This window comes from Hibiscus syriacus, unplaced genomic scaffold, assembly GCF_006381635.1.
Source record: "Hibiscus syriacus cultivar Baekdansim isolate YM2019G1 unplaced genomic scaffold, ASM638163v2 tig00111582_pilon, whole genome shotgun sequence".
Lineage (NCBI taxonomy): Eukaryota > Viridiplantae > Streptophyta > Magnoliopsida > Malvales > Malvaceae > Hibiscus > Hibiscus syriacus.
The window spans coordinates 10,375,422-10,431,884 of NW_024063126.1; the positions used below are offsets into that span (position 1 = coordinate 10,375,422).

General features: G+C 34.6%; 1 protein-coding gene and 2 pseudogenes across 1 annotated transcript; all 3 read left to right on the top strand.

The window, feature by feature from the left end:
* The first annotated feature begins 19,893 nt into the window (after nucleotides 1–19,893).
* Nucleotides 19,894–26,164, top strand: LOC120165508 (methylcrotonoyl-CoA carboxylase subunit alpha, mitochondrial-like). Its single transcript, XM_039175009.1, has 16 exons — nucleotides 19,894–20,311; nucleotides 20,447–20,568; nucleotides 20,646–20,793; nucleotides 20,995–21,132; nucleotides 21,361–21,456; nucleotides 21,539–21,598; nucleotides 21,851–21,943; nucleotides 22,027–22,138; nucleotides 22,925–23,029; nucleotides 23,405–23,541; nucleotides 24,009–24,243; nucleotides 24,330–24,496; nucleotides 24,685–24,801; nucleotides 25,336–25,578; nucleotides 25,655–25,750; nucleotides 25,857–26,164. Exons 1-16 carry the CDS (start codon nucleotides 19,976–19,978, stop codon nucleotides 25,866–25,868), a joined length of 2,217 nt encoding a protein of 738 aa, XP_039030940.1. The 5' UTR covers nucleotides 19,894–19,975; the 3' UTR covers nucleotides 25,869–26,164.
* Nucleotides 26,165–32,401: 6,237 nt separating this feature from the next.
* Nucleotides 32,402–35,809, top strand: LOC120165430 (annotated as a pseudogene).
* A 14,054-nt stretch (nucleotides 35,810–49,863) lies between these two features.
* LOC120165347 lies at nucleotides 49,864–53,611 on the top strand (annotated as a pseudogene).
* Nucleotides 53,612–56,463: the final 2,852 nt, after the last annotated feature.

A 56,463-nucleotide genomic window follows, 5' to 3' on the forward strand; every position in this document is an offset into this window, starting at 1 on the left:
TATATATATATATTAAAGGATAAATGAAACAATGCCGTTCATCATCTCATACACAGAAACCTTTGTAAAAAGAGGTATCCACAGGGGGATGAATATTCAAGATTAACTTTATTTACATGAAAAAATGTAATTAATGCATGATATATTTATTTCAATCAATCACTTTCCCCTTCTTCTTTGAGTATGCCCTAATCACTCGAAATTATCATCAATGAGTTGGTCCATGATGCCTCATCTCGTCTCTTCTTGCAGTAAAATTCACGAATATTTGAAAGTTTGGTTCTTTTGAGATCTTTTGGTTTATGATGATTTTGTATTTGGAAGGACAAATGTGTGACTTATAAAGTCATGTATATGGTGGAAGGTAGTATCATCAATCAATCGACTCTACCCGAGAAGGTAAACATCTAGAGTTTGTGTCTCAAAAATAGGTAGAGACATTTCTTCAGAGTCTCAGATAAATGTAGTGTCAGGATTTGGTTTTGGTAAAGGTCGAGTAATTGGCATTGGATGGGATATTGAAGATATAATTTTACCACTTGCCAATAGATCTATAACTCTTGAAAAATTAAAAGAATATTTAATCTACTTGATATTCAATAATCTCAAGATTAAAATTTGATTCCTTGCTCATAACCATAAAAGCAACACAAATTTATTTATTATACAAAAGGCGGAGAAAGGAACAAAAAACAAGTTCAAACAAGATGCTGAAAGTAGAAAGGTACTACAGTGGTAGATAACACTTCCACTTATTTAGTTTGCCATGCCTCATTATTCCTCTAATGTTGGGTATGTAATAGGATCAGGATTCTCATCCTTATTTGCCCCCCATTTCTTGATTATTTCTTATGTCAAAACCCCTTTGTCAACAAGCATCTCAATTTTTTTTAACAGTGGCCTACAATTGCCTGTAGAATGCCCGGATACCCCCAAGTGAAAATTACAAACTCTATCTTGATCATAGCTATGAGCAGAAGGATTTGATGTCACTTTAGTTGGTCTTAGTGTGATGTACTGACCCTTAACCAAATGAGGGTATAAGTCTGAAATAGAAGTTTGGAACAATTCTAAAGTTTTTCTTGATCGCATGACTTTCTTTGGTCGATCCGAATAGTTACTTACTCTTTTTCTTTTGCAGTTGCGGGGATTCTGGATGCGACATACATTCACATTATCAGCTTTCGCTTTTTGATCTGTTGGGCTCTTGTATGTGACTTTTGAGTTTTCTTCATTGATTACATTCTCAATTAAATCTCCACTTGTCACAAGATTCTCGAATTCGTTCGTCGGATTTGCCTGTATTAACTCGTAGAAAGGAGTGGGAATAGAATCCCGAAACATACGTGATATTTCTTCTTCTAACATGGGAGGTTGAACTTGTGCTGCTATTCCTCTCCATCTTAGGGCATATTCTTGAAATCTTTCATTGGTTTTCTTCTTTACTCTTCGAAGATCCATACGTGTTGGAGCTAAGCCTTTAACATACCGATATTGTCTCAAAAATGCATCAGCTAGATCTACCCATTTCTTGATCTGTTCTTGGACCAACTGATTATACCAGACTACTGTTGGGCCAATAAGACTATCATGGAAAGAGTGAATTAACAGGTCATCATGATTTAAATATCCTCACATTTTTCTGCAAAACATTCTCAAATGGATTAAGGGATAACTGGTGCCATCATATTTCTCAAAATCAGGCATTTTGAATTCATGGGGAATAATCAAATCTGGAACTAAGCTAAGCTCTCTTGCTTCTAATTCTTTGTGGTAGGCACTAACATCTTTCATGTTTCTGATTGCTTTCTCTGTCCTCTTGACTTTATCCTCATATTGTGAATAATTAATGAGGCTATTCTTTGGGTTTGAGTGGGATGCCCTAGGGTATGTTATCTTTCTCGACTCTTCAATCTGATAGCACGATTTCTCTATAACAGTTGTATCTTCTTTATCAGATTCCATTCCCTGGATAATTTGATCTGATCCATCTGGTACTGAATCTGAAACTTCTTTCCTTGTATCCCGAGGTAACCCTGTCAATGGTTCTGGCCAATGGTCTTGTAGTCCTTCATAAGATTGCTCCATTGTTTTCATGATGATGGTACAGTAAAATAAATGAATGATCTTGGTTTTTACTGTTACAGAAACCTTTCATGAATTATTTATATGTTTTTATAATTAAAGTACATGACAGTAATTAAATAAAAATATGAAAAATGCATAAATGGAAAAATAAGAATGCAAAATGTGCAATTCATAGATATAAAAATACAAAATGAAAATGCACAGATACAAAATGTAAATGCATGTATGAAAAGGTGTTACTTAAGAGTGATCATCTTAGAACAGATTTCATTGAACACAAAAGCTTCAGTACATCAAACAAAACTTTACATATAGGGAATAACTTTCCCATTTTCTTCTCTAAAACCAAGTTAGATTATCAGCTTATGGGCCATATTGCTTGTCTGGACTGCAGCCTCTTCCATGACATTCTCTTTCATTTTCTGTGTCACTTCTCGGAGTTGCTCATTTTCCTTTGTAAGAGATCTTTTCTGTCCAAGAAGTTCTTGAACAAGATCTTTATATATGTTGCAGTTCTTTTTCAGCTTGGTGACCCCTGCTATCCATTCTTCTGGGGTACTTCCTAGGCCAGCATTTTGAAAGGTTTGACTGATCTTCTGAAAATCTTCATGCATGGTTTTCATTTCTGTGCTCAATTTCTCATTTTGATCGTTCAAGTCCTTCAAATAACATGCTTGAGCTTCATAAAAATCTCCACTACTCTGAATATCCCGACTGATATTCTTACCATAGACTGCTTTTGGTATCAATCTGGCAGAATCTTTATGGATTACTTTTGGTATTAATATAATCGGTTCTCTGTGTGCAGAACTTCCCTCGATCCTCGTAGTTTCTTCAGGATGTCTTTCCTTGGCTGCGTCATATTTTGTTCGATCATAAAACTTTTTGTCCATTTATGATTTCTTTCCAATTTGATGAATAGTCTTTCAAGTCAACACCTTTTGATTATGCCATGATCATGCAATGTAAAAAAAATAAATCAATATGAATAGATTAGAGCAATGTAACATGCATGAAAAAAATAAGAAAAAATAGAATAGTTAGTACCAACTAAAAAAAACTATATATCAATGTATAAATCTTAACCTCATGCTTTCTAGTTCCATGCTTTGTTTGGAAAATTTAACCTAACTGCATGATTTCTAGTTCGCATGCATTTATTCAGGAAAAAGAAATAAATTAAAAGCTAGAGTTTATTTCTCCTTTGTGTATACTTACTGACAAAATTTCGGCATGGTTTCAGATCGGGAGAGTTTCTAGGGTTTATTATATGCAGGGTTTCAGATCTAAGAATAAAGGTACCCGAATTGTCCTTGTTAGTGCCCCCTTGGGTTTCTAACCCTCAATCCTAGTCCATCACAGACTAAAGTGGATCGAGTTCAATTCGAGGGGATACATTTCTCTATGCCTGACACGGAGAATAAATTCTCACGAAGACATAGAGCATATGAACCCCGAAAGTTACTTGCTAGGTCTGACACGGAGAATAAATTCTCACGAAGACGTCGCTTTCACTCCCACTTAAAAGGGACAACTCAATTATAGAGCTTTATGTTATGCAATGCACGTGTTGTGTGTGAGGAGAAATGCTCAAACTTTTGACAGAAAAATAAATAATGAAATAAAATAATTGCAAATAAAATAAAACATATAAATATTATGAAAATAATAAGTAAATATAAAAATTTTGAAAAGAAAAAATTAAAAATTAAATATATAAATTTTTAATTTTTAATTAATAGAGACAATTTATTAATTGATTTTTAAAAGTTTGACCAGTCCCCAGCGGAGTCGCCAAGCTGTCGTAACCGGTTTTCGTCCGGGTCACGAAATTTTTTAATTGGCGGGAAAAGTGATGTGAATAAATGGTTTTGAAAATAATTTGGGAGTCGCCATCGGCCTTTTGGGTCAGGTAGGTCGAATACCTAAAAAAATATCTTTTAAAAGAGTTTTAAGAAAACATCAATTAAAAAAAATTAAACTGATCTGCGTTTATAACCAAAAATTCGTTCTTTTTAATAATAAAAAGGGATTCGTGGTCGGTTACGTTTAGGGAAGGATTAGCACCCCTACAACGCCCAAAATTGGTACTTTTTAATTATAAATTGTCTCTATTATTAAAATTTAAAAATTCAAAAAAATATATTTAATTTATAATCCTATTATTTTCAAAATTATATTTATTTAAAAATATCCGAAAAGAACTTCTAGGTGCCTTAAGACAGCTCTTTTCTTTGATATTGATAAATATTAATTTAAATAATATTGTTTTACTTTTTAATTTTAAAATATCATAATAGGACATCCAGTTGTATTAAGACTGTCCTTTTATTCGATAAAATAAATATTTAAAAAATTACTATTTATTATATGTATATTTATGAATATATAAAAATATTTAACAATATAATAAAAATATCACTAAAACAATATATTTTAGGCAGTAAAATGAAAACATATAAATAACTAAATTATAATAAAAATAAAACTAAATCTAATTACTAATTAATTGAAATTATAGGGATTAAATATTTTATTTTTTAATTTAATAATTTAGTGACCAAAATGAAATTATCTAAAATTCAAATTTTATAATAAAATTAATTAAAAATATGAACTAGGGATAAAAAATTTATTTATTAAAATTAAGGGATTAAATTTGTCATTTATCCTAAATATATTATTTTAATAAAAAGGACTAAAATGAATAAAATTAAAATTCAAAGACTGAATTAAAATTATTATAAATTCAGTTTAGTGACCAAAATGTAAAATTTACAAACACGAAGGACTGCGGACGGGGTTTAACTATTTCATAATTACGCGAATAGCCCTTCCCAAAACGGCGTCGTTCGGGAAGGGCTATTTAAGCCCAAAATCAGCTGGCCCGAAGGGCCAGTTTTCATTTCTCATTTCCTTCTCTCTCTCTAAACCGAGAGAGTTTAAAAACTCTCTCGCCTCTCTCTAGCTTCCCTCACCGGAGGGAAGCCGGTCACCGGTCGGCCACCGTGTGCCGCCGTGATTATCACCGCCGGCCACCGCATCCGGTGGCCGGAAAATTGTATTTTGACACCATTAAATAGATCGGGACGTTTTAAGGACGTTTCCGGTGTTCTTTTTCCTTAAGAAGCTCCCAATCGGAGCAGATCTACAAATATACCTTCGGTTTTTGTTAGTTCTGACGAGATCCGGTGGTCGAAGCTTCCTTGGTACGTCTCTTCTTCCTTTTTTCCTTCTGTTTTTTTTTTGTTTTTTTTGCTCTGTTGGGATCGTTGGTAGTTTTGTATCTCTCTCTATTTTCCCTTTTTTTTTCTTTTTTTTGGTTCTGTCTCGGTCTATCTCTCCTTTTTTTTTCGCAGATGGGTGGTGGCTTTTATAGCCACCACCGGTGTTCATCTCAGACCGGTCCGAAGAAGGGCCTCGGTGAGTCACCGGACTACCAGTGGTGACTCACCCCATAGCCTTGCATGGACGGCTGGCGTTGATCTTCTGGAGTCTTCATTCGGGACGTGGCAGCGGCGGAGGCGGCGAGAAAACTGTCGGCAGCCGTGTGGAAGCTGGGGCGGCGCCGCGTGGCCCTAGGGTATCAAACCCTAGGGTTTCCCTCTGGCACCATCTGGACCGTTGGATCTTGTTAGATCCAACGGCTGTGAGCTGAGGCGGCTGATCAAATTAGGGTTAGGAAACCCTAATTGGAAACCCAAATATTTAGGGTTTCTGGTTGGATTTGGACCAGTTCTGGTTGGTTTGTAACTGGGCCGGTCCAATTGTAATTGGTCTGTAATTTATATGTATTTAATATATTTAATAATAATTAGTAATAATGATAATAATAATAATAATAATAATAATAATAATAGCAATAATAATAATAATAATAATAGTAAAAATAATAATAATAATAATAATAAAAATTAAAATAATAATAATAATAATAATAATATTAATAATAATAATATGGATAAAAAAATAGTATCTTCAGATGACATGTGTCATGTCACCAAAGTGATGATGTGTCATGTGTCACGTCTCCTAAAGTGATGGCATGGCATATGTCACGTCACCTAAAGTGATGATATGTTATGTGTCACATCTGTAACGCCTATTTTCTGTATATGTTAACAAATACTAGTCAAAGATGTCACATAAAATATTTAAAACATTTCCTATTTAAAAATCAGTAAAATTTTGTTTTTTTTTAAAGTTCATCTATTTCAAAAATAAAATACAATATTAGCTTAATCGTGTAAAACCATAATATAATATTTTGACATCCAAATCAATTTTGGTTTCAAGCAACAACATAGCAGTTCAACATTGTTTAATATTATAAACCAAACTACTTAAAATCTGCTTAAACTAGAGTTGAACATACCCATTTGGTATGTTACTTACTAAACCACACACACACACACACACACACACACATATATATATATATATATAACTATTTGTTATCATATCATAACAAGGCATCACCAAATATAAAATATACATGCAAACTAGAAAGTAAAAAACATCAAAAGATGCCATATTGATACTATTGAGCTGAACTGGTCCTCAAAAAGTTGATGTTGAGCCTAGCTCCTTACTTCGAACGCCTATCTTTACCTACGCGTGAAAACTGTCACACACTAAGTATATACTTAGTGAGGAATTATAATACTAATAATAATATAGGTAAAATATTAATAAAACATATATGTAACAAAATATAACATATGTATCATAATGTGAAAACATCATATAAAATTTATCTGTGATTAAGAATTTCATATATAAGGATTCAACATTAAACCATAGTTCTCGATGAAAACTTTACTTTCAATTAAATCGATCAAACTTGTACATTTCCATTTCATTTCAAATCGCAACCTAATGTAATCAATGAGAATGCAAGGTATGTGAGTCAGACGAGTATGTGCAAATTGCACTTTATGTGCCAGACAGATGTACAGATACTATAAAACACAGTATCAAGTACCACATATAAGAAATATCATAGTCCAAAATCACACCGGCTATGTATTCACCATAGCTACGTACAATAGTCCAAAATCACATCGACTATGTACTCAATGTAGTTGTTACTCCACTACATAGCATGCCAGTTATATCTATGACTCTCAATGCATTTACAATGGACATTTTCATCAAAATCACATATATCATTCATATATCAAAGTATCCATAGATATGAATATATCAAAACATCATATAATATTGCATTGGGCAATTCATACTCTAAATAATTCAATATCATTTAGCAAATAATATGAAATAAAATAAATACGATTTAAAATTCCTTTTCTTTTCAAAACATTTGAGGTTGACTCAACGCAATTCCTCCTCATATCATACTTATAATAGTATAAGTAAGAATGCACTCACCTGGTAATGCCTCACTAGTAACCTTGCTTTCGATATTCCTTTATTTTTGTACTTTTTTCTTTTCTTTCGATTCACTTCGATCTCAACTCTTATCATGATCTTTTAGAGTTCATGGCCAAGCTTGGAAAAGATGAACATGCTCTTGATTTTTCTAAACAAAAATCTTAAGCTAAGTTGTTATATTTTAACGATAAAATGAAATAAAAATTCATTTAATGCTAAATGACCATTTTGCCATTGAAATATAAAGCTCACCATCATGAAACATGCCCATATCTTCATATACATGCTAGAATTAATCCAAGGAGTTAATAGATATGAATTTTTCCCTTGTGATTTTCTAAAATTACAATCTTGCCATTTTCATCCAACAGTCACGATTTAACATGGAAAACCAACTTAAATCCAATAGCCATATTAAATCCTTCCAAATTAAGACATAGAAATGAAATTATTAACCTTGACTTATCATCCTTCAAAATATCGCAAAAATCTGATTCGATCCGATTATCCAAAATTTTCCTTGACTTTATCACTTTATAACTTTTAATCCAAATTTCGTACGAAAAATATGAAACCCACGAAAATGTCATTCTTGGGGTAAACTATTCATTTACAAGACCATATTACATAACTTTTGAAAATTACAACTTAGTCCCTAAACATTTGTCATGTTTACAATTTGACCATAAAACTTTTAAAATTTTCATTTTGGCCACTAGCCAAAATTTTGGAACATTATAATTTTCCCCTTAAGAAAATTCATCCTCGAATTTTCAATACGTGCTTGATACAAAAAGATGAGGAAACTACTTTTTCATATCTTCTGTTTTCCACGTAGCTTGCTCGACCTTATGATTCCTCCAAAAAACCTTAACAAGTGGAATTGTTTTATTCCTTAGTTCTTTAACTCCATGCTCTATCATATTTACCAGTTCTTCCTCGTAAGTTATATCTGATTGAATCTGAATCTCCTCTGGAGTGATAACATGTGAAGGATCTGAACGATATCTTTGAAGCATCGATACATGAAATACATTATGAATCTTATCCATTTCCAGAGGTCACTAGCTGATAAGCCACTGGACCAAATCTTTTCACAATCTCATATGGACCAATGAATCTCAAACTTAGCTACCCTTTTCGTCCAAATCGTATAATCTTTTTCCAAGGTGATACTTTGAGAAACACCTTGTCACCGACCTAATACTCAATTTCTTTCCTCTTTAAATCTGAATAAGATTTATGTCAATTGGTCGTAATCTTAAGATTATCTTATATAATCTTTACTTTGTCTTCTACTTCTTTAGTCAGATCAGGGCCAACTATATCTCTATATCTCAATCCTTGAGTTCATACTAGTTCAAAGGCGTTCGACATTTTCTTCCAGATAAAGCTTCATAAGGAGCCATCTTTATACTTGACTGATAACTATTATTATAAGAAAACTCTACCAAAGGAAAATATTTTCCCCATGATCCTTTGAATTCAATTATACACGCCCTCAATATATCTTCCAAAATTTGAATAATTCACTTTGACTGTCTATCTGTCTGGGATGGAAAGTAGTACTGAAGTTAAGTCGAGTTCCCAAGGCCTTATGCAAAGACTTCCAAAATCTTGAAGTGAACCTTGGATCTCTATCAGACACAATTGAGACATGTACTCCATGCAGTCGAACAATTTCCTTAACATACAATTCAACATACTTATTCATAGAGTAATCAACTTGAACTAGAACAAAATATGCTAACTTAGTCAATATATCCACAATCACCCATATTGAATCATTTTTATTGGGTGTCAAAGGTAGTCCTATCACGAAGTCCATAATAATTCTTTCTCATTTCCATTGAGGAATAGAAATAAGGTCAACAATCTAGATGGTACTTAATGTTATGCTTTCAGTTGTTGGCATGTCAAGCATTTAGAAACAAACTCAGTTATAGCCCTTTTCATACCTAGCCACCAAGATTGTCTCTTCAAGTCATTGTACATCTTGTTTCCTCTAGGATGCATCGACAAATGACTATAATGTTCCTCATAGAGAAGTTTTTTCTTCAATTCCTCATCGTTTAGAATACAAACTCTTTCTCGATATTACAATCATCCATTAGACTTAACTTCAAAGTATTTTGATGTGATCTCATCCGAAAAGGGCTTAGAAGAATTTCCAAGTGAGCCCATTACACTTGCAAGGGCCAAGAAGCCATGGAAAACTTGTTTATGTCAAGCTTGGAATGTAAAGGAGAAAGACCAATAATAAGGGAAGAACACTTTATTTTTACTTATGTGTGAATTTGCATGAAAAATTAAAGTTTGTATAAATATTCATTGCATTTAATAAGCATTTTGTCCATTAAAGCATGTATTGCATTTAAACTTATAGTTCATTTAGGGAAGTAGTTCATTCATGCGTTTAGTTCATTGAATAAGCTATTTCATTTAAGTAAGCAAGTTCATTGAATAAAGTTAGTAAAATAGTTCTTTAATCAAACTAGTTCATTCATTAAACTAGTTCATTAATTAAACTAGCTCTTTTAATGTTTGCATGACATGTTTATTTCTTAATTTTATTCAATCATGAATATTTACTATTCTTGTGTCTATATGCATGAAAGAAGATGAACAATCACATCAAATGTAAGAATATCAGTCAGTTTATCTTTTGATTTTGGATGCAGTGCAGACGTGTTTGGGTGCTGAAATCAATTGGATATTACTCCTCTATCTTTTAGCTTTACAACTTCTTTTGAATCATCTCAATCTGACACTGGGATCTTGAGATATGATCATTTTATAGAAGACAGTGCAAGCTAAAATTTCATTATGGGAAATGCATACAATAAAGTGCTTGAACTAAGGAGAGGTCTTTTCATATTGTACAAGGAGACATACAATGAAGGCCTTCTTAATGTATACTTTTATGACATTCAAGAAGGATAAATGGCATAAGGATGTTCATGGAATTCCAAGAGACACTTCACCTTGGATGCATAGTTGTCTACATACATTAAGTGTCCACATTCATCCCTATTTCTTTCATGAATGAGCAAGCCAAAGTAGCCTAAGAGTCAACCACCCCTTTGGACGAAATTGTGTCTCTGTTCAACCTCAAAAGTGTCCAAATTCATCCTATACTCCCTAGAATATTCAACCACTAAAGGAGAAGAGAATAAACAATGCATTTATAAGCATTCATCGCCATTAAGATGAAGTATTCATCTCCTTTGTGTGACTTTTCATATATTGCATAGAAATACTATAAATAGGCGCCTTAGGATCATTTATAAACACACAATTTTGCTTATAAAATACTTCTCGAAATATTGATTTTATTCTAGTTCTTTTGAAGAACTCTATTGGCTTCAAGTCAGTCTTGTGGTCTTCATCCATTCATTTGTTTATAACGTTGGTTCTTAGCTCTTCTATAGCTAGTGGGTCACATTCCACCCTCCACCATTTCATTTACATTCTTTTATATTGATGGTTCCTAGCTCCATATAGATAGCAGATCATAATCCATCATCCTTTACAAACCTATATATCCCACACCACCACCACTATCATTCACCATCTTTCCATTATTTTATTTAACCACAATATCCATCACTCTTCCATACTCTCAAATAACAACTATCAATCTTTCATAATTAATATTATTATATTGTTTTCCATCTTACTTATTTGTTTATACAATTATATAGTTCAAATATTTCAGAATTCATTTCTTATTGGAATCACGATCGAGCAACAACATATATGACTCAGAACTTACAGCCAGGTTCATACCAATTGGTATCAGAGCTAGTTGATTCAATAATTTTATTGTTTTCTCTCTCTTGATTTAGTAAAAAAATAAAAATAAAAATAAATAGAAAATTTTAAAGAGTGAGAGAACAATCTTTTCATCTTAAAAAAAGAAAAATATATTCATCATTATTTTACTTTTACCATTTATTTTATTTATTTTACCTATTCTCATCATTTTCTTTCTTTGTAGCCAATTTTTTCTTCTACTCATTTAAAGTTACTACTTAATCAAGTCTGTTTCAACCAAATTCCATAAGAGTCCTTGTAAGCCTTGAGGGAGTTCCATTGGGAGTTGAAAAGGGAGCAAGAGTGGTAAAAGACAAGAGTGCACATCAAGGGTAAAATCCATATTGAGTCAAACATGAGTGAGAGTAACTCTTTCTTGGAGTCTATTGGTGAGTTTTTATTTTTCATTTTTTACATTAATCATGTCTCGTCATTCTAAAGACAATTATCAGATTTCAGGTGATGAAAATAAACAAAACATTGGAGGCATGCCAAATTTGCAAATACAAGCAATGACTCAAGAGTTAACTAGATTGTTGAGGGAAGAATTAGAGCCACTCCATGAACGTATAGATCACCTTGAAGAAGAATGAACACAAAGAAGACAAGGGCAAGAAGACTAAGGAGACAATACATACCAAGAAGAGTTTGAAGAAGGGGTAGAAGATAGGCAAGAATTTGATCATGCATCTCAGTAAAGAATGGGGAATCGAGGTATAAGACCCCAAAGGTTCGCCCACCAATGGATCATAACCTTGACAATATCAAAATTTTCTTTCCATCTTTCCAAGGTAAGACGGATCCCAAGGTTTACCTAGCATGGGAAAAGAAGGTTGAGCACATTTTTTAGTGCCACAAGTATTCAAAAATTAAGAAGGTAAAACTCATTGCCATAGAGTTTATAGATTATGCACTAATTTGGTGGGATCAATTAAAATTTAGTATGAGACGTAATGGTGAGCGTCTTATCTCTACATGGAATGAAATGAAAGCAGTGATGTGGAGGCGATTCATTCCAACCCACTATCATCGGGAGTTGTTCAACAATCTTCAAAACCTTTCACAAGGTAGTGTTGAAGACTACCATAAAGAGACAGAGGTGGCCATGATACATGCCAATATCGATGAGGATAGAGAAGCCACAATGGCAAGATTCCTAGTGAGACTTAGTGCTGAATAAACAATGTTGAATGTTGAACCGTTCAACATTCAACGTGTTTGATTCTCACCTCTGAATGAAGACTATACTGAATGAAACAACAAAACACTGCTGAATGATTCAGCATTAAAGTACATTATAAATCATTAAGCACCAGGTATTTTACCATAATACCTATTTTTCACATGTTGTCTTATTAAACAATCATATCTTATAATATAATAAATCATTATGAAGGTAAAAATGAAAATATTCATAATTCATATTGTACATTTAGAACCATTATCAAACAGCATGTCACATTCAGAGCCAATTCATACAGAGCCTTTGAATCATTCAGGCCATTTAATCATTCAGCGCTTAATCATTTTATTTTATCAAACAACCCCTTAATCTAGACATTGCGAACGTGGTCAAGTTGAAACGTTATATGGAGATGGAAGACATGGTGCATATGGCCATGAAGGTGGAAAATCAACTCAAAAGGAAAGGGACACACGATCCTATGGAAATGCATCATCAAGGTGGGGACAAGGTTCTTACAAGAAGACTCATTCGTTGTCATTCCACTAAAAAAACTGGACCACCCAAAGGGAGCAAACCCATTGTCGAAACTAGCAAGTGTAAGAGTTCTGTCAATCTAAATTATTCTTGTGGCATACAATGCTTCAAGTGTTTGGGGCAAGGGCATATTGCAAGCCAATGTCCAAACTGCAACACCATGCTTCTTTGAGATGATGGAGAAGCCAACTCGGAACAAGAGGAGAGTAAAAATGAATATGCTACCATTCAATAAGAAGAAGAATTGGAGCATGTTGTAGAAGGAAAATCTCTTGTTGTTAAAATGAGTCTAAGCCTATATTCAATTGAAGAAGATGAACAACGCAAGAACATCTTTCATACTCGTTGTTACATAAGTGGAAAGGTATACTTTGTCATTATAGACAGTCGGAGTTGTATTAATGTTGCTAGTTCTTTGATGGTAGAAAATATTAGTTTAGCAACAACAAAGCATCCACATCCCTACAAGTTACAGTGGCTCAATGATGGAGGTGAACTCAAAGTTTCCAAGCAAGTCCTTATTGTTTTCTCTACTAGGAAATATAAAAAAAAGTGCTTTGCAATGTTGTTTCGATGTACATCAGTCACTTACTACTAAGACGACCATGGCAATTCGATAGGCGTGTAGTGCATGAAGAATATACCAATCGGTATACATTCACCTATGAGGCAAGGAAGATTACTCTATCACCACTTTCACCAAAGAAAGTACATAAAGACCAAATCCACTTGAGAGAGAGTTTTGAAAGAGCCAGAGAGAGAGATACCAAAATTGAGGTAAAAGTAAAGGAGAGTGATCAAGATGAAGGAAAGAAAATCAATGTTCTTTCAAAAGAAAGAGAGTTGAGGGAGTTTTTATTGTCGAGAAATGAAGCACTAATGCTCTTGTACAAGGAGAATTTCTTAAACACTAACCACATTAATCAAGATTTTCCTTCTTTTGTTGTCTCTTTGTTGCAAGAATTCAAAGACTTACTTCCAGAGAAGATTCCAAATGGATTACCATTCCTTAAGATCATCAAAGATCCTCCATGGTTTGATGACCCTGTGAATTTTTTATAAGTTTTATTAAATTTGACGTTGGTTTGTTTTTTAATAAGGTGGTTAGGCTATTTGGGGTCTTAACTCTCAAAGACGATCATGATGGGTTATAATGCCAAGTTTCTTAGTCATCTTTGGAAAACTCTATGGAGAAAAGAAGGATCTAAACGAATGACATACCACCCACAAACAAACTGTCAAACTAGAACTGTCAATCGAGAGCAGGCTACTACATCAAGGGAAATCATTCTAAAACATCATAATATGTGGGAATATTATGTGTCTCGAAATGAGTTTGTCTGCAACAAAAAACAATGTTGTTTGTAACTAAACATTCATCGCTTAAAGTCATCAACAAATTTAACATTTTTATTCCATTAGATTTGATTTCCTTCCATACTAATCAAGTTATGCATGTATATGACAAGAGAAAAATCAAGTTTGAGAATGAGCTACATCAAAAGGTGTAAGGGTGCAAAAAGAATAAAGGCCAACAATACATAGATCATAAGCATCAAAAGAAGAACATTTTTTAAACAATGAAACATTTTTTAAATAGAGTTCACATGAAGTACAAAAGAAATATTTTTTAAACCAGTAGATTGGTTATGGGTTCGTAAGCCAGAAAAGAAGTTCCCGACTAAAAGGAAGTAGAGATTTTCCCTTTTGTAGCAAGTGTTGATTTGGGACAAATCACTTTAAAGAGGGAACGAATGATGTGATCTGACAGCGACCCGAAAGAATTTCCAAGTGGTTTCATTACACGTGTAAAGGCCAAGAAGTTCCAAGCATCCATTTATAGCTTGTTTATATCAAGCTTGGAACGTGAAGGAGAAAGACCAACAACAAGGGAGGAACACTTTATTTTACTTATGCATGAATTTGCATGAGAAATTAAAGTTTATATAAATATTCATTGCATTCAATAAGCATGATGTTCATTAAAGCATGTATTGCATTTAAGCTTATAGTTCATTAAGGGAAGTAGTTCATTCATGCATTTAGTTCATTTAATAATCTATTTTATTTAAGTAAGCAAGTTTATTGAATAAAGTTACTTCATTGATCAAAATAGTTCATTAATCAAACTAATCCATTCATTAAACTAGTTCATTTGTTAAACTAGTTCATTAATTAAACTATCTCTTTTAATATTTGCTTGACATGTTTATTTCTTAATTTTATTCAAGCATAAATATATACTACTATTGTGTCAAGGTGCATGAAAGAAGATGAACAATCATATCAAAAGCAAGAATATCTACTACTATTGTGTCAAGGTGCATGAATATCTACAAACGTGTTTTGGTGCTGAAATCAATTGGATGTTATTTATTTTTCTCTTGGATTTATAAATACTTTTGAATCACCTCAATCCGACATCGGGAGCTTGAGATACGATCATTTTACCAAAGACAATGCAGGCTGAAATTTCATTACGGGAAATGCATACAATGAAGTGCTTGAACCAAGGAGAGGCATTTCCACATTCTACAAGGAGACATACAATGAAGGCCTTCTTAATGCATACTTTTATGACATTCAAGAAGGATAAATGGCACGAGGATGAGCATGGAATTCCAAGAGATACTTCCCCTTAGATGTATAATTGTCTACATACATCAAGTGTCCACATTCATCCCCCTTTCTTTAATGAATGAGAAAGCCAAAGAAGCGCAAGAGTCATCCACCCCTTTGGACGAAATTGTTTCTCCATTCAGCCTCAAAAGTGTCCAAATTAGTCCTATACTCTCTATAATATTCAACCACTAAAGGAGAAGAGAAGAAATAATGCATTCATAAGCATTCATCACCATTAAGATGAAACATTCATCTCCTTTGTGTGACTTTTCATGTGTTGTCTAGAAACACTATAAATAGGCACCTTAGGATCATTTGTAAACACACAATTTTGCTTATAAAATACTTCTTGAAAGATTTCTTTCATTGTAGTTCTTTTGAACAACTCTATCGACTTCAAGTTAGTCTTGTGGTCTTCATCCATCCATTTGTTTATAACATTGGTTCGTAGCTCTTCTATAGCTAGTGGGTCACGTTCCACCCTCTACCGCTTCATTTTTATTCTTTTATATTGTTGGTTCCTAGCTCCATATATCTAGCGGGTCACAATCTGTCATCCTTTGCAAACCTACATAGCCTACGCCACCACCACTATCATTCACCATATTTCCATTATTTTAATTAACCACAATATTCATCACTCATACTCTCAAAAAACAAAAATCAACCTTTCATCCTTTCATAATTAATATTATTTTATCATTTTCCATCTTACTTATTTGTTTATGCAATTATAGAGTTCAAACATCGCATAATTCATTTCTTACTGGAATCAGGATCGGGCAACAACATATATGACTCGGAACTTACAACCGGGTTCATATCATCTTTGGTTTCACATTTTTCTACTTGTTAAATTCTTGGCATGCACTTTTTATCCTTTCTTTTAAGATCCTTTATTCGCTCCAATAAAGTAGGCTCAACTCTGCAATTACACTTCATTCTCCTTTAATGACAACCGTGCATCCAAAGCTCGTTAGGAAAAAAATGTCTAACGACTTAAAGCATCAGCTACTATATTAGCTTTTACTGGATGATAATCAATGATTACATCATAATCCTTCAAAAGCTCAATCCATATTATTTGTCTCAAGTTCAACCCCTTTTGCGTTAACATATACTTCAAACTTTAATGATCGGTATAGATGTAACATCTTTCACCATATAGGAAATGACACCACATTTTCAAAGAAAACACAACTGCTTCCAATTCTAAATCATGAGTAGGGTAATTCATTTCATGTGACTTAAGTTGCCTTGAAGCATAAGCCACAATTTTTCCTTCTTGCATTAATATGCATCCCAAACCATTATGAGATGCATCACTATATACTACATAGTCCTTTTCGATTCTCGTTGCACTAATACTGGAGCTTCTGCCAAAATATTCTTTAGCGCCTCAAAGCTTTCTTGGCACTCATCAGTCCAAATAAATGACACATCTTTCCTCAATAATTTGGTAAGTGGGGAGGTGGTCATCGAGAAGCTCTTCACGAAATTTCAATAATAACCAGCGAGTCCCAAGAAACTTCGAACTTCAGAAATATTCTTTGGAGTTTTCCATTCAACAATAGCTTGTACTTTCTTGGGATCCACTCTTATCCCTTCTGCTGAAATAACATGGCCAAGAAAAGCAACTTCTGACAACCAAAACTCACACTTTGACAGCTTGGCATAAAGCTTTTTATCTCGAAGAGTCTGATGAACAATTAAAAGATGAGTATCATGGTCTTTCTTTGTCTTAGAATATACTAAAATATCATCAGTAAATACAACGACAAATTAATCCAAATATGGATGAAATACTTGGTTCATCAAATCTATAAATGCTACAGGAGCATTAGTTAATCCAAACGTCATCACGACAAACTCATAATGGTCGTATTGAGTCCTGAAAGTCATTTTAGAAATATCTTTCTCTTTGATCTTTAACTGATGGTAACCAGATCAAAGGTCAATCTTAGAAAACACTGGTGTGCCTTTTAACTGCTAAAAAAGATCATCGATCCTTGGGAGAAGATATTTATTCTTCATTGTCACCTTATTCAGGTGATGATAATCAATGCATAATCGCATAGACTCATCCTTCTTTTTCACAAACAACACAGTTGCACCCCAAGGTGACACACTCGGTCTTATGAAACTCCGATCTACCAATTCTTGCAATTGTACTTTTAATTCCCGTAATTCAGTAGGAGTCATTGTCTATTTACGATATTGACCCCGCTATATCTTATAAAATCCCAAAAAACATTTAAGCAGTACAGTTTGTTTCGATTTCGTTACGTAAAACAAAGGGAAATGTTAAAAAAATTTAATATTTTCGGTTCAACGTAATTAAAATATTATTTTTTTATTATTTATAAAATTTAAAATATTAATTTTTAAATATTTTTATTGGCAACTGAAAATATTAATTTCTTTATAATATTTTTTGTTCAATTAAAAATATTACAAAAAAATAATATTTTAAGTTACATAATGTTAAAAAAATTTAACATTTTCAATTGCATCTTTCCTTAACCTTAAATTATACATAATTACCCCAGAACAAACAAGATTGTATCTCTATCCCCATTATTTTTAATGAACTTAAAGCTGGTAACTCTATTTATTTATTGGGTTAGTGTGTCTTTTGCCCCTTGATTTAAGCTTTAATAAGCAATTTGGCCCCTGGCTTTGTCTTTCAGCTGCAATTTGGCCCTCTACTTTGGCTTTGATTTGCAAATTTGTCCTTGAATTTGGCTTCGATTAGCAATTTAGGCCCTAAATCTTTTAATATAAATGAATCCTTAATCAAATATTTGAATTTGCATCAATCAAAATTTAAAATATAAATCTTAATAGGTTAGATACTCTTTAATGTATAAGTAAAATATCCCATCATTATTTCAAAATTGTACAAAAATAATCAAAGGCCAAACTACTTATAAAAGAAAATTTCAAGAAAAATTATTCCATGGATCTTTCTTGGCATATAATCGATAATCTCTATCAATTAAAAAAATAATACACATAATCTACTTTTTCTATATAATTTCTCCATTAATATTTTCTTTTTCAAATCATCATCTTATCTTTTAACAAAATTAAAAATAATTAATTTTAACAAAATTAAAAATAATTAAGGTTTTTTATTCAAATCTTAAACAATTAAAGTTTAATTAAAAATAATATGCTTGATATCGTTTAATCATATCTCGAGTTCAAGTTCTTATGTATACAGAAAATATCTGTTAAGAGATTCACCTACCACAATCAGGTGTGCGACCTAGGTTAATTTAAATTTGTCAAGGCAAAACCTTAAGAACAAAAAAGACAAAAAAAATAATGGAAAGGATCATTGATTAATGTTAGCAAACTTGAAAGAATTGTTCTTGTGTAAATGTTTGACGCCCTTGTCTAGATGAGCTTATGGAACTTGTGGAGAATCTTAATCAGTGAGCGAGCTTTCTTGTTTGCCTGAGTTGTGTCATCCACCGTAACCGAGTACATCGAACTCATAATCGAAGCATCCTTTGCCAATATCAAAATGATATTGTCGCCACCGTTGTTACAACAACACAATAAAATAGATACACAATGTCTCTTTCATCGTTAGAGATCTTAATAATTTAAGTTATCAATTTTTTGCAAAAATTATAATTTGATATAAAGATTTAATATATCATTTTGTCTTATCGGTTGATAATATATATTATTTAAAATTAGATATAAAATTATGTTTTAGTAATAATAATTTAACATTAATTAATTACTGCTTTAAGGAAGAAAAAAAATAGTAATCCAACTACTGTTTTGCTCTATGTTCTCTCTTCCTAACTTGACAAAATCATAAAAATGGCTCTATTGTTGAAAATTATGAGATTTTTAAATATGTATAGTTAAATTTATGATTTTTTTCAAATAATAAGAAAATTAATAAAAATGTATAAATTTTAAGGATAAAAAAATATTATTATTATTACATCAGGCTACATTAGACGTCTGTTTCAATGTTAACGTAATAATCTGTTTGTAATAATATTTTAAATAAATGATACGTTTATAATTTAACCCGGGCCGTGAACACTTATAGGCCCAAAGCTTGACGCCAAACGCCGATGGATATAGACACCAGGCAAGCGCCTCGTCACGCTCACGATAAACACGCAACTCTCAGTCCTCTGGACTCCGTTGGAGCAAATGTCCCTTTTATATAATAACTTAAAATTATGGGAATCCACACTGTAATGATTTAACAGTAGTAACCGATGCTTATCTTCTTCTTCTGATTCCTATCCACTTCCCGGTAACGTTACAGTTCCTTTTGCCTACCTTCCTACAATCCAAACGATGTCGTTAATGGCATCAATCCTCCGTCGAAGGCCCGCCGTGCTCCTCCAAGTAAGGCTACTCTCTTCTTCTACTACTCACTTGGAAACGACGTCGTCGCAGCAACAACGCATTGAGAAAATACTAGTGGCGAACAGAGGGGAGATAGCATGCAGGATCATGAGGACGGCCAAGCGGCTAGGGATTCGAACTGTCGCGGTTTACAGCGACGCGGATAGAGACTCTCTACATGTGAAATCGGCCGACGAGGCGGTTCATATAGGACCGCCTCCCGCTCGGCTCAGTTACTTGAACGGCTCTTCTATTGTTGAGGCCGCGATTCGCGCCGGGGCACAGGTGAGCTGCTCGAGCTCCAATTTGTTTTGATATATGTAAATTCATCTAAATTACGATCTTATTATTGTTTTCTCTTTTTTTTAAGAGCATCTCAGTTAGATGGTATTTAATGTGATGAATTTTTAAGCATTTTAGGCTGTTCATCCTGGTTATGGTTTCTTATCGGAGAGCTCTGAGTTTGCTCAACTTGTTGAAGATAAGGGACTGATATTTATTGGTCCTCCAGCGTCTGCAATCAGAGACATGGGTGACAAAAGGTACTGTTTTCAGTAGCCTCCACCATTATTTAGAAAGCTTTTTTGCTTATTGATGATGCTGTGATTGTACTTATTAGTGCGTCAAAGAGAATAATGGGTGCGGCAGGGGTGCCATTGGTGCCGGGATATCATGGAAGCGAGCAAGATATTGAGCTTATGAGGTTAGAGGCAGATAAAATTGGATATCCTATCCTAATAAAGCCAACCCATGGAGGTGGAGGAAAGGTCTGCTCCTTTCTCGATCAGTTACTTGTCGGATTTCTTCTCTTTCATTAAATAACGGTGTGAACTGTGAGCGGAATTTTTTTTATCATTGCGTATGTTCTATTCTCTGTGTTTTTAATCATTGAATTTGCAATATTAAGATTGTTGTTAGGACTGCCGGAATTTTCATCTTATTTGTACGTTTGTTCTTACCATTCATAGGGTATGAGAATTGTACAAAGTCCAAATGATTTTGTTGACTCCTTTCTTGGAGCACAACGCGAAGCTGCTGCGTCCTTCGGTGTAAACACTATTTTGTTGGAGAAATACATTACACAACCAAGACACATAGAAGTTCAGGTGCTGTTAGATTCTTATTAAATTTTGCCTTTTCATTTAGTTGTACTTAATAGAGATCCATTTCTGAAAAAAAAATTAATTGCTTGTTTTTGTCAAGTTTTTGGGAAACTGTAAGATGTGTTGGAAAATGTAATAAGATGTGCATTTGAGGAGATGCTTGTGATTAATTTCATTGTCTGTTAGGTTTTATGTATTGATCAAAGCTTGTCTCCTGCTTGATGTAAGTAGATATTTGGTGACAAATTTGGCAATGTACTGCATTTATATGAGAGAGATTGCAGCGTGCAGAGGAGACACCAGAAGATAATTGAAGAAGCTCCAGCGGTAATGCTGCTTTCTTTACTTTTCAGTTCACGTCTTTTGCTGTTGATCTTCAAAAAGATTGATTATATCTCCATTGATGTAGCCTTGTGTTACTAATGAATTCCGCTCACAGTTGGGTCAGGCTGCCGTATCTGCTGCCAAGGTGATGTCTTTCAAAATCATTATACTTATATTTGTTAGTCTGAAGTATGCAAATGTCATTATCAGATGACTAGTATTTGTATTTTTTTAGTAATGCAATATTTCTGAGTTTACATCTCATATTTTACTTCTCTCTGTTCTTTCTTATATTGGCTGGCTTCTCATTAATCAAATGGCTTTCGTCATCCAACTTATTTTAAGTTTCAAATGCCAAGTTCTAAATGCTGATATCTAGTCCATGTGGCATTTAAAGGCAGTTGGGTATCACAGTGCTGGCACTGTGGAATTTATAGTTGATACTGCAACAGGTTGCTTTTACTTCATGGAGATGAACACTCGATTACAGGTTCTTTAATCGCTTTTTTTTCTTTCCATCTTGATTCCTTATGACTCACAAAACTGTAATAGAGTATCCATATTTATTCATAGGTTGAGCACCCTGTTACGGAGATGATTGTTGGTCAAGATCTTGTGGAGTGGCAAATTCGTGTTGCAAATGGGGAGCTGCTTCCTTTAAGTCAGGTTCAGGTGCCCATATCAGGTCAAGCTTTTACCCTTTGAATAGAGCTATGTCATTCTTGTGATGTTCTATTTGAAATTTAATGTAAGTTTATAAAGGAGAGTTTTATGAAAAAGAGAGGTTTTCTCTTTTCTGTTGTTTTTTCCTTCATACTTTAGAACTGATAACAATAGTCTGATTAAAAATGTTGAATATACAACGTAAAGTCCTATTAAGTTTGTTTTTACATAGGAGTCCTACATATCTAAACTATCTAATAGTTAGCTAACTTATCTTTTAAATGGATAAACATAAAATACATTTAGAATACATATATCTTATTCGGTTACATTCTACATTTAAAAAGGGTCTCTTGTCTAAAATTGCACCTATCTCTTTTATGTTTTCCAATATATGTTAAAATATGCTCCTTTTTGGAAATGGGATTGGTAGTAGTTGTTATTGTTCTTCAATATAGGTATAACTTTTAGCCTCAATGTTTATTTGATCATACATGATGTTGCAAAATTTATAACATGCATGATTAAAACTTGTTGCTTTCATATATTCTAATTTATTAATTGTGGAAATAGTAATATGGGGAGATCAGTGTCAATGGTGACAGTGATGAGGTTCTTTCAAGTTCTGAAACATTGTCTATAACATGACCTGCAGATCTCTAAACAAAATATCAATTGCTATGGTGTAGTTCTAATGTACTTATTTATTTTATTAAAACTCGAGTTTGGCTTCACCATAAATTGATATTTATGATATCTATTTAAGGATACCATCTTGACTGATTTGTGATTAATCATTATTTGACAGGTCACGCTTTTGAGGCCAGAATCTATGCTGAAAATGTTCCCAAAGGATTTCTTCCTGCAACTGGACTTCTTCGTCATTATCATCCTGTACCACCTTCTTCAACAGGTGACTTTCTTATGCTTAACGCTGGATCCAGTTTCTTGGATATATGAAACAATTAAGACAACCTAACTCTTGGAGACTGTTCCTAATGGTAAAAAGAGCCACATTGGAGGAGTTGTGTCAGATTGTTAGGTAGTATCTTCTTGTTGATTCACCTCTGGAGGATTCTAGTTAATAGATGTTTCCCTCTGGCAATGCCCAGCCATCCTTCAGTTTTGATATTTTCTATCCATTTTTTACTCTTGAAAATAATAGAAAAAAATAGGATGATTGTTAAATCTTGTAGCCATTTGTCCTAAATTGAGAACAGCCCCTATAAGTAAGAATGCAAATTTTATTCCCCTTTTTTCCGCTTGTTTTGATCTCTCTATTTAACAGTTCGGGTTGAGACTGGAGTTGAACAAGGAGATGTTGTCAGCATGCATTATGATCCCATGATTGCAAAGCTTGTAGTATGGGGAGAAAACCGTGCTGCAGCACTAGTCAAATTGAAGGATTGCTTGTCAAAGTTTCAGGTATAAATTTTTTGAGAAATTTAGTTCTAAACTTACTGTTAAAGAATTCATAATTGTTGCTCTAATATATGCCCAATCATGAACTTGGCTCCAATTTTATGGTGAGTTCTCCATGAGATGATCCTCTCACCTTTGCATGGCCATTGTTCAACACAAAAGGATGTCTTGTTAAATGCTTTTAAGCGTAAAATGAAGATTGTATCATGAATACTTTGGATATAATTGAAGGTTCTTCATATAACCATGTTGAATTTGTAAATGGGTGCAATTGTGATGAAATTACTGTTTCACTGGCAGCTTGTCTTTTCTGGCTTAATTTAATGATTCTATGTATCGTCTCTTCTATCAAGGCTTCTACATGTTGGTAAATCATACTATTAATTTGACTAGATATCTTATTCTCATGCCATTTTTTCTTGAGAGTTACTGTTAATCTACTTCAATTCTCATAATTTGTTATTTTGCAGGTTGCAGGGGTGCCAACTAATATCAATTTCCTACAAAAACTTGCTAACAATAAGGCATTTGAAGAGGGCAATGTAGAAACGCATTTTATTGAGCACCATAAAGATGACCTATTTGTTGATCCTAAGAACAAAGTAATTTATGAGGAAGCATATAGTGCTGCTAGGTTCGGAGCAAAGCTGGTAGCTGCGTGCCTCTGCAATAAGGAGCATTCTGCTTTGAAAGAAAGTCATTCTGGTAAGTTGATGCTTTAGATTTTATCATGGAATCGTTACTAGTTGCTTTGCATCATCTTATTATTTACACCTTGCAATTGTGTTCAGGGGATCCTAGCTTTCTTCCCATATGGTATACTCATTCTCCGTTCAGAGTCAATCATTATGCTCAGAGTACCATGGAACTTGAGTGGGAAAATGAATATGATAGCAGTAGTTCAAAGAATTTAATGCTTTCTGTCACTTATCATCCAGATGGGAACTATTTTATTCAGGTTTTTACTAACCCAAAGTGCTAGCTGCATGTTAAAGATATTTCAGTTTTGAAATTGTTTTTGGTTCAAAGTGTCTTTCTCATCTCTCTCTTTTTTGTTTTCCCTTTTTATATCTATTTTGTCTCACTTCCTGCCCATTGTTCCATTTCCTTTTGATGTGATTAATGATTTTGTAGCACAATCTACAGATTGGAGAAAACAGTGACCATGCTTTGGCAGTCAAAGCAAAAAATGTGGGCAACAATAATTTTAGAGTTGAGGCTGATGGAGTAACCATGGATGTTAATTTAGCTGTTTATACCAAGGTGAATGTTTTTTCTGCAACAAACTTTAGCTGATTTTTTACATTCTAGGTTACCACTGCTTTCTTCTATTTTCCTATTCAATCTGAATTGAAGTTCTGATGTGTGGTTGATCCTGTGGGATTTGGTCTTTTCCAGTGATGAATCCTTTGTTTTTCAAGCCTACATATTTACAGTCTTGTAACGGCTTGAAGGATTCAATTAATTTGGGAAAATAACTTGTAAAATTTATCTGGTTGCAATCTTTAGTAACTGGCTATGTTGCTCTGATTTCTCAATTATCTTAAAGTTTAATGGTACGGTAAATAGAAGAAAATTCTGAGGGTACAGGGGTGCCCCTCCAAATGTATGGTAAAAATACCTTTTCGGACAGACTATGTCTGACCTTGTACCCAAATCCAAGCAACATAACTTATTAGGTATGACAGGCAGCATGCGTAGGTATTACCTAGTATAACTAGAGAGCAGAAAATTCTGAGGTTGTTCTCTCTCTGATAAAATCATGTAAAATCCTATTATGTGGGGTTGCTGTTGCAGGATCAGATCAAACACATACATATATGGCATGGACCGCACCACCATCATTTCAGACAGAAACTAGGTCTTGAGTTGTCCAATGAAGATGAAACACAGCATAAGACGAATTTTGAGACCACAAGCCACCCTCCTGGGACTGTAGTGGCACCCATGGCTGGTTTAGTTGTCAAGGTTCTAGTAGAGGATAGAGCCAAGGTGGAAGTTGGACAACCTGTATTAGTCCTAGAAGCCATGAAGATGGAGGTTTGTATTACCTTTTACCAATAACAGCTCCAACATTATGTTATTTATGGTTACTTAAAGTTGCTTTATTCGACAGCATGTGGTAAAGGCAGCATCTGCCGGCTTTGTTGAAGGGCTTAAAGTCGGTGCTGGTAAGCAAGTTTCAGACGGCAGTGTTCTCTTCAGAGTCAAGGTTAGTCATTTGGTTCCTCTGTGTATTCCTGACTACAGTGTAGTTGAAAAAGGGTCGTACTTTTAATAGAACACGACTTAAAACGATAATCGTGTCCCTTGGCCAGGCCCAGGAATGAGTGGAAGAATCCATCTTTGAGTTTGATTTTCATGATGATATCATGTCAAATCGAACCCTGTCTGCAGTTAAGAGAAGCTAAGTCTCTTTTTATGCTAATGGCCAGGGAAAATAAATCATTGTATCTGTGACTCCTTACAGTTATAAACATTAGGGAGAAAAAAACAGAGAAAGAGAATGGTGGGGAACATCCCATATCCGGAGTTGTATACATGCAGAAATCTCTTGCAAGATGTGAACAACATTTGATCTGGAAAATAATTTCATATTTGCAGATTTTATCTCTGCAATTTGGCATTTTTCCTTATGTTTGACAATGATCTCTCTCACGCACGAGTGCAATACGTATTAAAAATACGTGTTGAGACTAATCAAACTGGTCGGACCAGCAACGGCAACCTCATGTACATATGAGGACTCGATCATTTTACATTCAATCAAGAATATAAAAACACTTGTCTTCTTGCATTCCTTATAATTTTTAGCATTACCAACTGGAGGCTGGAGCAGTGCCTTGGCTTTCCGTAGAAGATTTTAAGGATATTTTAACGTGCAAACACAGATTCTAATTGCTTTGCTTCTCCATGAGGAACAAATGCACTTGGAACAGATTCCAATTCCCAAGTTATCAGCTTTTTGTATTATTTTAAAGGGTAAAGTATATAAATGCTTCCCGAACTTTTAGGGTGTTTGCATTTTTATCACCTAATTTTTAAAACTTACAATACAGTCACTGGAGTGAACGTGTCACATGAAAAATGAACTAAAAGTTCAATGATTATATTGTAAGTTTTAAAAGTTGGGTGATCAAAATGCAAGCACCTTAAAACTTCAGAGATTATTTATATGCTTTACCCTATTTTAAATTTCAAAATTTAATCCTTATATTTTTGTATAAAATTAATTTTTTATATTTTTTTATTAAAATATTTCAATATCTCTTAATTTATGTTTAATTTCTTTATTAACGGACAGTTATATAAAATACCTCTATTTCTTAACATCTACGTTTATATATTTTTTAAAAAAAATAAAATATATATAAACGTAGATGATAAAAGAATTATATTATTTAATTAATGATGACTTTTTTAAATTTATTCTTAAGAATTTAATTTTAAATTGATAAAAAATGTAAAAGTAAAGGATTAAAGTGTTATTTACCCTATAATTTATTAAAGGAAATAACTAATGGCATCTTTATTTATTAGAACAAAGACCTTGTACTTATCGTGATGTTAATGATACACACCATTGGCGAGATTGTTTGTCATTTCTCATCACACACTAAACCTTTGATAGAGACAGTAGGGTAGGGAGAGGCGGATACACTAACATCAAGTGGCTGAATTTCTTAAATAATGTATAAGAAAAAATTATTTGATCGAATAATACAATCAACAAATTATTTCGTGAAATAAAGATTAATAGTAGAATAAATCCGAAAACGCATTGAAGTCTAAGTGACTTACATATAAATTTGGGGGAGGCACATGGAGTGTAATGCATCTCCCATATTTTTTTTCACTTTTCCATAAATGTACAAAATTTAAATTACACAATTAATCATTCAACTTTACTATCTCTCCAAATTCACTCACTGTACTTTCAATTTTTTCAATTTAATCACTCAACTTTTGTTTTACTCCTATTTTAATCACTCATCGACCATTGTTCAAGTTGTTATATAGAAGCCAATTTGATCAATCAGCTCTAGGATTGAATTTGTGTACTAAAGAAACCAAAATTGAGCTTACATAATTTATAATTTAAATTGTTGTCCAAAATAGTGTAGTTGTATTTAATTAATTTATTTTTATTATACCCTAAATTAGTGGGGGTGATAACTCCCACCTAAACCCAATTTCAATCAGAAATTATGTGAGCACGATGTTGGTTTCTTTAGTACATAAATTCAATGCTAGAGCTGATAGATCAAATTGGCTTCCATATAACAACTTGAACAATGGTCGATGAGTGATCAAAACACAGAAGTAAAACAATCCATGTCATTGTAGAGTGATCAAAATTGGAGTAAAATAAAAAATTGAGTGATTAAATTAAAAAAAATAAAAGTACTGTGAGAAATTTGGAGAGAGAGTAAAGGTGTAATTTACCCTTTATACATTTACATAGCAATGAAATTGGTGAAAAAAATATGGGAGACGCATTGCACTCCATGCGTCTCCCCCAAATTTATTTGTAAGTCGCTTGGACTTCAATGCGTCTTCGGGTTTACTGTAGCATTCACCCTATTGCACAAAATAATTTGTCGACTGCATTATTCGAACAAATAATTTTTTCCAATGCATTATTTGAGAAATTTAGCCAACTTCAAGTAGATACATTCTAGTTATTATAAAAAATTATAAAAATTAATTTAATACATTAAATAGAGAATAATAAATAAAGCAATTTGTATATTTATCTTATATATATATATATGGCTGAATTGTTTATATGGTGTTGTGAAATAAATTATTAAAACTTATAATTTATAATTTTTAAATTTTAATTTTTATATCCGTTACCAAGGACATGGTAGACTATGGATGACCCAAGCCACGTCCGCTCATATTGTTTAATTTTACAATTATATCCTCTCCAAGTAAGGATGGTAAATGGGAGAGGTGGGTGCAGATACCTCTTTCCCCATTTCCATACTCACCTAATGTTTTCGTATTCACTACCTATCCACCACTCATGACGGATAAAAGTTTTTAAATCCACACCTGTCCACGCAGATACATTCTCAAATCCACCACTACACCAACTACCTAGCTGGATACCTATTAGAGAATCACACCTTAAAGAAATAGAGACAACACTCTCATAGATTTTATGAATAAACCTATAATATTCCAAAGGAACCACGTGACATTTATACAAGAGAATGGAGCTAATGCACAACTGAGACTACTAACAACCTCATAACAGACTCAATATCACTAACCACCATCATAACAGAAAGCACCAGTGTAGTACAACAACCTATCTGCACTTGATGAGAGTCTAAACTCATAACATTCACCTTACTTCCTAAAGATTTTAAAAACTCTTAACAACAAACAGAAAGAACACTTGCAAACAAAAACCTCAGCACAAAACAAAAACCATCGCAAAATCAAACCATATTTTTACCACATGTTGAACCAGACTAAACTCACAACCTGTCTCTAAATCGAGTAAACAGATAGCCTGACAACGACTTATTAAAATATCTGCAACCTGCTCATAAGCTGGAACCTTATCTACCACTAATTGTCCAGAACCAATCTTTTCATGCAAAAAAAAAAGTTCATCTCCACATGTTTGAAATTTGAATGCATATCAAGATTCATTGAAACAATCACCGCACTTGAATTATTGCATCATAGAATGGGTTTGACAACATGAGTATCATGCAACTCTTGTAACAAGGCTTCCAACCACAAGACCTCAGTTGTGGCACACGCAACACTATGATATTCTACCTCAACAGTGGAGTGGGAAATAACCTGCTGCTTCCTTAACACCCAAGAAACCGGATTAACACCAAGAAAGATACAAAATCCCATTGTAGACCGATAATCATCCACATTAGTACCCCAATCAACATCAGCAAACCCCGTGACTTGTAAACGAGAAGAGCGGATAAACTTAAGACCAAAATCCAAAGTACCCTGAAGATACCTCAAGATGCGCTTGACAACATAAAAATGCTCCTCCAACGGAGATTTCATAAATTGACAAACTCGATTAACTGTAAATGCAATGTCTGGCCTAGTAATGAGAACATATTGCAAGACAACCATAATGGTTCGATAATCAATGGGATTAAGAATAGGTGTACCATTATGAAGAGACAACTTACAATTAGAGACCATAGAGGTAGGCAAACTCTTCTCTTTGTTCATACCATACCGTAAAAGAAGATCCTCAATGTATTTCTTTTGTTTCAAGAACAAATCATCTTGATCATAGGTAACTTGCTCGCCCAAAAAATAATTCAATTTGTCAAGATCTTTCAAAGAAAACACCTTATCAAAGTTAGACACAATATGTTGAACATAAAAAACATCAATTTTTGTGATAATAATGTCATCAACATAAACTAAAAGATAAACCAAACTATCACCAAAAATTTTAACAAATAATGAAGCATCATAATTTGACAACACAAACCCTTTAGTCAACAAATAACCCCAAAGTTTTTCAAATCACGCCTTCTGGGCCTGCTTCAAACCATAAATTACCTTTCTCATCGTGCAAACAATCACCCTTCTATCACCAACCTCATACCCAAAGGATAAGAGGTTGAGTCACATACACTTCTTCAACAAGTTCAACATCAAGGATGCCATTATTAATGTCAACTTGATGCAGATCCCATTTCTTTGATACTGCAACAAACAAAATAGTTCTCACTGTGACTGGCTTGACCACTAGACTAAACATCTCCTCACATATTATAAAATGTTTATAATGTTTATACTCTAACATTTAGTTAAATTATAAGTCATGTCATATAAAATCTTAAGATTTACGTAATAGCCTCTGAAATTATACCTAAATTCATAATGACCCAAGATTTATATGGTGAGTAGTTAATGGGCGGGTGCATATGGGGCGAATAATGTCCTAAACCTAGCACCTACCCACGACATGTATGACTTTTTGCATTCATACCCGCCCACTACCCACTAAATTTATATTCATCATCGCATCAATTAAAGCAGGTGTAGTGCGAAATCCATGAAATTGTACCCGTATACCATCCCTATCTCTAAGTTGGTTTTTTATTCCTCAATTTTGCTATTATTTTATGGGGTAAAGGATACAAATAGTCCTTTGACTATATAATATTATTTTGTTGAGTTTCTCTACATTTAAAAGTTACATAATAATACTTAGACTATTTATATGACGAAACACAACAACAACAAAACCCTATTCCCATATACAATAGGATAAGGGGGAGGTAGGGTAATAGGTTGTCCCCCAACGCCAGGTTGAGAGCAACTTTCGTGGAAGACCTCCGGCAGTCAAAAAAATTAAAAACAAAGATAAAATGCAATGCATGTTTAAATAAATAAATAAAATACGTAGTTGAACAATCTCCATATGCAGTCTTCATATGCACGTCTGTAATGGGAAGTAATCCCTGCAAATAAACCCCTGCGTAAAAATATCTGCATATAGACAGAAACGTAAGACCCGACCAAAATTATAAAGAGGAAACATGAAGAGCAGTATACACATAATTCAACGATATCAGGTTTCGAGAAGGGATAAAGTCAAATGAGTTAAAACCTAAACTAAGGCAACACTACTCCGCTACCTTAGTTCTAAGCCTTCATAAATTCCAATGACAAAAACGTATAAAAAGTATAAATAATGAAATTACTACAAAGGCATTAAATGAAGACAAAGATGATACACCCAATGGATGTGACTCGCCCTATCAGCTACCCTGGTCTTAAGTCGACATAATTTCCTATCAGAGGTCATGTCCTCGATAAGGGCTAAATCCTTCAAATCAGATCTCAAGCAGTCTTCACACTTCCGCCTTGATCGACATCTCCTTCTGGTACCATCGACTGTAATCGACTCTACCCTCCTAATTGCATCCGATGGTTGTCGTCTTAGGATATGCCCAAACCACTGTAGTCTTCCCTCCCTCAAATTTTCGGATACATGCACCACCCCCAAGTACATCCTAATAGCAGAGTTTGGTGTCATGTCCCACAGAGTCCTACCACATACCCATCAAAGCATTCTCATTTCTGCGGCCTCCATCCTTTTTACGTGATCCTTCTTGATAGCCCAACATTCTGATCCATACAGTAGCGCTGGTCTTATTGCCATTCTATAAAATTTTCCCTTAAGTTTTAGAGGTACCTTCTTGTCACACAAAACTCCAGTAGTAGCCCTCCACTTTAGCCATCCCGCCTTTATACGGTGTGAAACGTCTTCATCTACACCCCAATCTTTACGTATCATAGACCCTAGGTACTTGAAACAATCCTTTGAGGGGAGAACGTGTCTTTCTATGCATATTTCTACATCTTCATCGTTTTGGTTCCCACTGAAGTTTGAACATAAATACTCTGTCTTTTCAATATTGATCCTTATACCTTTTTCTTCCAAAGTTGTTTTCCAGGTAGACAGTCTACTATTCAGCTCAGTTTTTGTTTCAGCCACTAAGACAATGTCGTCAGCGAAAAGCATACACCATGGAACACCGTCTGGTGTCGCACAATAGATGTCCATAATCAAAGCGAAGAAGTAAGGGCTAAGAGCCGACCCTTGGTGGAGTCCGATTTCCACCGGGAATGCCTCGGTGTCACCAACTGTAGTCCTGACGTATACCAATATGACGCTTGTACCAAACATGGTGCAATATTTTGCAAACATGGTGCTAAAGTGAATTATTGAAAAACATGTGGAGTAAATCGGATTAAAAAACTTTCAAACTGGAATGGTAAGTATTGTAATATTGAAAAATTATAGGGGCCAAAGAGAAAAAATGTTCGTTCTATGAGTACGTTAGCGATGGCCAGTGAGACCTCGAAGTCGTCCAAATATCTCAAAGTTCCAAAGAAAACCAGAGCACTGAAATAGAGAAAAGGGCGAACCCCCATTTTAATTAAGCAAAGAAATGTAGGCTTTCAACGGACTGGCGACGGAGCTGGAACATCACGGTGCTGACCTCAACGATCCCCTCTGGAGTGCTAAATGCCTCCTCACTTCTCCTCACCTGATTGGCTCCGTAAATTTTTCTCTCTCTCTCTCTCTTTCAAAATTACTTTTTTGAACCTTTATTTTTTGTTCTTACGTCTTATATGCAATTCAATGTGGTTTATAATAGGAATTTGGAAGTTAGGAACTGGTTTTTCGTGCATTCAAGTAAGTTTTCATTTTGATGAAGAAAGAGGAGTGGTTGGAGCCCGTAAGTCTTTTTGGGAATTTTAACTGTTGCGCTACTGGCGTTATAATTTATTTTCTCATGGAGCTGAATTATGCTCTGATTATAGAAAAAGGAAAAGAAAAAGAAAAAAAACTTGTCCCTATTTAGTATGGATACAGTTTAGTGTATATATATCTAATTATCTATATATGTATGTGTAAAACACTGGACCACAGTGTGCAGGTGGTCCAGTTTTGATCTGGTGTGTCAGATCAGTGGCATTTAAGGATTATTGGTGAGATTCAACTTTGAGTTTTACTATTTTGTATATAAAATTTACTTATGCAAAGAGGTAAATGTTATGAGCTGGTGCTTGAATTTGGGCTGCCATATTGCTTATTTTATTACTGTGATGGAAGAATTGACCCTTTTCAGTTTGTAGTCAGTAGTCCATGTCTGCTCTCTCTCTCTCTCAGAAATCATAAAAAGGGAAAACAATAAACAGGATAATGGGATTGGTATTTCTGAAAGCTTAGTTCTCTTCTAGGCTTCTTAACCCACGTAGGAAGGTTCAATACCCAACGTGACTGCTAATTGCCTTTTCAAATAAGATAAACCTAGGTTAATTTTACTTGACACAAATTCAAGATAATTATACTATCAAAGTATGCAAGGTCCAAATAAACAAGATCAATGCCATAATGTATTGATGATTAAAGTTGAGGTGCTGAACAAGCAAGCCATATGACTGCTTCTCTGTTTTGTGATTGTTAAGTTGATTAATTTGTCTGGTCAGATTATATTATCCCTAATTTTTGTGAATATTCATGTCGCTGTAACACCATTTGATTGAAAACTTTTTCAAGCTACTTTTCATAACAAAGAACTCTAATCATTGAATTTATAGTATTTATGTCACTTTGCAGCACCTGTTAAAAGAATAATGGCATTAAATTGGCCGATTGTGATGTTTAGAGTGCTTCTCTAGATCATTTAGCAAACTATTTTTAGCAGGTACACCTTGACTACCTCGAAGCTGGTGCGGAGATTATTATCACAGCATCCTATCAGGTATCGGATATAGCATTACCCCCCCCCCCCTTTTACCAACCGATGAAAATTTATGTATCTTTAACAGGCCACAATTCAGGGGTTCGAAGCAAAAGGGTTTTCCAGAGAACAAAGTGAATCATTGCTTAAAAAAAGTGTGGAAACTGCCCTTGAGGCGAGGGAAATGTATTATGAAAAATGTAGTAAAAGTTCTAGTGATGGAATTGGTGATGGTAAGATACTAAAAAAGTGCCCAATCTTAGTTGCGGCGTCTGTAGGCAGCTATGGGGCTTATTTGGCTGATGGTACTGAGTACAGGTGTGTCAATCATCTATGAAGATGTTATTAAGTAATGTTTAATCCAAATCCAAACTTGTTGCTTTTAGGCTATCTGCCACAATCTGTTATCTTTTTGTGTAAATGAAAATCATTGAATTTAGTACGTATTTACATGTCTCCTTTTTTGTTGATATATTCTCTATTCCAGTGGGTACTATGGTGATGCAGTGACGGTAAAGTTTTATAAGAATTTCATCGCAGAAGGGTTCAGGTCCTGACGTAATAGCATTTGAAACAGTTCCAAATAACATAGAAGCTCAGGTATAGCTGAATATTTGATTCTGAATAAAACCTTTTTCCTTAAGATAAAAGTAAGAAGGGTGTGAGGAACAAAAACAGCATATTATATTTCATGTCTTGCATATCCTAAATGTTCCCTGAGTTGGCCTGTAAGGTGTTATTGATCCAGTACTCTATGTCCACTCTGTTTAATTTTTTTCTTCTTAATATTACGATTTTGGAGGCACTTCATACAGGCTTATGCTGAACTCTTAGAGGAATAACACTTAAAGATTCTTGCATGGTTTACTTTCAACTCAAAAAATGGTGTCGATGCAGTTAGCGGTGATTCTTTGCTTCAATGTACAACAATTGCTGAATCCTGCAAACAAGTTGTTGCTGTTGGAATCAACTGCACACCTCCTCGATTTATTCATGATCTGATTTTAGCAATCAAGAAGGTTTTGGTTTTTCTATTCTGTTATTTTGTTTATAACCGTTCTAGATGAATAACTATACACTTTTCTCACCTTTTTGTTTTATATGGTTTAGCAACTAACTGGTTCTCTTCTATTCTTTTAGTTTTTTCTTTTTTTATCGTGTGTGAGGAATTGTTCCAGTAATGTTGTAGTCTAGTAATTTTGATGGATTCGACCAACTTATTTGGTTAATAATTTGTGCAGGTCACTACCAAACCAATTGTTATTTATCCCAATAGTGGTGAGAGATATTATGCTGATCGGAAGGAATGGGTGGTAAGTTTATGTTCTTTTTTCTCTCTAGACGATAAATGAAATATCCCCTATATGAAAAAAGTGTCTGAAATCTGTAGGAACACCTTATTTGAACCACATTCTTTGTTCCAGGGTCAAAGTGGAGCCTTAATAATCTGCAACAATCTTTTTGTGACAGCAAAATACAGGAGTCAAGGATGAAGATTTCATCTCTTACGTAAACAAATGGTGCGAGGTTGGGGCTTCGCTTGTAGGAGGTTGTTGTGGAACTACTCCAAGTACTAACTATCAAAGCCATCTACAGGACACTTTCCCATAGATCTCCTGCAGCACCCAAGCAGAAATTAGCATCTTGATTATACATGCAACCGGGATGCCAAGGTGCCCTTTTAAGTTTCTAACTTCTTTCTTAGTCCAAAGAGAATACCTCCCACAAGCTTTGCCTAACATCTTTGGATCTCCCACTTTCTGTTGTAGCAGCCAGTGTTTTCGTTTCATGATGAACATGCATCTTATATCTGTTTCGAATTTTGGGAACTAAAAGTTATAAGGGATCTGCATTACAGATGATCCCCCTTGTTTCTTGAGTTCTTATTTTGTTTATAACTGTAGTTTGTCAAAGGTTAAATACTTATGTTATCGGCCCGGCCTTCGGAAGGTGTTTGGCATGTACATTAGAAAGTACTCGTATCGTTCGGAAAATTTCATTAGTAGGAATCTGATTTTCATAGTCGATATGCTATGAAGTGGTCATTTTCTTGAGAACATAATGATCACAAGCATTGGTCGTTGCTTTTTGGTGAAACCTGCCTAACATCCAATGTGCTGAAATGTATGTATGAGTGCAGAGAAAAGGTAAAGTGGTAACTTCTCTTGAACACACCGTTTCGTAAGCAGCTATGGAATTTAGTGCCTTCTGTGAACCCAATTAGGAAATTGCTTTTCAAAAAAGTGGATCTGATTTCTTTTGAGTTGTCTGATTTCAAAAAAGGCGGACTAATAAATGGTTAAGAAACGACATGACCGGAAACTTAATAAGATATTTAACAAAGTCAGTTAAGCGCTACCGGAAATGTTGATTGATAATAATGTTGTAGGTGGAAAACATGAAGAAATATTAAAAAATTTGGTAACTGACAAACTTTGTTTATCGGTAGGTATCGATATTGTAACATCCCAAACAACGGGTTAGTGATTAAATTGTAAAAATTCAGAATTTGGTGATTAAGGTAGAATAATTGAATAGTTCAAAAATGATTGTTAGTAAATATAAAATGAAATAAAGGGCAAAATTGTCATTTGATCTGAAAGATTTTTATTTCCCTTATAATACATTTTTATATCAAAATTTTATACCGAATATAATTTAATGATATATTATCGTATTTTCTTAAAATAAGTTCAAATGTTTTGTTATTTTGTAAGGGAAAGTGTTTTAAAAAGGCAATGTGACATCTCAGACTCGTATTCGGGTCGAGTATGGGTTGGGGGTGTTACAGATACTGTGCATAGTAGTATCGATATATATAGTAATATATAAGAGAGTGAAGAAAACCGGTTAAAAGTATACATGTATCGATACTTTTATAAGTATATGTATAAAAGTATCGGTACTTTAGTAATTTAAAAGAATTGCAATAATAGCGGCTGTAAAGTATCAAAACCTTAGACACATGTATCGACACATGACAATATAACATGTTTAAATTTGACAAAACCGGTTTTAATTTGATAAAACCGGTAAAGAGCTATTGGAATGGTTGAAATTTGTATCGATATTTTTATAAGTATATGCATTAAAGTATCGGTGCTTTAGGAATTTAAAAGAATTGCAATAATATCGGCTATAAAGTATCGATACATTAGACACATGTATCGATATATGACAATATAACATGTTTAAAATTGACAAAACCGGTAAAGAGCTACCGGAAGGGTTGACATTTGTATCGATACTTTTATAAGTATATGTACCAAAGTATTGATACTTTTGGAATTTAAAAGAATTACAATAATAGCGTCTATAAAGTATCGATACCTTAGACACATGTATCAATACATGACAATATAACAGGTTGAAATTTGACAAAACTGGTTTCAATTTGACAAAACCAGTAAAGATCTACTGGAATTGTTAAAAGTATCGATACATTTATAAGTATATGTACCATAGTATCGATACTTTAGGAATTTAAAAGAAATGAAAAAAATGTCTCGAAAGTATCGATACCTTACACAAAAGTATCGACATTTAGGGAATGATATCGATTAAATATAAATAACATGACCGTTAAAATATCAAAGGCATTGCTAACAAAGAATTTGAAGGGGCATTACGTTATGCGAAATAGATAGAAGACGGTCATAGTTTTTGAAATTAAAGAGTATTAGTTACTACGAAATAGAAGCAAGACGTTTTTGAAAGCATAGTTGTTTGTTGCTGCAATCGAATAGAAAAGTATGTTGTCGAAACTCTAGTTAAATTAATAATGTACACGGTAAATGTTTCTACCGGTATAATGAAAACATGCGTAAATGTCCAAGTATCGATACTCATATACAAAGTATTAATATTTATAATTTCGAAACATATTACTTTAAAGTAATAGGTAAATTAACAATGTGCACGGTAAACGTTTCTACCGGTAAAATAGGCGTAAATGTCCAAGTATCGATCCTCATATATAAAGTATCGAGACTTATAATTTCAAAACCTATTACTTTAAAATAATAGATAAATTAACAATGTACATGGTAAACATTTCTACCGGTATAATGAAAATAGGCGTAAATGTACAAGTATCAATAATGTCATATAAGTATCGATACTTATAATTTTGAAACCTATTACTTTAAAGTAATATGTAAATTAACAATGTACACGGTAATATATTGATAATATTGAAAACAAATGAAGTATTTAACATATTTTGTTATCGTTAGATTTCTAAAGTCCTATAAGCTTTAAATAGGCGCTACCTATTACATTAAATAAGCGTTACTTGTTATGTTATTATGGTTGATAATATTTCCAGTAATTAACGTATTTTGTTATCATCGGATTTCTAAGGCTCAATCAGCTTAAACTTTGATAACATTTTAGTTGCTAACTAATATATTGATAATATTGAAAATAAATTAAGTAATTAACCTATTTTGTTATCGTCATATTTCAAAGGCCCCATCAGCTTTAAATATGTGCTAGTTATTACATTAAATAACCGCTACTTGTTATGTTATTATGGTTGATAATGTTTCTAGTAATTAACTTATTTTGTTATTATCAGATTTCTGAGGCTCTATTAGCTTAAACTTAGGTAACATTTTAGGCGCCACTTAATATGTTGATAATATTGATAACAAATTAAATAATTAACCTATTTTGTTATCGTCAGAGTTCTAAAACCCAATTAGCTTTAAAAATGTGCTACATATTATGTTAAATAAGCGCTACCTTTTATGTTATTATGTTTGATAATGTTTCTAGTAATTAACCGATTATATTACAGTCAATTTTTAACGCATTTTACATACAACAATGATATTGTCAGTTATTACCATTATTATTACCAACACAAATAATATTTATGAAAAGATATAACATTTACGATAGAGCTTTTAATCGATCACCTATTTAATCAGTTACACTATTTTTTAGTCGTATTTTAACTGCCTCACGACAGAACCTCTGAAGAAGAACATGACGATGCATATCACAATGTTGCAGAGTTAGTGTCAATGATGTTGACAGCTACAAATGATCTGAATTCATGTGGCCATGATAAAAGTATTATAAAGAAAATCCGCCGATCAAGCGCCAATTATTAGTTAGTCCAGCGAGAGGAAACATTAACTGCTGATTAATCTAGTAGGATGAGATATTAGGTTTCTTTAAGTATGGTAGATGTTGACGAAAACGGGTAAAGAAAACAAAAGAACACGAGAATTTTACGAGGTTCGACAATGTGCTTACGTCCTCGGTGCCTAGGCGGCGCTAGAAGTTTTATTCAATGATATTTTAGGTCTAGGTTACATCTCTATTTATAATAGAAAACCCTGGTACATGATTACAAAATCAACCCTGTACCGTACCGCGGGGGCGCACCCCCAACCCACATAATTCGTAACCCCACAATGAGACTTTCTTTGTAAAGACAGTTGATTCATGTCCTATTTACTAGTATATTTATGAGCCATACCTAACAAATCTCCACCTTGGCGAATATCATGCCTCTTGGAAACTTCAATGTGGGTTGGGTTACCTTGCTTCTTTAACAACTCAAAACATTCAACAAGTCCAAGCAATGCTTGAACTTGTCTGTCGTAACTGGCTTGGTGAACATATCAGCGGCATTCTTATCAGTATGTACCTTCTGAAACAAAACCTCTCCAGATGCAACCAACTCTCTGATCTTGTGGAACCTTACATCAATATGCTTAGTTCTAGCACGATACACCTGATTCTTAGCCAAGTGAATAGCACTTTGATTATCACAAAGCAACTGAACTCCACCTTGTTGAACACCCAACTCCTTCACTAAACCAGTAAGCCATAAAGCTTCTTTTTGCAGCTTCAGCCGCTGCCATGTACTCAGCTTCAGTTGTAGATAGAGCCACAACAGATTGAACAGTAGACTTCCAACAAATAGGCCCTCCGCCAAGAGTAAAGACATACCCTGTCGTAAATCTTCTATTATCCAAGTCACCTACATAGTCTGAATCCACATATCCTACAACCAAAGGATTATCCTGCTGACTCGCAAAAACAATTCCATGTCCTACAATACCCTTTAAGTACCGAAAGATCCACTTGACTGCTTCCTAATGTTGCTTACCAGGTTTAGACATGTACTTACAAACTTGACTAACAGCATGAGCTAAATCAGGACGAGTACATACCATCGCATACATCAAGCAGCCAACAGCATTAGAATATGGAACCTTTGCCATATCTTCAACTTCCTTATCTGTCTTAGGGCACTGTTCTGTTGAGAGCTTAAAGTGATTCGCCAATGGAGTGCTAACTGGTTTCGCGCTGCTCATCGCAAACCTTTCTAGCATTTTCTCAACATAACCCCGTTGAGATAGCCGCAGTTTCCTTGAGTCTCTGTCCCTGCAAATTTCCATTCCAAGAATTTTCTTTGCAGCACCTAAATCTTCATATCAAATTCCTAACTCAATAAAGTTTTCAAACGATAACATCATCATGTTCTTCGCAGCAATCAACATATCACAACAACAGTAATAGAAAATAAAAGAACCATCATCAAGGCTCTTAATATAGACACAACAATCATACTCACATCGGTTGTAGCCAATCTTGATCATATAGGAGTCAAACGTTTATACACTGTCTCGGAGACTGTTTCAAACCCGTACAAAGTTTTCTTCAATCTGCAAACTAAATGCTCGTTTCCAGGTTGAGTGAAACCTTCAGGTTGCCGCATGTAGATCTGCTCCTCTAATCACCATGCAAAAAAGTAGTTTTAACATCCATCTTCTCTAAATGCAAATCCCAACTAGCACCAATGCAAGTACTGCTTGGATTGAAGTGTTCCTGACCACAAGAGAAAAGATTTCATCATAATCAACTCCTTCTGCTGTGAAAACCCTTCGCTACCAAACGACCTGAACTTCTCCCCTCTTTTTCTGTTACTGCTGGTTTCTTCTTATACACCCTTTGCAACCAATCGACTTCTTACCTCAGGAAGGGGAACTAACTCCCATGTGCGATTGTGATTCAAACTCCATCTCCTCAACCATGGCTGCCATCCACCTTCAGCCGCTGCCATGTACTCAGCTTCAGTTGTAGATAGAGCCACAACAGATTGAACAGTAGACTTCCAACAAATAGGCCCTCCGCCAAGAGTAAAGACATACCCTGTCGTAAATCTTCTATTATCCAAGTCACCTACATAGTCTGAATCCACATATCCTACAACCAAAGGATTATCCTGCTGACTCGCAAAAACAATTCCATGTCCTACAATACCCTTTAAGTACCGAAAGATCCACTTGACTGCTTCCTAATGTTGCTTACCAGGTTTAGACATGTACTTACAAACTTGACTAACAGCATGAGCTAAATCAGGACGAGTACATACCATCGCATACATCAAGCAGCCAACAGCATTAGAATATGGAACCTTTGCCATATCTTCAACTTCCTTATCTGTCTTAGGGCACTGTTCTGTTGAGAGCTTAAAGTGATTCGCCAATGGAGTGCTAACTGGTTTCGCGCTGCTCATCGCAAACCTTTCTAGCATTTTCTCAACATAACCCCGTTGAGATAGCCGCAGTTTCCTTGAGTCTCTGTCCCTGCAAATTTCCATTCCAAGAATTTTCTTTGCAGCACCTAAATCTTTCATATCAAATTCCTAACTCAATAAAGTTTTCAAACCGATAACATCATCCATGTTCTTCGCAGCAATCAACATATCATCAACATACAGTAATAGAAAAATAAAAGAACCATCATCAAGGCTCTTAATATAGACACAACAATCATACTCACATCGGTTGTAGCCAATCTTGATCATATAGGAGTCAAACCGTTTATACCACTGTCTCGGAGACTGTTTCAACCCGTACAAAGTTTTCTTCAATCTGCAAACTAAATGCTCGTTTCCAGGTTGAGTGAAACCTTCAGGTTGCCGCATGTAGATCTGCTCCTCTAAATCACCATGCAAAAAAGTAGTTTTAACATCCATCTTCTCTAAATGCAAATCCCAACTAGCCACCAATGCAAGTACTGCTTGGATTGAAGTGTTCCTGACCACAAGAGAAAAGATTTCATCATAATCAACTCCTTTCTGCTGTGAAAAACCCTTCGCTACCAAACGAGCCTTGAACTTCTCCCCCTCTTTTTCTGTTACTGCTGGTTTCTTCTTATACACCCATTTGCAACCAATCGACTTCTTACCCTCAGGAAGGGGAACTAACTCCCATGTGCGATTGTGATTCAAAGACTCCATCTCCTCAACCATGGCTGCCATCCACTTGTCGTTTTCCTGACTAGTAACGGCATCATGAAAAGTAACCGGATCATCACTGCTAACAATAAGTGCAAAAGATACCAGGTCTTCAAAACCCAATCTGTTCGGAGGCTTTATATTCGTCCGTCTCACCCTGTCTCTGGCGAGACTATAATCCTGCAAATCATCCGTAGTGGAACCACCAGAAGTCGGTTGAGAAGTTTCTGGTTTCTCAACTGGAAACTGCTCGAAATCCACCACTGTCGTGTCTTGCTTCTGCTGCAACATGGACTGTTCATCAAAAACGACATCTCTACTAATCACAACTTTCTTCGCAACTGGATCCCAGAACTTGAATCCTTTGACACCTTTCTTGTAACCCAGAAAAATGCACTCATTCGATTTTGCATCAAGTTTGGATCTCTCATCAGCAGGTACATGCACATAAGCATGATAATCAAAAATCCGTAAGTTATCAAAACTAACATCATGACCAGTCCATACCTCTTCTACAACTTTCCCAGCCAGTGATGCCCTTGGCGATCTGTTGATAAGGTAACATGCCATGTTAACAGCCTCAGCCCAGAAGTGTTTGGGAAGCCCCGTATTCAACCGCAAACATCTGGCTCTTTCATTCAACGACCTGTTCATTCGTTCCGCAACACCATTCTGTTGTGGTGTCTTGCGCACTGTAAAATGCCTCTGAATCCCATGCTCCTTACATAATTGTAGGAACTGTGAATCTGTGTACTCCGTACCATTGTCAGACCGCAAACACTTGATTTTTCGTCCTGTTTGGTTTTCTACCTCAGCTTTCCACAGCTTGAACTTCAAAACTTCAGATTTCTGTTTCAAAAATACACCCAAACTTTCCGTGAAAATCATCAATAAAAGTAACATAGTACCTAGATCCACCCAAAGACGATGTCGTGGAAGGCCCCCATACATCAGAATGCACATCAGAATCCCTTGAGTTGTGTGCTTCACAGTCTTAAAACGGACTTTAGTCTGTTTACCAAGAACACAATACTTGCAAAAATCGAGCTTACAGCTTTTGACACCATGCAACAAGTTTCTCTTGTGTAATTCTGCCATACCACGTTCACTAAGATGAGCAAGGCGCATATGCCACAATTTTGTCGTATCATCACAGGACGCAACAGAGTGAACTCCACCTGCAACGGTACTCCCTAACAATCTGTAGATATTCCCTACAGTCATCTTGCCTTTCATCACAGTCAATGCTCCTTTAACAATCCGAATGGTTTCCCTATCCTCATCAGCCTTAGGGATAAAACCATTCTTGTGCAAAGTGCCCAAGGAAATCAAATTCTTCTTCAAGTCTGGGATATGTCGAACACCACTCAACGTTCGAACGGAGCCATCGTGCATCTTAATTCTGACATCACCAATACCAACAATATGCACATCGATCATCACCCAAATAAACCAAAACCAGAATTAACCGGCCTGTATGTCGAAAACCATTCCCTATTTGGCGTGATGTGATAAGAACATCCAGAATCAGAATCCAAGCATCCGTCAATTGTGTCGTTGAAATAGAAAGCATATCACCCTCACTGCAATCAGAATTATCATCCTCGACCACGTTCACAGACTTGGATGAGCCATCACGCTTCTCATCAGTCTGCTTTTTCAACTTCGGACAGTCTCGCTTCATATGTCCCGCCTCCTTGCACTTGTAACAGTGAATCGTCTTCTTATCCCTGGATTTGGATCTGGAATTCCGCTTCCCGGACCCTGCCTTCTCTGGCTTCCGTCCACGATCTCGATTACCCTTGACATATAAGCTATCGGCTTGAGAGCTTTCCCCTGCATTTTGCTTCCGCTGGTTGTGAGCCAACAAGGCTGCAGTAATCTCCTCAACGTTGATAGTCTCTTTCCCATATGTAAGAGTAGTCACCATGTATTCGTAAGAGGGAGGCAACGAACACAACAGAATCATCGCTCTGTCTTCATCCTCAATTTTCACATCAAGCCGAGCCAGATCAGAAACGATTTGATTGAAGACATTCACGTGTTGCGCCAAATCGTGATCGTCCTGCATCTTCAGCCCATGCAGCCGCTGCTTCAGATACAGTTTTGTCGTTAAGGATTTGGACATAAACTGACTTTTCAACTTCCTCCAAATTTCGACTGGAGACGATAGATGCATGACGTGATACATGACCTCGTCCGCCAAGCATAATCGTATGGTTCTTGCCGCTCGTTGCTGCAATTCTTCCCAATCTTCCTCATCCATCGACGCCGGCTTTGTAGGTCGCAAAGCCTTCAAGATCCCTTGCTGCGCCAATAGATCCCTCACCCTCGTTTGCCATAATCCGAAGTTACCCTAACCATCGAATTTCGCGACTTCGAATTTTTCTCCTGACATCTGATACCAATTGTTGACGAAAACGGGTAAAGAAAACAAAAGAACACGAGAATTTTACGAGGTTCGGCAATGTGCTTACGTCCTCGGTGCCTAGGCGGCGCTAGAAGTTTTATTCAATGATATTTTAGGTCTAGGTTACATCTCTATTTATAATAGAAAACCCTGGTACATAATTACAAAATCAACCCTGTACCGTACCGCGGGGGCGCACCCCCGCACCCCCAACCCACATAATTTGTAACCCCACAATGAGACTTTCTTTGTAAAGACAGTTGATTCTTGTCCTCTTTACTGGTATATTTATGAGTCATACCTAACAGTAGAAAATTGAATTGTCATCTTATAATGATTCTTACAATTCTCTACTCAAATTAGTCCGTTAATAAATTATCAATAATTATAAAAAAAAATTGAAAGACTACAAAAGGAAAAGCTAACAACAATAACATGAGGGAAGCATTAAAGTAGATATATATATATACTAATAAATAATAATAATGTTGTGTTGGATTTAACTAACATTATGGTTTTTCGAAAACAAGATAATTAAGTTTCCTAAGACATAATCAGAAGAGAGGCAGACAAATGAGTTATCTTAATCTTGTTGATTAGATGGCAATCATGAAAGAAAAAAGCCTTTCAGCCTCCACAACCATGAGTTGGACTTGGACCAAGTTTTCCACAACTTATTATTCGGACCAACTGGATACATCAATGTTGCTGGTGGAACTAGGGAGGGCACGGATCTTGATCTAATTCGATTAGATCAATTTTTTAGAAATAATTTGGATTTGAGTTGAGTTCTTTTTTGGAAAAAAATTAGATTTGATCCGATCTGACTCGACATTATATATTTAGAGTTAATTGTAATAATACTCTCTCTTTATATTATTTTTTAGTTAGATCATTATTTTATTGAATAAAATTAATATTTTCTATAAATATATTTATTTTGGGTCGAGTCCAGTTCAAATTTTATCTCAAAAGACAGATCAAATTTCAAATCAGGTGAAGTTACCACCCAAATTGAATCGAATTTCAAGGGAAGGGTGCACATTTTTCTGGTTGGATCGAGTTAATCGAAAACTCAACCCAGCCCATATCCGGTGGAACCCTTACCTTCACCATTGGCTTACACAAATGTAGACATTGTTTGAATATGGTTTCATCGATTTGAATTTGTTTTAATTTGATCCAACCATATGAGCGCTTTTACATGTTATCTTTTTAAAAGGAAAATTAATTTGTTGTCGACAAATAAAATAAAGTTAAAGTACACATAAAATAAAGAGTTGTGATTGTTAAGAGCTTTGAAAATGGAGAAATAAGGGGGGTTTGCTTGATGATCCGGACACAATTTCCGACATGTAGCATGTGTTTTATTTTTATTATTATTATATAATAAATATAAGATAATATGAATTCAAAGATAATTCTAAATTATTTGATATTAAACAGTTATATTTTTAACATTTATGATACTCAAATTAAAAAATCTTAATAAATAATAACAATTCCTACCATGGCTTTCTAAATATTATTCAGTCCAACAAATCATAAACGAAGAATTTACTTTTGTAAAAATCATAACAATGCACAAAACCCTATTAATCGACCTAGCCTACTTGAACTAAAGTTTAAGCCAACCTTTTAGGGGAGTTTTAGTGTGCCACAACCTTAATATACGATTAAGAAAAGATGTTATTGATTTTGTTATTATTTTTTTAATAAAATTGATAAAAAAAATTTACCTAAAATATTATTATTTCTACCTCATTAATGTTTTTTTAACATTTTCGGTAAAGTTCTCAATAATAACAAAACCAGTACAAAAAAATAAAAAAACGGTAGCGCTCTACCGGATATGTTAACAAAAACCGGTAAATCACCCAATAATAACAAAATCGATAGAAATAATAATGTTTCCGATATTTTTTTACCGGTTTTGTTAAAAAATAATAACAAACCGGTAACGTCTTTCCTTAATCGTATATTATGGCTGTCGCACGTGAGACTTTCTTAGCCTTTTAATGCCCTAACAAGATCCTACTTACAAAGTAAACAATGTTTTAATCTTTTGGTAAATTGGATATTTAGTCATTTAACTATTACTTTGATTATGCTTTGATCGTCTAATAATTTTTTTCTAAAAATATTATTAATGTTATGTTTTGATTTTATTTTCATCACTCGTCATTAAAAAATTAAAAGAATTATTGACATTGTATTTTTTTATTTTTTAAATAATGATGTGACATTATTTTATGATGACATGTCACGTTAGTATCACCATTAAATTTTTAACAACAAATGACTAAAATGAAACCAAAATATAATGTTAGTGATGATTTAGAAAAAAATAATTGGGTGACCAAAACATAATAAAAATAATAGTTGAATCACTACATATGTTATTTACCCTATTTTTTTAGAAAAAACGTGGTATCATATTTAGCACTCAATATTTATAATTCTATTAATTTGGTTTATTTATTTATTTTTATTAAAGTTGATTATTAATCATTGAAATAGAGTTGATTTGAATTCATTTTTTAAAAGGAGTTATTATTATTTTTAATTTAATTTTTTTCACTAAAATATTATAAATTTTAGCAACATTGATATAATATCACTTATAATAATCAAACTTTACTTTATGCTAATTGTTTTAGGATTTTTGTAATTGTTTTTTTTAATAAATTTTAAATTATTAATTATCGTGACATACGTTACAAATAGTGTAACGTAAATATAAAATAATTGAATTGTGATATCAAATTATTAAAAAGTATTTTAATCTATATCACATATAATAATAAAACTTTTACTGTAAGATTAAATATTGATTTTATAAAAATATATAAATATTGATTATTAAATCATTATATATTTTGAAAATATAAAAATAATAAAAAATATATTAATTTTGTATAATATTGATACCCAAAACAATGATTGATTAATTTAAATTAAATATCACGAGAATTTATTATAAAATTGATAATTTCAACTTGGATTACTCTGTATTAATATTCATTTTTTTAAGTTACTAAAAAAACCTTATCTCATCGCATTAAACATGCATTTTAATCAAGTTTAACCTATTTGCTGGTGCAAAGCAAGATGAAGTTTTGGAAAAAAATTCATTCAATGCCTCTAAAGTTGTTTCTAAAGGCATATTCCAAAATTAGCCCCTAAGGTTTATCCAAATGATAATTTTGTTCCCTATTCTAATTTTTTGGAACATTTTGGCCCCTAATATTTTATTTTATGATAAAAAGGGCCTTAAAATTTGACAAAATCACTTTGTCCCTTATTCTTTTTCCTGAGGTATTTTAGTCCTCACCATGTCATTTTAGGTTAAAAAATCCTATTTTAGAGCATTACTCGTGTGTTAACTAATATTTTTCATCTATAAAGGGAGCTTTTTATCCCAAAGTAAAACGTCGGGTACCAAAATGCTCAAAAAAAAGGAGCCGAAATGATCATTTTAATAAACATCGAGGGCTATTTTTGACATTATACCTTCTAAAAAAGCCAACCATTGAAGAACCAATCTGTTCTTTTGGCACAAAAATTCTCCTATTCACCTATAATCAATGGATTATATCTGAAGCTCCAAAAACCCACGCTTCCAATAACAGCCTTCATCTTCACAAAAGTCCCCATCAAAAACTGACCTTATAAGTACCACCAAAAGCATATTAATAACCCAGTTTTGGCCTTGCAATGTTGAGTGAATTAGCCTTGAGTGTTGAAACAAATGTTTCTAAGCTCATTTTTAAAGATTATTAAAACAGGAGATGTCAGAAAGGGAAGCAGAGTCTCCATGTTCATACATAATGGACTTCCTTGAATATATATATAAAAGGCTTAGGGTGTTGTTATATTGGATTAAAGATCAAAGGCTAACCTTGAAGAGAGAGAGAGAGAGAGAGAGAGAGAGAGAGAGAGAGAGATCTCCATTGATATAGTTGGTTGAGGCCTTGGATTTTCGAGGGTGTTAAAGAAGGGCTCCTCTTGCACTTCATTCTCTTCAAAATTCGATACTTTGCCCTGTACCTTGAAACGAGGTTTTTTGTTTCAACAGATCAGACCACCCCTTAGTCTTTTATCTCTATATCCCCTTTTATGTGTCCTACATTGTCTTCTTCTAACCTCAAGAATCTCTTACTACATTGTCTTTGTTATATATATTTTCATCCAAATTATAATTGATGATTAAGTTAAATTTTGATTATAATTTTAGTTATTAACGATTAATTGATATTTAAATTTATGTAATAAAATTAATATTTGTTTTAGGCAAGAATTCTTATTGAATAAGAATTCTTGGTGACCAAGTATTTGACTCTATAAATAAATATTATGTTCTATAAATAGAGATTATGTATTAGCCTTTAGGGTAGTGTGAGATAAAATTATTTTGGAGATAGATAATTATTTTTTGAGATCTTTGTAACTTTTGATGCTTATGTTGCAGAGATAATTTTGAAGGGATATTGGAAGAATATTTTGGGATATACTGAGTTTTGGTATCTATATCAGATTTTGAGATATATATGATATTATGTATTTGTGCTGTTCGTGTTCCATACGTTTAGTAGTAGATTGTTGTTCATCTCGCCCGTAAAGGCAGGCAAGACCAAACCACATTAAATCTCGTCTCCTTGTGCATGTCTTGTTTTTTTCGATATCGTTTTGGTTATTTTTTCGCTTTCAAATTCCTAATAAGTGGTATTAGAGTCAGGTTCGGGCTATGGAGTTTTGAAGGAATTTGTTGTTGCGGATTTTGTTAACGGTTTTGATGACATGCAAGATGAATTTGCTACATCAATGAATATTGCGTAAGAATTGAAGTTATTGAATACATGATAGTGGTACTTTAACGGATATGCGACTTATATAAAGATTGAAGTTATTGAAAACTTGAAGAAGATCAAATTTTGACGAAATTTGGATCAAGTGGGAGATTTGTTATATATATAATTTGATCTAAATTATAATTAGTAATTAAATTTGATTTTTATTATAATTTTAATGGTTAAAGATTAATTGGTAGTTAAATTTATTTAATAAAGTAAATATTTGGTTTATGCAATAATTCTTAATGCAAGAATTCTTATTGAATAAGAATTATTGGTGATTAAATATTTGACTCTATAAATAAAGATTTGACTCTATAAATATAGATTATATATTAACCTTTAAGATAGTGTAAGATAACATTATTTTAGAGAAATATAATTTTTTTTTTGAGATATCTGGTCCTTTTGGGCTTATGTTATAGTGATAATTTTGAAGGGATAATGTAAGAGTATTTTGATATATATTGAGTTTTGTTATGTATATTGGGTTTTGGGATTTTTGTGCGGTTTCTTTTCCTCTCTTTTAAGAGTTCTTCACACCAGCAAAGACCGGGTCTTTTTGGTTTTCAGCTGGTTCAAAATACAACAGTAATGCAGATTAAAAACCTGTGTTTCTCTTCGTTACTTGAGGGAACTCAGTACTACCATTAATTTCATTTCACCCATCATTTAAAGTTACAACACCTTTCTCCCATTATTTTCAGCAAAAACTTGGAATTTTCCCTCTTGTTTTTCTGGAGGAAAAAAAGCCCTGTTTTCAAGTCTCTCTCTCTCTCTCCCTCTCTCTCTCTGTTTACATTTTATAAAGGGGCAGAAGAACACCAAATTCATGCTGATTGATTGCTGATTGTATTGTGTTTGTCTGTTTCCCTGATGAAGCTTTCACGGCCCAAGACATTGGTCAAGAAATGGTTCAATATCAAGAGTAAAGCTGGGGACTTTCATGCTGATGATGTTGATTATAGAGGTGATTTTGATTGTCTTCAGATTCTTCTAGACCCTGGAAACTTGCATTAAAATGTTTTTTTGGTACTTGGTACTTGGTATTTGCAGCTCAAGATCTGTTTAGCCTTTGTTTTCTTCCTCTCTCTTTTTTTTTTGTTCTGAAATCCATAATCTTTGCTTTTTATGGTTTTTGAATGTGTGAAATTGATACCCTGCTGGTAAAGAGAGAGAACTGCAGCAGCTTTAACAACTTTATGGTTCTTCTTTTTCAGGTGTTGATGAAGATTGGAGGCACCATTTTTCAGAGAAGGAGCCAAGCACCATCAAGAAAAGTAGAACAGGTTTGGATTTTTGGACCACACCTCTCTTTTTATCTTTCCCCATCTCACAAACTTCGGATCACCTTACTTTGGCTGATAGAGAGATCGAGCTAGAGGCCTTCGGATCGAGCTCGGCTAGGTAAAATCGATCTCAATGGTTTGCAGTTTACGGATGTGCATAATTATAGGTATATATTGTGCCGTGTTGTGTTTTTAGTTGCTTTCTGGTGTTCTGTTGAATAAGATTTGGTTTTGCAGGATTTTTGTAGCTACATGGAATGTGGCAGGAAAATCTCCTCTTAGTTATTTGAACCTTGAAGATTGGCTTCATACTTGTCCTCCTGCTGACATTTATGTTCTTGGGTATGTCGAACCGAATCGGATTTCTTTCGTATTTCAGTTCTTTTAAACAAATGGATTTTATGATGTTTGATAGAAGCCTGTTGGATGTTTTTGATTTGGCCTTGTAGTTTTCAAGAAATTGTCCCTTTGAATGCCGGTAATGTGTTGGGAACCGAAGACAATGGTCCTGCTAGGAAATGGCTAGCTCTCATTAGGAAGACACTGAATAGTCTTCCTGGCAGCAGTGTATGTTGCCGCACACCTTCGCTGATCCCTGAACCACTGGTGGAACTGGATTCGGACTTTGAAGGATCAACGAGGCAGAAAGCTTCGTCTTTCTTTCATCGTTGATCGTTTCAATCCTTGAGCCGCAGCATGAGAATGGATAACGACATGGCAATGCTGCAACCCCAGCTCGACCGCCGCTTCAGTGTCTGCGATCGTGTTATGTTAGGACAGAGGCCTAGCGATTACGACCCTAATTTCAAATGGGGTTCCTCTGATGATGAAAATGGACGGGGATTTACCATGGAATGCTCAATACTCACAATATCCTCCGATGTCATGTGATGGATCTTTTGCAATGGAGGAAACCAATAGGCAGATGGGGCATTAAAGGTACTGTTTGGTTGCCAGCAAGCAAATGGTCGGGATAATTCTAACTGTGTGGGCGAAGAGTGATCTTCGAGATGATGTTCGCAACATGAAAGTGTCCTGTGTTGGCAGAGGATTGATGGGATATCTCGGAAACAAGGTACAGTTTTGACTTTTGCCTATGAAACTTTCTCCGATTCGACTAATTTTCTTGAACTAGAAAATAAGGAGACATACTCATTTCTTGAGTTTTCCAGGGATCCATTTCCATTAGCATGTCTTTGCATCAAACCAGCTTTTGCTTCGTCTGTAGTCATTTAACATCCGGGCAAAAAGGAGGGCGATGAGCTGCGAAGAAACTCCGATGTCATGGAGATCCTAAGGAAGACAAGGTTTCCCAGGGTTCACGGTATCGGAAACGAGAATTCTCCCCAAGCGATTCTAGAGCATGAGTAGGCCTTCATTTGTCAAATTATTACATTATTTTCCCAGAAATGGTAGCCTTCAGAATTTTTGTTTTAGCATTTTCCCTTTGGCTTAAAATGCTATGTGTTGAATGTATTAGCACAGTCGTATTATATGGCTCGGGGATTTGAACTATCGGATTGCTCTGCTGTATCGTTCTGCAAAAGCTCTGGTTGAGATGCGCAATTGGAAGGTGCTGTTAGAGAATGACCAGGCATGTTCTTATCCTTCCTCAATTGATTCAATATCTGCTCTTAACTCCTCAAAGAATCTGAAAAGAATCGATTGTCTTACAGCTTCGGATAGAGCAGAGGCGAGGCCGTGTTTTCAAGGGATGGTGTGAAGGAAAAATATATTTCCCTCCTACATACAAATACTCTAATAATTCAGACAGATATGCTGGGGAGGATAGACACCCGAGGGAGAAGCGAAGGACTCCTGCATGGTACTATCTCGTTATTTACTCGACGTTTTACGTCTATCGGAAGAAACCACCACATGGTTCTTTTAATGTTGATCTATTAGTATCTTAATATTATGCAACCTGATATTTGTGAAGGTGCGATCGTATACTGTGGTATGGAAGAGGCCTATATCAGCTATCTTATGTTCCTGGGGAGTCTAAGTTCTCTGATCATAGGCCTGTTTACAGTGTATTTTCGGCTGAGGTTGAGTCTTTTAACCCTAGTCGAATGCGGAAAAGCATGAGTTGTTCCAGTTCCAGGATCGAGGTTGAAGAGCTGTTGCCACATCCACACGGCTATACCGAACTCAGTTTCTTCTGAGATAATCTTTAACAATCCATATTTCCATGCGGTAACTTACAGAACAAGCAACAAGATTAACTGCACAGTCTTGCAAGGTAATCCTTCTATACGGGGAACTAAAAGAATAAACCCTTTTGCTGTTGCTGATTGATTCCTTCAAATCTCAAAATAAATCTATTCATGTTCAGCTGTTATAGTATATCATGATGAAAGTGCGATTCACATTCACTCGGGAATTCAAACCGTGCTCTCTTTCACAACCAGTGAGGTAATTTTACTCGTTCATTGTGTGCTCGGTCCCGATTGGTCGGGTTAGTAGGAAGAAAAGATTATGCACCTATAGCTTTTATCGATACAGACTTCTTTGGTGAATTATATGAAACGTTATGCACCTATAGCTTTCAACTGTTCACCCTAACAAGTAACATGCAGATATTTAATTTTGGCTCGTAAAATTCGGGTTTTCGGGGACTTACTCCTGTAGATCATGTCATTTTTTCCCTGTTACTTGAGAAAAGAGTCTTGTTCTTATTCTTATCATTTTGATTGGTTCCCCCCCCCCTTCACAGGTGGTCACTGCCCTATGACAAAACTATACCAGCCATGGTGGCATTAAAGACATACCGTCGTCGCCCACACTCCGAAAACAAGGTCGGTCCTTGTGTTTTTAGGTTTCGGATGTAATTCTGAACCGCCTAAATCCATTGTCTCTAATTTTCCACATGATTCTTCCCTGTTGCAACAGATTCAGCATTGGGATGTCCCAATACATCAGAAAGACATCCATGGGTTGGCAATAATTCACAAGACAAGTTGTTAGTGTTCTTGTCCAAATTCCATCAACACAAAATTACAGCAGAGAAAGATAACTTTTTTTTTCTACCGAGATAATGGGGAATCAATTGTCAATTCCTAGTGTTGGAAGATTAAAGACTGGAGATGTGATGCATACTCATTACTAGTGGATAAAAACAGAAACTTTTCTGTTTATTGTAAAAACCTTGTTTTACTGTTGCTGCTAATCATTTTTTTTCCTGTCTGAAGATGCGACTCCAAAGTAAAAAAAAAAAAAAGGTAAAAGAAGCAAAGCAATGTTGTTCTGATGTGTTTGAAGTGCTGCTGTGGCTAAAAATGGTGAAGCATCAAGTGCTAATTAAACCAAGCAGTGAAACCCTTTGTTAAACTGCCAAATGCCTAATTTTCGAGGAAGTCTAAGGAGTGGTAGTTTAATTTAAGGTTAAAATTAATAATTTTAGACATAATCGAAAATGTGTTAAAAATCATAACATATTGCATAGTAGAATCACCCCCAATTTCCTCAACTTTAAACCAGTTATATCGTACCTTGCTTGCTGTCAACTGTTTCATGCAAACTATCGTCATGTTGATGTTCTTGCACTATGCTATACCTCCAGAGATATTCTTTCGTAAGTTAAAATTTCGTAACAATTCCCATGTCTACTGATATCTCCGGAGCAACTCTTTCACAAAATAAAAGTTACCGTCCCCCGACTATAGGGTGATGTTTTGTTGAGTCTCTCGATTATTAAAAGTTACGAAATGGTCCTTCCATTATAGGAAATTGTTTGTTGAATCCCCGACTATTAAAAGTTATAAAATGATCACCCGACTATTCATATATTACAAACTTGTCCTTCTTTTGTTAAAAATTGACGACCGTTTGAACTAGACATTAACATGTTGATTGTGATATGATAAAATCATATTTGAACGATGTATGTTGGCACCGTCATTGCTTTCATGCACTTACTCGACGACATAATATTTCAAGCACTGACTCAATCACATAATATAAATGAAGAGTCGATTCACAAAATATAGTTCAAACAATTCTGGATCAAATTTTATCATATCTCAGTTAATAGGTTAACCTCAAAATCATAAAATTATAATTTTTAATAGAAAATGATGAGCTTGGAACACATGAATAGTCAGGTGATTATTTTATAATTTTTAATAGTCAGATGACTCAACAAAACAACTCTCTATAATCGAATGATCATTTTGCAACTTTTAATAGTCGATGGACTTAACAAAGCAGCGCTCTAAAGTCAAGATTACCCATTAATATATCATAAGAAGTCTTATAATCGCTTCAAGATTAGTCATAGAAGCGCAAAAGAATGAAAATTGTTAGGTATGACTCATAAATATACCGGTAAAGAGGACAGGGGATAGAGTGGAGTGAGCGGAGCATAGCGAACATCATCTGTCCTTACAAAGAAAGTCTCGTAGTGGAGGTTACGATTATGTGGGTTGGGGTACGGGGGCGCAGCCCCGTAGTACGGTACAGGGTTATTTTTGTAAATATGTACCAGAGTTTACTTATTATAAATGAGATGTAACCAAAACCTATGAGATATTGAATGACAAATCTAGCGCCGCCCAGGGCACCAAGGACGTAAGCATATTGCTAAACCTCGTTAAAATTCTTGTGTTCTTTTCGTTTTCTTTACCCAATTATTCAACAATTGGTATAAGATGTCAGGAGCCAAATTCGAAGTTACGAAATTCGATGGTCAGGGTAACTTCGGATTATGGCAAACAAGGGTGAGGGATATGTTGGCGCAGCAAGGGATCCTGAAGGCTTTGTGACCTACAAAGCCGACGTCGATGGAGGAGGAAGATTGGGAAGAATTGCGGCAGCAAGCGGTAGGAACCATACGATTATGTTTGGCGGACGAGGTCATGTATCACGTCATGCATCTATCGTCTCCAAATGAAGTTTAGAAGAAGTTGGAAAGTCAGTTTATGTCCAAATCCTTAACGACTAAACTGTATCTAAATCAGCGGTTCTATGGGCTAAAGATGCAGGATGGTCATGATTAGGCGCAACATGTGAATGTCTTCAATCAAATCGTTTCTGATTTGGCTCGACTTGATGTGAAAATTGAGGATGAAGATAAAGCGATGATTTTGTTGTGTTTGTTGCCTCGCTCTTACGAACACATGGTGACTACTCTTACATATAGAAAAGATACTATCAAAGTTGAGAAGATTATTGTAGCCTTGTTGACTCAAAACTAGCGGAAGCGGAATGCAGGAAAAAGCTCTCAAGCTGATAGCTTATATGTGAAGGGTAATCGAGACCGTGGACGGAAGCCAGAGAAGAAAGGGTCCGAGAAGCGGAATTTCATATCCAAATCTAGGGATAAGAAGACAATTCACTATTACAAGTGCAAGGAGGCGATACATATGAAGCGAAACTGTTCGAAGTTGAAAAAGCAAACTGATGAGAAGCATGATGACTCATCCAAGTCTTTGAATATGGTCAAGCATGACAATTCTGATTGCAGTGAGGGTGATATGCTCTCTATTTCAACGACTTAATTCACGGATGCTTGGATTCTTGATTCTGGATGTTCTTATCACATCACGCCAAATAGGGAATGATTTTCGACATACATGTCGGTTAATTCTGGTTCTGTTTATTTGGGTGATGATCGATGTTGCAATATTGTTGGTATTGGTGATGTCAGAATTAAGATGTATGATGGTTCTGTTTGGACGTTGTGTGGTGTTCGACATATCCTATATTTGAAGAAGAATTTGATTTCTTTGGGCACTTTGCACAAGAATGGTTTTATCCCTAATGATGATCAGGATAAGAAAACCATTCGGATTGTTAAAGGAGCTTTGACTATGATGAAAGGAAAGATGATTGCATGGAATAT

What these genes read in the sequence shown, in the direction of transcription:
- LOC120165508 (XM_039175009.1), top strand. Translation starts at nt 19,976, where the DNA reads ATGTCGTTAATGGCATCAATCCTCCGTCGAAGGCCCGCCGTGCTCCTC. An exon ending in AGAGACATGGGTGACAAAAG is followed by an intron (nt 20,569 to 20,645) that starts GTACTGTTTTCA and finishes TGTACTTATTAG; the next exon opens with TGCGTCAAAGAGAATAATGG. An exon ending in TTTGAAAGAAAGTCATTCTG is followed by an intron (nt 24,244 to 24,329) that starts GTAAGTTGATGC and finishes AATTGTGTTCAG; the next exon opens with GGGATCCTAGCTTTCTTCCC.